We start from the raw sequence: 72,089 nt of genomic DNA on the forward strand, positions 1-72,089 counted from the left end.
CACCCAGCCCACACGTCCGCCGGCTGGATGGAGTCCCGATGAATGCCGGAAACTGCATCGATCGGGTCTCCGATGACGTAACCCGTCATGGACGCCACTTCCGGGTTACTGTGCTGCAAAAGGCGGCAGTTTTGAAAAAGGGCTGTATGCAAAAATGCCGTTTTCGGCATTTTGCATACAGGGAAGTGTAGTGGAGGGGTCTAGGGTCTTTTAGACCCTCGATCCCTCCATAAAGTGTACCTGTCACTACATATTGGTGTCACAAGGGATGTTTACATTGCTTGTGACAGCAATAAAAGTGATCAGATTTTTATTTTTTTTTAAAAAACTGTAATAAAGTTTGCGCACAAAAAAAAAAACGTATACACAAGTCGAGCCGCGAATGAAATCGCTGTTCAAACCCCACATGTGAGGTATGGCCACGATCGCCAGAGCGTGGGCAATAATTTAAAAAAAAGAGCTACACTCTACCTCTAAACTGGTAACCGTTAAATAAATTTAAAGCGTCGCAGATTGAGATCTCTATTGACCGTAGTTTGTCACCATCCCACGGGGGGGCGCAATTTTAAACCGTAACATGTGGATAAATAAATCCGCGCTAAGGATATCAAGGGATTGTAACAATATATGCACAAATAAGCTGCAGCCTCCCTTAAACTATAGCCAAAGGCTATAAAGAGATAAATAAAATGGAAGGTGATGGCGCTGCTTATTTAATAAAGTGCAAATAAATATAAGATGCTAAAGTATAAATATGATTGAGGAATAAGTTAATAGATAAAAGATGCGGAGGTGAAAAACCAAGTAAAAAGATCAAACGTATAGTGTTATAAGGGATATAAATTATTCTAAAAATAAATTTAAATATATAAAAATATTCCAAAGGTATATGAGAGAAACAACCACCAGAGGGCGTAATAAATGGCAAAGTGTGACAATAAATATGCTTGTGTATATGCCAAAATAAAATAAACAATGTGAATATATGACAATGCTAAATAAATAAATAAAATTTATACAAGGTGTATATTCCACAAGTGATAATATAAATAATAGTGAATAGATAAGTAAATAAATTGGTGATAAATGTGCGGGAAACTATTATGCACGGGATGGGTGTGCAAAACAACAGTTGGTATACAGTGCAACAAAAAGTGATAACAATAAATATATCAAGGTGAGTCAAAGATAAATGTGCCAAAAATAATTTTTATATAAATATGCAGGTGAATATAAAGGTGCGGGAAGTCTATTTGTGCAACGTGCAAAAAAATCCAAAAAATTAGTCCATAAAATAATGGTGATAGCAAAAAATATATAGGTGTACAGGATATCTTACGGTGACCCCCAAGGTGGGTGACTGGTGAGTGGCAAAGTGGCCCCTGGTAAAAAGACCTACTCACCAGATGTACCCACCCCACACAGGGGTATAGAGCGGGTACTGAAGAGGTATCTTTTAAGCCTGGATCTGTGTAGTAGTTCCCTTCCTAGGGTAGATGTGTTATGGAGTCCGGAGTGTCCTGAGTGGGGTCCGGTAGTGAATTGTGGTATCCAAAATCTCGTGGGTAAGAGATTTGCACCGTAAGATATCCTGTACACCTATATATTTTTTGCTATCACCATTATTTTATGGACTAATTTTTTGGATTTTTTTGCACGTTGCACAAATAGACTTCCCGCACCTTTATATTCACCTGCATATTTATATAAAAATTATTTTTGGCACATTTATCTTTGACTCACCTTGATATATTTATTGTTATCACTTTTTGTTGCACTGTATACCAACTGTTGTTTTGCACACCCATCCCGTGCATAATAGTTTCCCGCACATTTATCACCAATTTATTTACTTATCTATTCACTATTATTTATATTATCACTTGTGGAATATACACCTTGTATAAATTTTATTTATTTATTTAGCATTGTCATATATTCACATTGTTTATTTTATTTTGGCATATACACAAGCATATTTATTGTCACACTTTGCCATTTATTACGCCCTCTGGTGGTTGTTTCTCTCATATACCTTTGGAATATTTTTATATATTTAAATTTATTTTTAGAATAATTTATATCCCTTATAACACTATACGTTTGATCTTTTTACTTGGTTTTTCACCTCCGCATCTTTTATCTATTAACTTATTCCTCAATCATATTTATACTTTAGCATCTTATATTTATTTGCACTTTATTAAATAAGCAGCGCCATCACCTTCCATTTTATTTAAACCGTAACATGTTGGGTATCTATTTACTCGGCGTGACATCATCTTTCACAATATACAAAAAAAATGGGCTTACTTTACTGTTTAGTATTTTTTAAATGCAGTGAAATATGATTTTTCAATTTTTATCCAAAAAAAATGGCGTTTTAAAGACCGCTGCGCAAATACTGCGTGACAAAAAATTTTGCAATGACCGACATTTTATTTTCCAGAGTCTTTGCTAAAAATATATATATAATGTTTGGGGGTTCTAAGTAGTTTTCTAGGAAAAAATACTGGTTTTAACTGGTTTTTCAACAAAAAGTGTCCAAAATAGGGCTGGGGCTTAAGTGGTTAACATCCCTTAAAAGTTGACAAAAACCTATTAACCAGTATTTGCTGAATATGCACAGAATTATGTATGGTCATTGTACCAATGGCTTACTCCCTGAAATGCGCAGAAGGATAGTGTTTTTTGTTCAGAACATTTTTTCTGAAAAGGAACTAGGAGAGGAGAGATCTATTCAGCACTTTACTGGGGTAAATAGGATCTGGGATGGGTGTTATTAATGATGTGGGCATTCATATCCTAACTCTCTACCATAGCTTCAGACTGTAAGCGAGGATTTGTTACACAAAGAAAAAAAAATTAACTCCTCAATAACATCTAAACGAGTAATATACATACCCAGGTCAAGATAGTGGAAGATTTTTTAATCATTTTAAGATATTAGTCTGCAATGTGGTGGTAAAAATGTATCATGGGTTTTGGTATGCACGCAAGGGCAGTTGGAATTATTAACTAACATCAAGCTGATGAGTTACAGTATCTCACAATAGTGAGTCCCCCCCCCCCCCCCCACATTTTTGTAAATATTTTATTATATCTTTTCATGTGACAACAGTGAAGAAATTACACTTTGCTACAATGTAAAGTAGTGAGTGTACAGCTTGTATAACAGGATAAATGTGCTGTCCCCTCAATATAACTCAACACACAGCCATTAATGTCTTAACCGCTGGCAACAAAAGTGAGTACACTCCTAAGCGAAAATGTCCAAATCAGGCCCAATTAGCCATTTTCCCTCCCCGATGTCATGTGACTCCTTAGTGTTACAAGGTCTCAGGTGTGAATGGGGAGCAGGTGTGTTAAATTTGATGTTATCGCTCTCACTCTCTCACTGGAAGTTCAACATGGCACCTCATGGCAAAGAACTCTCTGAGGATCTGAAAAAAATAATTGTTGCTCTATATAAAGATGGCCTAGGCTATAAGAAGATTGCCAAGACCCTGAAACTGAGCTGCAGCAAAGTGGCCAAGACCATACAGCAGTTTAACAGGACAGGTTCCACTCAGAACAGGCCTCTCCATGGTGGACCATAGATGTTGAGTGCACATGCTCAGTGTCATATCCAGAGGTTGTCTTTGGGAAATAGACATATGAGTGCTGCCAGCATTGCTGCAGAGGTTTAAGGGGTAGGGGGTCAGCCTGTCAGTGCTCAGACCATACGCCGCACACTGCAACAAATTGGTCTGCATGTCCATCGTCCCAGAAGGAAGCCTCTTCTAAAGATGATGCACAAGAAAACCTGCAAACATTTTGCTGAAGACAAGCAGGCTAAGGACATGGATTGCTGGAACCATGTCCTGTGGTCTGATGACACCAAGATTTATTTGGTTCAGATGGTGTCAAGTGTGTGTCGCGGCAACCAGGTAAGGAGTACAAAGACAAGTGTGTCTTGCCTACAGTCAATCATGGTGGTGGGATTGTCATTGTTTGGGGCTGCATGAGTGCTGTCGGCACTGGGGAGCTACAGTTCATTGAGGGAACTAGGAATGACAACATTTATTGTGACATACTGAAGCTGGAGACTGGACTGCAGGGAAGTATTCCAACATGATAACGACCCCAAACACACCTCCAAGACGACCACTGCCTTGCTAAAGAAGCTGAGGGTAAAGGTGATGGACAGGCCAAGCATGTCTCCAGACCTAAACCCTATTGAACATCTGTAAGGCATCCTCAAACGGAAGGTGGAGGAGCGCAAGGTCTCTAACATCCACCAGCTCCATGATATCGTCATGGAGGAGAAGAGGAGGACTCCAGTGGCAACCTGTGAAGCTCTGGTGAACTCCATGCCCAAGAGGGTTAAGGTAGTGCTGGAAAATAATGGTGGCCACACAAAATATTGACACTTTGGGCCCAATTTGGACATTTTGGCTTAGGGGTGTACTCACTTTTGTTGTCAGCGGTTCCTTACCGCTGGATGTCATATGACGTCCTGGGCTTTAAGTGGGGATATCAAAAAGATGGGTGCAGCTGCACGATGCACGCATCATTCAGATATAATTTTTTCAGCCGGCGATTCCCTGCACAGTAAGAACAATCATAGTGGCTGTTCACCCACTTGATCATTCTTACAGGCAACGGGAGGGAACATCCCCCCCTCCCGCTGCCCTCCGGTGCTTCTACCGGCTTGCCCCTGTGATCGGCGAGCCGGAGAAAAAATCAGCTGACGGCGAAAGTACCCCATAGAGACTGCCGAGGACCAGATGGTCCCCGGCAGTCTCTATGAGTCTCACAGGCCCAGGTGTGACGTTATGACGTCACGGCCGGCCTGGGAGTTGTCAATACTGCCGTGATCTCGGCTGGATAGCCGAGATCGTTTTTTGATTTCAGGCTTTCCAGCCTGTAGGAAAGATCTGAGGTCCTATTGACCTCAGATCTCTCCATGAAGAGAACCTGTCAATGTTTAAATTCCTTGTAATAGAAATAAAAGTGATAAAAAAAAAAAAAATTAAAGGGAAAGTGTAAAATGAAAAAATAAAAATTTAAAGTGCCCCTGTCTCCGCGTGTTCGAACGCAGAAGTGAACACATGCATACGTCACGGCCACATATGTAAACGGCGTTCAATCCATACAAGTGAGGTATCGCCATGAACATTAAAGTGAGAGCAACAATTCTAGCCCAAGATTTCCTCTGTAACTCTAAATTGGTAACCTGTAAAAAAATTTAAAGCGTTACCTATGGAGATTTTTAAGTATTGAAGTTTGGCGTCATTCCACGACTGTGCACAATTTTAAAGCGTGACATGTTATGTATCTATTTTCTCGGCGTGACATCATCTTTTACATTATACAAAAAAATTGGGCTAACTTTAACTTTAGTGTTTTTTTGTTTTTTAATTCATAAAAGTTTTTTTTTATTTTTTAAAAACGCGTTTGAAAAATTTCTGCGCAAATACCATGTGACATAAAAAGTTGCAATGGCTGCTATTTTATTCCATAGGGTCTCTGCTAAAAAAATATATATATATAATGTTTGGGGGTTCTGAGTAATTTTCTAGCAAAAAAATATGATTTTTTCATGTTGGAGCGGATTGCCAGGCTGTGTGTTATTTTGAGGGGACAGCAAATTTACATTGTTATACATGCTGTACACTCACTACTTTACATTGTAGCAAAGTGTCATTTCTTCAGTGTTGTCACATGAAAAGATAAAATAAAATATTTACGAAAATGTAAGGGGTGTACTCACTTTTGTGAGATACTGTAACATCCCGACTCAGTAAAGTTTTCCCAAGACACATCACTTTCACTAATTCAAAGTGGTGGTCGAATGCCTAAGTGGGCTGTACACGTTCAGCATTGGTATGCTTCTTTGTTAATTACATATACAGAGTTGCATATTCATTCTGTATATTTGGTGTTGTCAATGGGTTTACTTACTGGGGATTCTACATTATTACATCCATGACCATGATGTCCTGTGTATGCCAGGTCTATCAGGTAGTAAATTAAAAGTGTTGGGAAGATGCTTCAGTTTGTGTTCTGGTTGGGGAGATCATTGCCAGGAATGAAACGCCAGTGTATTATTTAGGTCATAGTAGAATTTGTTTCTTTTTTCTAAAGAATACCAACATGACATTGGTCATGGAACTAGGATGTTGTTTGGGTAAGTAGCTAGAGGTGCATGGTGTACCCTGGGCAGTGTCTCTGAAATCCAGACTCAAGGATGGAATTATGTAGCCCCATCTATTGCTAATGTGTCTGTAGATTGTACATATCAACTATAACAGCCCTGTTAAGCTGGGAGCCCTGAACCTGGGCATGGGAAGGAAGATAAAGGATTAGTTGACAGATTGGGATAGGGATGAAATAATTCTGAAGAAACTACAGCAAGAGATGGCTGATGCTACTATATTCATATACCATGATCCAAAAAGGATAAAGGATTTGGCAAATCAACTAGAGAATGATTCTAGAGGTTATTGGTGGAAAGTAAACTTTTGGGCATTTGGGAAATGAGGTATTGAATTACTGTATATGATCCATCTCATTGTGGTATACACATTCTTGCTGTATTTTTGTAGTTGGTACAAGTTTACATAAATTGTTTGACCAATCATTTTCTGTAAGAAGATCTCACATCTATCTATGAGAGTTGAGGGACAAATTGGCAATGAGGTTTTTTTGTGCAAATTGGAGGCTTTGCTGCCAATTAGGAGTCCTGAATTGCCCCTAATACACAGAAATTGCAATAAAAAAGGATATTCTGAACATGCTTGCCTAATCCCAGTTAAAGGCTGTAGGAGATGGGGAGTGCAATACATAGTTTAATTATGTTCAATATATTTCTACTATAAAAACGTGTTGTTTTGCGTATTGTTATAGTTAGACATATGTGTATTAGGTCAGTAGCGTGGCTTGACAAGACCCTTCTCAATGTTCAGTGTCCAAAGGCTGGTTTAGGTATGGTTCTAAGTGAAAGCTAATGGATTGCTACTGTTTGGTTAGCAAAAATGAACCTGGTCATTGTTGTAGATCAGGGCTCTCAAACTGGTGGCCCTCCAGCTGTTAAAAAACTGCAATTCCCATGAGGCATTGCAAGGCTGACAGTTACAAGCGTGACTCCCATAGGCATGAGGCATGAGGCATGAGGCATGGGGGGCTGCGGTAGACCATCTTAGAAAACCAGTGGACCAGGATTACACAGGAGGTTGCAAATAGGGTTTCATCACCTGGGAGAAGGTTCTTGCATACTCCTCTGCCAAGGGTTATGGAGATAGAAGAGAAACCCGCTGACCTCCTGTTGGGGCGAAGATGAGAATACCTGATGAGCTCTCTTGTACAGTTGTTTGTATTAGGAATTTCAATAAAAATACAAATGAAAAAATAAATAAATAAGGCCCTAATATGAATATATGCATAACAAAGACGTACAAAAAGTATATACTATACGACATAGGAGTTGTAAAGTCAGGAAGGTTTTTTTTATCTTAATGCATTATATGCATTAAGATAAAAAGCCTTCTGTGTGTAGCAGCCCCCCCAGCACCCCCTAATACTTACCTGTGCCACCTCTCTGTCCAACGATGTCCACGAGTCCCTCGGCCATCCTGGGAACTCCTCTCCTGATTGGCTGAGATACAGCCGTGGGGCCATTGGCTACCGCCTCTGTCAATCAAAGTCAGTGAGCCCATCAGGAGAGAGAGAGGGGGCAGGGCCGAACGGCAGCTCCGTGTCTGAATGGACACATGGATCTGCAGCTTGGGTCCTGTGCCCTCATAGCAAGCTGCTTACTGTGGGGGCACTCAATTGGAGGGAAGGGCCAGGAGCAGGAACAAGGGACCCGAGAAGAGGTGGATCTGGGTTCTGGTATTTGGTATTTAAAAGAAAAACAAAAAAACGAGGCTTTACAATCACTTTAAGAATAAATGTTATCACAGAGGTCTGTACTTTACATTATATGACATGAAACTTAAAAGTACATATAGTATGAGATCCATTGGGTCCATATTTTCAAAAAATATTTCATGGGTGTCTGAAGAAATGGCTGACAATTTTTCATTTACCAGGGTTCCATTCAGTTGCAAAAGTACTTCTGAAAAATGTTGTGAAATGTTGGGGGGGGGGGGGTTTATGAACAAGAAAATGTTTGCTTAGTAGCATTAAAAATTAAAGTGACCAATTTTGCTGTTGAGCATGACACATCCTCAGAGCCAGAGGGTTTATTTAATATTGGATCCTTGCAAAGATTAAGTATTAACTATTGGATCCTTGATCAGATTACAGCCCAGTACAATGTAGATCATGGTATAGACCTGAATCCAAAGTCTATGGGCCTTAGGACACAACCACCAAATGTAAAGCATTGTACCTTACTGTCAACAACTTTGAAAACATAACTGTCAGTATTGGGGTACAGATTTAGCAATCCTGAAGGGCGTAAAATACCATTGAAAAAGGACCTTGTACAAATTTTCTAAAGCTAATATTTTAAGATAGTTTTTTCCATGGTAGACTCATTTCTGCCTATTCCTCATCAGATATGGACTTTCTAAATTCCTCCTCCCTTGCATGTAATGTGTTTTAGGGCTACACATGGATGGACCTTAAGTAGGTCAGTATTCAGGAAATAAGTCCTGGGGTATGAGGGTTGGTATGACATTAGTTCTCGAAGGCAAAAGGAATATCAGTCTTTTGTATTAGAGATGAGCCAAAATGCTGTAATTGTATGTACTGGTATAGTTAATTGTTAAGGACAGCATGAATTCTTTGAAAATACTTGAAATAATTGAGCTTTTTAAAGTTAGCAGAGAATAGACAACACTATCAGAATCTAGATGCTAAGTGTATTCTGGGAGGGAATAGGGGTCATTTTACTTTGTTTAAAATGGGCAGTTGAGTGGAGATGAAGCCTCCAGAGAGTCCCCGGCAGTGAGTGTGCCAGGGAAGGTTGTATGGTATTTAAATTTTTTTATGTAACTTTTTAAATTTTTATGTAAATTTTATGTAAATTTTTCTGATGTATTTTTTTTAGTACGATATTATGTGCTGATAACGTTAATATTTGAAGTATGAAATCATTTTTAATTAGCATTTATTGAAGTTGATGGGAAATAAGCATGTATGATGTCTATTTACATGACACGAACTTTGCTCACTGAATTTTAAGTATTTTTTAGCCCATGTGTGAGTGCTCATTGCTATTCGGCTCTTATTATTTGCAATTCAGTTTTTTATATTGCTTTTTATCGTGTCCCCAAAGCAGAATTAAGTCATTTAATCTCTTTCTGGGGTCTGGGGGAAGTTACAGTACCCAGGAGCAACACTTCTGGTCTTCATATTTGTTACTTTCGTTTTCGCGGTGCCAATGTTTGTTTGGTAACCATGATACAAATAATAAAGTAGAATCTATATAAATGGCTTGGGGAGGCAATGGCTCTGATCATAATAAGGAAGTCCTGAATACAGACATAACGCGTATAGGGGGTGGAGCCACATGCCACACTATTGACATCATCATTCCACGGCCATTTTGAAGGATGAATACTGCAATGTGGTGTTTGACTTGAATAACGTGGTTGTAACATAACGCTACTGATAGCACTTTATGTGCTCTTGCTTTTTAAGCGTTTTCAACCCTTTCTTAGCATCATTAAACATATTATACGGAGTACACAATTGGACCCCCTTTTTATGTTTGCGTGTTTTGAGTTTGAGCGATGCTTCCAGTAGAGGAGAGTTGGAAACATCTGCAATAACCCCCTTGAGTGCATTTTGACCTCATTTAGAGGTCAAATTGTGAGGTGAGCTGCTAAATGTTACATGTGGTAGAGGCACACAAGACACTGTTTGTACCGTGATTTTGGAGGACCTTATGCACTTTATACACAATAGTTATTGAAGATACTTCTAATGGACTACTTATTTGTTATGAACATCATTGTTTGACTTTTATATAGGTTGCCCTACACTATAATTTTAGTTTTATGTTACATTTGGGAGTGTAATGAAATCACTTTAACAGTGTTTGAGCTTGCAACCATAATTTATGTTTTCTATCACAGTGAATTTGTACTGTTCTTTTGGTTCTGTCATTTCACAACAGTTATGCGGCAGTCATGGAGGTTTTCAACTTCTTAAAACACACAGGTGGATTTGGAAGGAATTTGTTCAGGGAACAAAATAGCAGCAAACCAGGGGATTTAAGCCACTCTTTTAGGAAGCTGAACCATATATTTGAAAAGAAAACATTTCTATGGACCCATATCCCTTTTGAACAATGATCTAAAATTTATGCTAAGTTAATTGCCCAGCGCCTGGTCGATATTTTATTCTCCCTCATACATCTTGACCAATCAGGGTTCACTAAAGGATGGCAAACCACTGATGCTACCCGCAGATTGATTAATATAGTTCATCTTGCTAACAAACAGTGAGCGCCTTATCTGCTCCTCACGTTGGATGCGGAGAAGGCCTTTGATAGAATCCATTGGGAGTACCTGGCGCAGACGCTGAGGGCTTTCGGATTTGAGGGCCAGATATATCAGGCCATTATGGCACTATATAAAGAACCCTCAGCCCAAGTATGCTATAAAGGGATGCTCCCAAAACCATTCACGATATCTAATGGCACTCACCAGGGCTGTCCTTTATCGCCGCTGATTTTCAATCTCCTAATAGAACCATTGGCTACCTATATAAGCTCCCACCCAGAGATCACAGGATTTAAATTCCAGAATACTGACCATGTTATAAGTCTGTTTGCAGATGAAATTATCTTAATGTCGCCTGGCTTCTGTACATTCGTCCTTGATATTGTTTAACCAATTATGCTATCACAAGTGAACGCTGCTAAATCTCACGTATTAGGGCTGCATATTCCCACAACTATCCAACAAAAGTTACAACACCGATTCCCCTACATATGGCAACAAAGGGGTAATAACTACCTAAGAATCACACTGACTTCAAAAGTAGACACATTGGTCCAAGCTAACTACACTTCTTTCTTAAACACCCTTGACTCTAAACTCCAACGACTGGTGGTGGCAGAGTTATCTTAGTCGGGAAGACTGGCAGCATTTAAAATGACTCTACTGCCACAGTTGGTCTACCTGTTTAGATCCCTCCCTATTGTAGTTCCAGTGACATTCTTTAAATCAGCGCAATCTCTACTCAACAAATATCTTTGGAGGGGAAAAATGCCTAGATGTGCCTTTAGCAAACTTACGACAATGAGAGGAGCAGGAGGAATGGGGCACATAGTAATTAGAGACTACCATCTCGCATCTATCATTACATAAGCTAAAGCTTGGTTTCCCCAAATTCACAAATCCCCATGGGTACAACTAAAGAGCGCCCAGATTCGCCACAACAACTTACACCATTACCTGATTGCTGGGTCCTTTTTAAGGAATGGCGAGGCCGATGTATCCCCCACTATTAGAGCTACATTGCTATTGCATACACCTTTAGAATGTTCCCCTAAAACTATCATTCGTACACCCCTACTAAGCCTACATCACATCATACCCGACATAGCAGTATCACACAGGGACACTAGGGGGATCAGGTACCTGGACGATCTTATGGTTGGTCCAGCTATCAAAACCTTTAGATCAATACAGATAGAATTTGGGCTCTTCTCGAATGATTACTTTACTTACCTAAGAATATCCCACTTCATATGTTCAAACCACAAACTCAACACTAGGGATGATCAAACGGTTCGGGTCGACCATCGGCTCGACCCGAACATTGACTGTTCGAAATTCGGCCAAATTCGGCAACCAGAACCGACCAAAATGCAATGGGACAGGAACTGGGCTTTAAAAGCCTGTGATTGCACCAGAACCATCAGTAAAAGCCAATTGAGGGGGCAGGAGAATGCTAGGAATGTGATTGGAGTGACTAGGGGGTCCAGAGGCCAATCATTAGTGAATACGCCCCCGAGTATATAACATAGCCCCGCCAAATCTCTAGCATTTCAATACAGGGACGTGGAAGAGAGTGGAAGCAGTTCTGTTACTTCTGCTTCAAAGTGTCATTTAGCAATTATTAGTGTGAGGAAAGGGATATCTAGTGTAGTTAGGGTACTATTTTCCACTATAGTTAGATTTAATAATCTAGTTTCTGTAGGGAAAGTGTTAAGTGCCAGGGTGACCGTAGTGTAGTGTAGGGTTAACTGACTCTGACTGCTATGGCAGGGTGACAAAACCCTTCCATGTCAGGGTGACCGCTATAGAGAAAAGTTTGTTTCTCTTAGAACAGGATAGTGGCTTCACCCCTGTCACCCTGCTTTTGTTGCAGGCATTTATAGGGCTTTTTTGAGGACATGTTTGGAGTCAGGCATGACATCTGAACTTCTGTGTAGGGGTAACACCTGGGCGTTTTTGTAGCTGGCGTTTTTTTGGGCATTTTTTGGGCGTCTTTGGAGGCAGGCATAACATCAGAACTTCTGTATAGGGGTATATATACACACACACATGTATGTATATATACACATACACATATATAGGTGGGAAAGTAGCAGAAACCTATGCTTGCGCTAATGAAATAATTAACAGGCATATGGCTTCTCTGCTATAACACCTATATATGTGTATGTGTATAAATACATATAAGTGTGTGTGTATATATACCCCTATACAGAATTTCAGATGTTTTGCCTGCCTCCAAAGACCCCCAAAAAAAGGCCTGCTGCAAAAACACACCTGGGCGTTTTTGTAGCTGGCGTTTTTTTGGGCATTTTTTGGGCGTCTTTGGAGGCAGGCATAACATCAGAACTTCTGTGTAGGGGTATATATACACACACACATGTATGTATATATACACATACACATATATAGGTGTGAAAGTAGCAGAAACCTATGCTTGCGCTAATTAAATAATTAACAGGCATATGGCTTCTCTGCTATAACACCTATATATGTGTATGTGTATAAATACATATAAGTGTGTGTGTATATATACCCCTACACAGAAGTTCAGATGTTATGCCTGCCTCCAAAGACCCCCAAAAATGCCCAAAAAAAACGCCTGCAACAACACACCTGGGCATTTTTTTTGGCGCAGGCGTTTTTTTTGGGCATTTTTTGGGCGTCTTTGGAGGCAGGCATAACATCTGAACTTCTGTATAGGGGTATATATACACACACACTTATATGTATTTATACACATACACACATATAGGTGTGATAGGAGCGGAGACATATGCCTGTTAATTATTTCATTAGCGCAAGCATAGGTTTCTGCTACTTTCACACCTATTTATGTGTATGTATATATATACATACATGTGTGTGTGTGTATATACCCCTACACAGAAGTTCTGATGTTATGCCTGCCTCCAAAGACGCCCAAAAAATGCCCAAAAAAACGCCAGTTCCAAAAACGCCCAGGTGTGTTTTTGCAGCAGGCGTTTTTTTTTGGGCATTTTTTGGGGGTATTTGGAGGCAGGCAAAACATCTGAACTTCTGTATAGGGGTATATATACACACACACTTATATGTATTTATACACATACACACATATAGGTGTTATTGCAGAGAAGCCATATCCCTGTTAATTATTTCATTAGCGCAAGCATAGGTTTCTGCTACTTTCACACCTATATATGTGTATGTGTATATATACATACATGTGTGTGTATATATACCCCTACACAGAAGTTCTGATGTCTGATTGCCTGACTCCAAACATGTCCTCAAAAAAGCCCTATAAAACGCCTGCAACAAAAAGCCGGGTGTAAAAGTAGCGAAGCTACTAACCTGTTCTATATTAATTCTAATACAAACAAACTTTTTTCTGGTTCTGGACATGCTACAGAGCTGAAACTTCACAGGTACACCCTTTAGACCCCCCAGACACTAAATCCAAAGAAATCTCTTTTTTTTTTTCAATAATTTTCTCAATAATTGGCTCTCTATCAAAAATGACAATTTTTAAGAACTTTTTTTTGTGTGATTAATAGTCCCTGGGGCATGACCCAGAACCCTAGGCAATTTTTAGGGGCATTTATTGGGTTTTAGGGCTTCAAAATGGTGTTTTTTGATTACCGAAGTTCGGGTCCCATTGATTTCAATGGGGTTCTGAAATCCGGGCCGAACTTTCGGGAAGTTCGGGTGTTCTGGTCGAACCGGACTTTTGAAAAGTTCGTTCGTCCCTACTCAACACCACCTTACATTGGAAGATAGTTCAGTTCCTCACTGCACCTCACTTTAAACTAAAGGGTATTTCCCTGTTATATACTACTCTTGATAATAAAAATAGCTTTATCAAGACATCTCCCGTCATAGCTTGGGAATGAAAAATGGGAGCAACACATACACCCAAACAATGGCAAACCGCAATTAGAACTACCTACTTGGCATCCAGGAATATAAATATGTGGAAATTGACTCAAAAATTGCTGCTAAGATGGTATTTAACTCCATTTAGAATGTCAAAATTCTCCCCTCAACTATCACCTCCATGTTGGCGGAACTGCGGCAATGTAGACACCCTCTATCATATTATGTGATCCTGCCCCAAAATAGCAAACCTTTGGTTAGAAGTATTCAAATTAATTATTGAAATATATGGATTAAGGATCCCTGCTTCCCTGGACACTGCATTATTTTCCTTGGGATTACAAAAAACACCAAATATAATTAGGGGCCCAATAATCCACCTCTTGTTGGCTACTAGGCTATTTTTGCATGTTTTATTCCTTTACCACCTTAATACTGGACACTTTTACCCCCTTCCTGCCTAGGCCAATTTTTAACTTTCACGCTGTCACACTTTGAATGACAATTGTGTGGTCATGCAACACTGTACCCATATGACATCTTTATCATTTTTTTTACCACTTTTTTATTTAAAAAACTGAAAATCTTGAAAAGCAAAAACACAAATTTTTCTTCATAATTGTAGGCCAAAATGTATATTGCTACATTTCTTTGGTAAAATAACCCAAATCAGTGTATATTATTTTGGCCATCGGATATCGATACGGATATCCAATGGCCAAAATATCAGTATCGGCATTAAAAAAACGATATCGGTCGATCACTACTCTAAGCTAGTTAAATTAACCACTTCTGGACCGGAAGGATTTGCCCCCTTAATGACCAGGCCATTTTTTGCGATTCGGCACTGCATTACTTTAATGGACAATTGCGCGATCGTGCGACACTGTACCTAAATAAAATTGATGTCCTTTTTTTACCACAAATAGAGCTTTCTTTTGATGGTATTTGATTACAAACAAAAAACGAGTGACAATTCTGAAAAAAAAAACAGTATTTGCTATATAACATTCCCCAAGAAAAAATGTAAAAATCTAATTTTTTTAACATTTTAGGCTAATTTGTTTTCTGCTACATATTTAGTAAAAAAAAATTTGCAATAAGCGTATTTTGATTGGTCTGCGCAAAAGTTATCGCATCTACTAACTACGGGAAAGATTTATGTCATTTTTATTGTTTTTTTTTTATTTTTTACTAGTAATGGCGGCAATCTGCGATTTTTAGCGGGACTGTGACATTGCGGCGGACAGATCGGACCCCTAACTGACGTTTTTGGCACTTTTGGGGGGACCAGTGACATTACTACAGTAATCAGTGCTAAAAATATGCACTGTTACTGAAATAATGACACTGGCAGGGAAGGGGTTAACACAGTGGGTGATCAAGGAGTTAAATGTAAGCCTAGGGGAGTGTTTCTAACTGTATGGGGGTTGGGCTTTTGAAATGATTACAGAGACTTGTGATCATGTATAGAAGGATCACAGGCGCTCTGTAATCATTCCAGAGAGAAGAAAGGTCAGCTGTGTTTACAATAGCTGACCGTCCTTCTCTCTTAGAGGGGAGCGATTGTGGATGACCGGCGGCAATCGGAGACACCGGCCCTGTGCATCGGAGTCCCTGCTGCCGAATGGGGGCGGGAGCGCGCCGCCAGCAGCGCGCGCTCGCCCCCTAGCTGCAGGCACGTGACCGATGTAGGGCTACGTCGGTTTGCGCAGGAGAGGTATATCTGCGGCGGGCGGTCTGGAAGAGGTTAAATATACATTTATTTATTAATGAATACAGAGATAAATTAATTTGTGTCTTTTACATCTGCCTGGAGTTTAGCGAAATAAATAGTCAAAATAAATATTTTGGAGTTATTTACCTGCAAAATGTATTGTACTTTTTTTCATCCAGTCCTGACAGCCAGATTGGTGACCTAACCTTTATGTACAATTCAGCTTGATCACTACCCAGCCACCAGGCTGTTATTAAACAGCAAATTTGCAGAAGTACATTGAAAAGCTTATAACCCACTCAGTGGCGTAGCGTGGGGGGTGCAGGGGGGGGGGGGGCGGCCGCACCGGGCGTAACATCTGGGGGGGGGGCGCATCTGCAGTGTCACTCTGTCTGTCTGACTTTGACATACACAGTTCACACACTGTCTGCGGCTGCCTCCATCTTTAGGCTGGGAGATGTCCAGCGCGGCCGCCCTATGGCTGAAAATGGAGGGGCGGGGCGGGGCTGGACTGTGCCTCACCTGTCCATTGGTGTAGGCTGGGGTGGCGTTGCAAGCCAAGCCCCGCCTATGCCGCCTCTCCTCACTGCTCAGTCAGTTTAGCAGCGAGTGAGTCAGCAGCCTGGCGCTGGTCTGTCTGCATTGAAAGGGGGTACAATGATCTCTCTGCATTGAAAGGGGGCACGCTGGTCATTCTGCATTGAAAGGGGGCACGCTGGTCACTCTGCATTGAAAGGGGGCACGCTGGTCACTCTGCGTTGAAAGGGGGCACGCTGGTCACTCTGCGTTGAAAGGGGGCACGCTGGTCACTCTGCATTGAAAGGTGGCACGCTGGTCACTCTGCATTGAAAGGGGGCACGCTGGTCACTCTGCATTGAAAGGGGGCACGCTGGTCACTCTGCATTGAAAAGGGGCACGCTGGTCATTCTGCATTGAAAGGGGACACCCTGGTCATTCTGCATTGAAAGGGGGCACGCTGGTCATTCTGCATTGAAAGGGGGCACGCTGGTCACTCTGCATTGAAAGGGGGCACGTTGGTCACTCTGCATTGAAAGGGGGCACGCTGGTCATTCTGCATTGAAAGGGGGCACGCTGGTCATTCTGCATTGAAAGGGGGCACGCTGGTCTCTCTGCATTGAAAGGGGGCACGCTGGTCATTCAAACTTGTATTTTTGTTATTTTCATAACAGACAATACATGTGCTTAGGGGGTAAGGGTTTCTTTAACCACTTGCCGTCTGAGTACGGTAGTACTACTGCTGCAAAGTGGTTCGTTATCGTCTGACGACATAGTATTAACGTCGTCAGACACTCCCCCTTCTGGGCGGCGCTTGCGCGCCGCCGGAGGCTCGCTCCCGCTGTTTTCATTCACAGCGGGAGTCGGGCCAGGGGAGGAGCAGCGGCGATCCCCGCTGCTCTGCCCCGATCGCCGGGGATCTAGTGTGGAGATCCGCCCGCCTGTGTAAACACAAGCGGGCGGATCTCCATAGTGACAGGGAGTGACAGATCGGACTGTTCAGCATAGCTGGACATCCGATCTGTCCATGACTCACTCAGTCACCTCCCCCCCTACACGTCAGTAAGCACCAGGCATACATTAACCCCTCCCTCTCCAATAAAATTAACCCCTTCCCTGCCAGTGTCATTTTTACAGTAACAGTGCATATATATAGCACTGATTACTGCAGTAATGTCACTGGTACCCCCAAAAGTGTCAAAAATGTCAGTCAAGGGTCCGATCTGTCCGCCGCAATGTCGCAGTCCCACAAAAAAAAATCGCAGATCGCCGCCATTACTCGTTAAAAAAAAAAACACCAAAAATGACAGAAATCTTTCCCTTTGTTAGTAAACGCAATAACTTTTGCGCAAACCAATCAAAATATGCTTATTGCTATTTTTTTTTACCAAACATAGGTAGCAGAAAACAAATTGGCCAAAAATTTTTTAAAAAATTGGTTTTTACATCTTTTTTGGGGGGAATTTCATATAAAAAAATGTTAAAAATATTGTTATTTTTTCAAAATAAACGCTCTTTTTTTGTTTATAGCACAAAAAGTAAAAATCGCACAGGTGATCAAATACCACCAAAAGAAAGCTCTGTTTGTGGGAAAAAAAAGAACGTAAATTTCGTTTGGGTACGGCGTTGCACGACCGCGCAATTGTCAGTTGAAGTCGCACAGCGCCGAATCGCAAAAAGTGGCCTGGACGGAAGACAGCAAAATCCTCCGGTGGTAAAGTGGTTAACTAAACTAGTGGAAGAGACTCGAGTGCTAAAATCCCGCGAGTTAGGGGGCACAAATTACTTGCCCTGCCCCGGGTGCTGACAACCCACGCTACGCCACTAAACCCACTTTGTCCTCTTGTTTGCATTTCATCAGCATATGTGCAATTAAGCACACCTGATTGGCTTGTGGTGTTGCACCTTTCCCTTCCAGTCTGAGTGCTACTGTATAGGGGATTGCAAGATGCTGATACCAAGTACCGTAGTTGCACTTAAAAATATGTTGATTTTTAAATAATTTAGACAATTTACAATTGATTTATTGTCATTGATTGCACAGTCACTATAATGCACTGTTTAAGCACTTTATAAGGGTGGATGCTGAAAGGGTATATGCAAATTACCCAATACAGATAAGTAGCTGAAAAGCTACCTATCACGGTTTTAAGAGCTAGTGTTCTTTTGTAATAATTTTCTAGCATCACATAACTTGGATTTGACACACCACCCATCACATACATCATATCATTTTGTTTTTAGGATATGCGCTGTGGGTAATACTAGTATTACATTTATTCCATTACTTACCCCTGTGGGTTGTTCACAGCGGCAATCCCATTTTCACATAGTGAATCACTTATATATAATTTTACCCCTTTGGCGCGAGTGTCTATTCACCAGTACATAGGTACAATGTGCGTTATACTAGTGCAGAGATCTATGGGATGGGTTGGTCGATCTTAGGTCAGGCATCTAATAGTTGTTTCCCCTGTCTATGTTCTTAGTGCTGGGTTCCCACCAGAAGGGCACAGGAACGCGCTCCGCAGCTCCCTAGAAAATGGTTTCCATCCTCCCCTTCTCCTTTTTTGTCCACTCTCTGTCTTTCTCATTGGCTGACTGTACTTCTGAGAGATAGTTAGGCAGGCCAGTGTATGGGGATACAGTGGCTGTACGAACACAGCCACAGGTCCTAATTATGACAGGTGTGAGTGAGTGGCCCCAAATGCACACTGTCTGTGTACACCTGCACCCACATTCCTGTCATATTAAGATGTGCGGCTGTGTTCTTACAGCTGCTGCGTCCCCATAGCATAACATAGGCTGCCTGCACACAGCTTCAGCCAAAAAAAAAAAAATGCTTATTCACTCTGTACAGGCCACAGTGCCAATGTGAATGAGCCCCAAGACCTTATTCAAACACAGAACTTTATTTATTAACTCAATACTCTTTTATGTTTTGGATTTAACATGAATTTTGTAAGTTATCTTGTGTTTGTGTCCACTAATAATGATTATAGTGTATTTTTAGCAAAAATATTGTTTTGATATTTCCGAGGGAGGGGGGGGGGTCCCTGTCAGGTAGGCTGTATGGGGTCCCACACAATTTTTAACAGTAGCAAGCACACACACACTGCTTAGCAGCAGATTACTTCTAATAGTGGTCCATTTTGGTTGTAATCAGCCAGCAATAGACCACTCTAGCAGTGATCTGTTGCTGGAGGGAGAGAAAGGACAGAGCTGCAACAGCTCTGCCTGAGCCTTTCTACTGACAGGAAGCATGGTGACATTGCTACACTCCGAATGTAAACACTATGTGGAAGCATAGTGTTTAATCACTTGCCGACCGCTCACTGAGCCGGTACTGCGGCAAAGTGGCACGATCCCGCCCCCTCTCGGCGACACGCGCTCGCCGCCGGAGGCTCGCTCCCACTGTATTCAGACACAGCGGGAGTCGGGCCAGGGAAGGAGTGGCGGTGATCACCGGCGCTCTTCCCCGATCGTCGGGGATCGAGTGAGGAAATCCGCCCACTTGTGTAAACAAAGCGGGCGGGTCTCCTATGTGACTGACAGTCACAGATTACAGGATTCAGCATAGCTGAACCTGCGATCTGTGTCTGTGTCACACAATCCCCTTCCTCCACACACGTCAGTAAGCATGAGGCATACATTTAACCCCTTGAGCACCAATAAAGTTAACCCCTTCCCTGCCAGTGTCATTATTACAGTAACAGTGCATATTTATAGCACTGATTACTGTAGTCATGTCACTGGTACCCCCAAAAGTGTCAAAAATGTCAGTCAGGGTTCCAATCTGTCCGCCGCAATGTCGCAGTCCCACAAAAAAATCGCAGATCGCCGCCATTACTAGTAAAAAAATTAAACAATACTGTAAAAATGACAAATCTTTCCCGTAGTTAGTAAATGCGATAACTTTTGCGCAAACCAATCAAAATACGCTTATAGTGATTTTTTTTTACCAAAAATATGTAGCAGAAAACAAATTGGCCTAAAATGTTAAAAAATTTAGATTTTTTAAAAAAAATTTTGGGAATGTTATATATCAGAATGTAAAAAATATTGTTTTTTTTTTTCAAAATTGTCTCTCTTTTTTTCAAAAATTAAAAATTGCACAGGTGATCAAATACCACCAAAAGAAAGCTCTATTTGTGGGGAAAAAAAGGACATAAATTTAATTTGGGCACAGCGTCTCACGACCGCGCAATTGTCCGTTAAAATACCACAGTGCCGAATCGCAAAATATAGCCTGGTCAGGAATGGCGTAAAATCTTCCGGTCTTAAAGCAGTTAAGAATACGCTCATTGAGGATTTTTTTGTCAAAGACATGTAGCTAAATACATTTTGGCCTAAATATATGACAAAAATTTAATATATTGGATATTTTTTAACTGTCAAAGTAGAAAATGTAAATTTTTTCACAAACTTTTCGCTCTTTTTTTATTAATATCGCAAAAAATGAAAAGCGCAGAGGTGATCAAATACCACCAAAAGGAAGTTCTGTTTGTGGGAAAAAAAGAGCGTAAATTTCGTTTGGGTACGGCGTTGCATGACTGCGCAATTGTCAGTTAAAGTTGCGCAGTGCCAAGTTGCAAAAAGTGGCAGGAAAATCCTCCGGTGGTAAAGTGGTTAAATTCATTTCTACAGTGTGCACCTATGAAGCGACTTTTAGAAGTCTTGGAAGCACAGGAGCTGATTGTTTCAGTGATATTTCTCAGTGCCATTTTAAAACAATGCTGGGATGAATAGCCACTCTCCCACATGCAGTTTAAAATGGCACTGGGAACTCAAGTGGTTAAAAAATTTACATTTATGAACTAGTAGCAGTATTACTGCTGCATAAAAAAAAATGAATTAAAATTACCCTTCACCTTATGTAAAATTGTATTCTGCACAGTGTTTCTATATTATGATTTCAATTATATATTCATATCAAAATAATTTTGTGCTTCGGCATACAGTATATATTTCTTATCTAGGTTGCACCATTTCCAAAATACAATTTTAACCATCACTTACACTTGTATAGTTAACATCAGTTGGTCTATATTTAGATTAGTCTAGGTTATAAAGGGGACAGTGGAGCATAGAGGGAGAAAGAACACACTGTGATACTGCTGTAATATATTGCATCTTTCATACTTTGAATGTGTGTAAGTTTGTCAGTGATGAGTAAAAAATTATTTAAATTGATCTTTTCATAATACATATGAGACATAGGAGCTTTAACTGTCTAATTAAATATTTAAATGTTTGCTTCTCGCAATACTGCATGCAATAAAAATTCATCAGTGCATAGATGTGTTTTATATTCAAGGAAGAATTCCATATGTAAAATTATAATAAGAGTTTTAAGATCTTTTTCTCGAATTACACTGAGGGATGCTGGGAGATAATTATCCTTTGATGATTGGGTTATAGGCAGCTGCCCTCAGAAGATGGATGCTGGCAAACAGAACATAAGGTTGAAGGCCAGGCCCCATGTAACCCTGCCTCTAATGGTCATGGATCAGTTTTGTGAGCAAGCAGTACACAAGGCCATTAAACACAGGGGTGTGACCTTTGTCCCTCAATAGTCTTAAAAAAAAGTTTTTTTTGGTAAGTACAGAAATTGTATTGTCTTTATCATCCATGGAGGCAGGGGATGACTGGGCCAGGGGGCAGGGGGGCAATTGCCCCCTGGGCCACTCTGAAGTCCTGTAAAAAGGCTGCACTGCTTCTGCCACAGACATTCGTAAAGGATTCCTGGTAAAGAGAAGTAAAAAGTCCCCGCCACTGACCTACTGAGTGCGTGTTGAAGACAAGGACAGAGCGCAGACCTCCCTCCCCACCATAGATTGTGCAAACTGTGTCTTTGCAGAGGCCGGTTCAATGCCCCACTGGAGACTCTCCTCCCCTGGCCAGCCCCAACCGAGCTGTCCCAGCTCCCACCAACCGCCACCTGCTGGCCAGGTTGGGAACCTGGATTCAGCCTGTGAGTAGAGAGTACCTGGAACAGGACTTCAGCCTGGAATGGGGGTCGGGAGGAGGATGGGAAGAGGGAGAGTGGGAGGGGGGGGGGGGTCGAGTCGCTGCACAATGGGCCTCTGGTTTGTATTTGCCCCCTGGGCCAAAAGTTGCCAGTCTGCCCCTGCATGGAGGGATGCACATTGGACATCCCAATTTTCTAAATCTTGGATGTCCAAAAGCAGTCCAAGTGAGGGGTGGAAAACAGCCACTGAGAAATCCAACAGGCAACAGCGAAAATCCTATTAGAAGAATATCCAGAGAAACCAATGCCTGAACAGGGCTAGTGAAAAATATGAAAATTGCTTTTAACAAGCAAGAAAGAAACTGGTTGTTCCAGGCAATGGCAGGTAGCACCCCTAAGGGAAAAATGTGATTCTGAAAGAATAATAGACCTCAGCAATAATGTGGAGGACAACATAATTTGTGGAGGACAACATAATAAGCACCATAGAAAAAAAAAAACAGGTGGGAGAATGTGTTCAACAAAACAAGAAATACATGCTGAAGTCTAAGATAATTAAGCTTTGACCTCAGGGAAAGGAAGGTCCATAATATAATAGCCCTCTGAATAGTACTCCAAAGAGAGAGAGGGAAGGAAACCTTGAAATAAAGAAGGGTTGAGTGCAAGGTTTCTGTTAAAGAAGGGACAGAAGATCCACACACCTATATAAAAACAAGGCTAAATAAGGATATATGCTTGTAAAGAAATTAAAAAATTGCATTAATTAACAGAAAGGTCTCTGTATAAAGGAGAGAATGTTTCAGAAGCATGGATCTAGGAAAAAAAAAGATTGAGGCTAGCTAGGTTCCCACTAGAGCAGATGTGACTTGAAATGATTTTCAGATAATGTAGTGCCATTTGGTTGCATTTTGACCCGTTTTTTGATACTACTGCATTTTTTGGTAGGTGAAGGAGACTAACTGCTGGTTGTTAACCCCTTCCTTACCTTCACTACCATGTGCATAAATGCGGCCTCACGTAAGTGGGTCTTTTTCTGGGTTTCACACTAACAATTGGGACGCAGGGCTCCTCTGATTTGCTATCACAGTGATCAGTCACTGTGAGCCTGTCCCTGTGTTTACTTATTCTGAATGAAAAGGAAGATACATTGTATATTTCACTTCTTGCAGGAGAGGGATATATATATACAAACAAGTGTGTTTAAAATAAAAATAAAGAGGAAAAAAAGAAAAACAATTTAACAAGATCAAGGTTTGCCAGGGTTAGTGTTAGGGTCAAGGTCAGGGTCAAAGGTCCAGGCCAGGGTCAAAGGTCACGGTCAGCATATTTTGAGTAGAATTTTTTATTTTGTATTTTTTAATTACTGTCGGTGTTAAGTGTCAATGTGTTTTAGGCAGGATAAAACAAATGTAAAATGTGTAAAATTGTTCTAGGTCCTACTATGGGTAAAAACAACAACTAAGATACACATAGGTGGAACCCCTGCAATCATCAGGAGCAGGAGAATTAGTTTAAAAAAAAAAAAAAAAAAAAACAAGGATTAATTCACATGGATACACAAAGAAGTAGTGATAATATGGAAATTGAAAGACAATCAGTGCAGTCACTATTAAAGCAAAATACCATAAGCTATATGTGACATATAAACCTAAAGTACATAAATCACAAGCAAATGAAGGTGCTTACAAATCTGTAAATTCTTTTTTTTTAAATCAAGAGAAAAGTTTATGGAGAAAACGCTCACAAATACAACAGGTAAATATACAGTCAACACAATCAATCAAGCAATTCAAAACAGTTCAAATCTCAGCCGTAAATCCAAGTGCAATAACAGATTCCGAAAAGCAATGCCACTTGTCACCCAACTGGAAATTCCTGACCCCCTCCCATCTCGCCTCAATCATGTGATATGGTCCCCTAAGGCGCCCTGGAGAATTAAATCAACAAACGCTCCATAATCAGGTCAGTAGAGAGAGAGTTCAACCAGACACCCCAAATCTTAGAAAACTTTAGAGGAGAACCCCTGTGTTGGTAAATAATCTTTTCCATACGGAGAGTGACACCAATCTGCTCCAACCACATCCCATATGTTGGAGGTTCCTGTGCTGTCCAGTGTCGTAAGATAAGTAAGCGGGCTTGAAACAGGGCTCGGGTAGCAGCCTCCCGTATAAATCTATCTTCCACTACATGTTCTAGTATACCCAAAAGGCAGTGCCTGGGGTCCCTCGGGATTTCTACTCCCAGAACCCTGTTAATAGCGGATGTCACACTCGACCAGTATCGGTGTAACTTCAGACATTTCCACAATAAGTGGATCAAGTCCCCCTCTTCTCTCCGACATCTACTACAGAGATTGTCGAGGGGAAGACCCATGGCGGGGAGCCGCAGTGGCGTGTGGTGAACTCTAAGGAGGATGTAGAGCTGGGATACCTGGTGGGACACATCAAGAGAACAGATGCATACCGACTCTAAGGCTTCCTCCCACTGCTCGTCCAGGATCTCCCCTACATCCGCGTGCCATTGGTCACACGCCTTGCTAGGAAATTTCTCCAAGTATGTTCCTAGTAACGAAGCGTAGCAGCCGGATATAAACCCCTTAGTATCAGTAAATTGCTGCATAAGGGAAAATACCGGGGTGGAAGACATGTGTAGTTGGCCCAGAGTGGTCTGAGCCCTCACAGCATGTTGCAGTTGCATATAATAGAACAGCATATTCCCAGGTATCGAGAAGCCCTCCTGTAGTTGCGCAAAAGACAACAAAGAACCTCTCACCAGTATATGTTTTAAATGAGTCACCCCGAAGAAGCACCACCTGTCGGCCTGGTCCGAATTATACAATTCAAGGTATGTGCGATTACGCCATATCAGGCTATAAGTGGTGTATCCCGAGACCTGTTGTATCTGTTTAGATTTATCCCACACTTTTTGAAGGAGTCTATAGGTAGGATAACGCTTATTAGATTTGGCAAAGAACTGCGCCTCTAACCCCTCCAGCACTCCGCAGGCACCAGTAAACTGCTGCATGACTGCTAACACCGAGCCACTCCGTGTCCCAGAGACCGCTCCCACCAGATGCTGCAATTGAGAGGCCAAATAATATAACCACGGATTAGGGAGAGCAAGTCCTCCCCCATTGCGAGGTTTCTGCAGTTGTTCCAAGTGTACCCTTGCCGCCCTTCCTTTCCATATGAGAGACCGAAATAACGTGTTCACGACGCAAAATATTTTCAGTGTAATCATATTGGGGAGTTGTGGAGGAAGTATAATAGTTGCGGCATCAGGATCATCTTAATAAGATTCACCCTGCCAGCCACCGAAAGCCAGAGTTTATGCCATATTATGATTTTATCCTGGAATTTCACTAGGAGGGGGCTTATATTAAGTTGACTATATTGAATCGGATCCGTAGAGACCACCACCCCCAGGTATTTGAAGGTGCGGACCACAGGGACCGGGCAGAGAGACCCCAGGGACGGGTCTACGTTCTTGTCCAACAGCAAAAGAGCCGACTTGCACCAATTTATGGTGAGTCCGGAGAAGCGACCAAACTCTGTAATAATGGCCATAACATCCCGCAGGGAGTTCCCTGTGTGACCCAACGTCAAAAGCATGTCATCCGCGTAGAGCAGAATCTTCTCCTGAAGGGGGCCGTACTTAAATCCTACTATGGAAGCCTGGGCTCTAATACGCGCCACTAGGGGTTCAATGGCTAGGGCAAATAAGAGCGGAGAGGTGCCTTCCTATAAAAATGGCAGTAAAAGTATATGTAGCGTGCTAAAAATTAGTCAGTGTCACAACCGTTTGATGGCATAGTTTGTAAGCTCCTTTTTTAATGCAGTACTTAATTGTGTTTACATTTCTTTATCTTTAAAGCCCACTTCAGGCAAAAACAATTTTTTCCTACCCCTCTTTCCCACCCACCTCTAACCCATCCTACATCCCACTGTCCACAGTGCTCAAAAACACTATACCCCCACACCTCATAATCATGTTCTTACCTGTATATCTCTTCCAAAAATATATAAATTATAGCCTTCAGGCTTGCTTAAGTAGAAAAAGACCAGTGGCAAGACAGCAAATAGCACAGACCCAAAAGGAAAAAAACAAGGCAGGATTCATTCTGCAATAAAATAGGAAGTAGGTTATTAAGTAGGCTATAGCAATTATAGCACAGCAGCCAATTTTTTTTTCCAGATACAGAACAGTATCTAAGCAGCTTGAATAGACCTCACATTCAGAGACACAAAATAGGCATTAGATTCATAGTGCAGAAACATGCGTAAAGTTGTGCGCTTAACCTCCCTGGCGGTATGATTCTGTCAGGAATTCTGTACCAAAAGCGGTACAATTTTTTTCATGGAAATTTGGCGTTATGTATTATAGGCCTACAATTCTTAGTAATTACTGACTTAAACCTGACCAAAACAAGACTCTAGTAGACATCCCAGATGTGATAAATTTGAAACACAAACGCATGAATTATAATCGAATCAATAATATAATTTTATTATATAATATATAATATATATAATAAAATTATATTATTGATTAGATTATAATTTATGCGTTATATATATTATATATATATATATATGTGTGTGTGTATATATATGTATATATATATGTGTATGTGTGTGTGTATATATATAACGCATGAATTATAATCGAATCAATAATATAATTTTATATATATATATATATGTGTGTATATAGGTATATATATATATATATATATATACAGTGGGTACGGAAAGTATTCAGACCCCCTTAAATTTTTTCCTTCAGGTGTTTTTTAGCAAACTCCATGCGGGCTTTCATGTGTCTTACACTGAAGAGAGGCTTCCGTCGGGCCACTCTGCCATAAAGCCCCGACTGGTGGAGGGCTGCAGTGATGGTTGACTTTCTACAACTTTCTCCCATCTCCTGACTGCATCTCTGGAGCTCAGCCACAGTGATCTTTGGGTTCTTCTTTACCTCTCTCACCAAGGCTCTTCTCCCCCGATAGCTCAGTTTGGCCGGACGGCCAGCTCTAGGAAGGGTTCTGGTCGTCCCAAACGTCTTCCATTTGAGGATTATGGAGGCCACTGTGCTCTTAGGAACCTTAATTGCAGCAGAAATATTTTTGTAACCTTGGCCAGATCTGTGCCTTGCCACAATTCTGTCTCTGAGCTCTTCAGGCAGTTCCTTTGACCTCATGATTCTCATTTGCTCTGACATGCATTGTGATCTGGAAGGTCTTATATAGACAGGTGTGTGGCTTTCCTAATCAAGTCCAATCAGTATAATCAAACACAGCTGGACTAAAATGAAGGTGTAGAACCATCTCAAGGATGATCAGAAGAAATGGAAAGCACCTGAGTTAAATATATGAGTGTCACAGCAAAGGGTCTGAATACTTAGGACCATGTGATATTTCAGTTTTTCTTTTTTAATAAATCTGCAACAATGTCAACAATTCTGTGTTTTTCTGTCAGTATGGGGTGCTATGTGTACATTCATGAGGAAGAAGAACGAACTTAAATGATTTTAGCAAATGGCTGCAATATAACAAAGAGTGAAAAATTTAAGGGGGTCTGAATACTTTCCGTACCCACTGTATATATATATATATACACATATATACATATATGTATATATATATATATATACATATATATACATATATATATATATATGCATATATATATAATATAAAATGTGTTTGTGTTTTGTGCAACGTTTTTTTTTTTTTTTTTAATTACCCTGCTGCTGCTGCAGGGAACGGAACTAGGAAGTCCTCCTACCGACAGACGAGCGGCGGAGATCTTGGCTGGCGGTCACAGCAATGAGAGCTCATCGCTGGATCGCCAGGATAAGGTAAGACACTCCGCTGCGCTGTCTGCATAGCTCTGCCCATTCACCCCGAGCGTGACTCTGGGATACCGATAATAGCAGGAAATTCCTACCCCGAGTCACGCTCGGGTTTACCGCTAGCGTGGTTAATTGACACACAAAGAAACATACTGCACTTTAACAGATGTATATGGTTGCCATTGATTCCTAATGGCACCTCCACACATTGGCAACTACATGTGTTTTTGTGTGCACCCAACCGCATGGTCTTGCAATACCATTCAGTTTGGTGCAGCACAATTTTACAAAAGGGTTGGGGACTTCTTTTCCTGCTTTTATCGAGGGTAGAAAAGCCCATTGAAATTAATTAGCTGCCCTGCACACAGAATCCAAAAAATGTGAATGTGAGGGTTATCCTGCATTAATATTGATAACTTTGCAGAAGAGAAAAAGCTACCAAAAAAATTCCCAGTAACAAGATAAAATGCTTTTAGCTTGAGTAGGCCTCAGATTCAGAGGCACATGGCAGGAGTTTTCATGTAGCTTTGACACAGCTACGAAAAAAAATGTCCAGTGACAGGGCAAAATGCTTTAAAATTAAATAGGCATCAAATTCGAAGATATGAGGCAGGAGTTTTCTGGCAAACCAAAGAAGATTGAGGAAGAAAGCATCCAGAAGGTGGTTATGTTGTCAGCAATTGAACTGAAATGTAATCAGCATTAAAATAATAAAAAAAAAAAATGTATGGCATTTGTTGTACCTGCATCTGGTGTTCGGAAACTGTCTTTAATCCAGGCCTGATTTATTCCTTGGAAAATTACCAGTCTACGCTATCTAGGGACAGCTGGATGCTCTTTTCTGTGACAAGTCCTCCAGATGCACTAAAGGAGTTCTTGGACCTCACAGCAGGAAAGGCAAGTACATCCAGAGCATATTGAGCCAGCTCTAGTCAAGCTTTTTAATGCCAATGGGGAATAATCTATCCCTTGGCTAATTCTTCTACAGGGGACAAGTGCAACATAAAGCATTTCATAACTTTTGCTACTGGTGTTATATATTTCTTGTAATTGTATAAGCTGCCATTTCTGTATGGCTGGACAACCCTTTTAAAATGGTCGCCTTAAATCTGTAAGGCAGATGCAGCAGCTTACCTTTAAATTTCACCAACTGACCTGAACTAGCTTCTTTATCAGAAGTCTCTTTTAGATAAAATGCAAATAAATGTGTACATTGGCCAGTGGTGAATTAAAAAGCTCTGCAAACTTAACTTGTGAAAGATTGAATTTGCAAAGTATATGCTATCAATGTAATTAAATATGTGATAAATGATAGAAATGTATTTAGTAAATTGCCTTTAATGAAAAAGATTAAATAGTCTAAGATACAGTTAATGTCATGATAACTGCTAAAGCGCAATTGCACTAAGTGATTCATGTGTCCAGCACAGTATTGCTGTGGTTATTGGATAGTTTAAAAGTGAGCCTTTCTTATTTATGATCTCCCCAAGGCTCATTTAAATGTGCATTAAATTTGAACAGTTAAATTGCTATGTACAATAAATGATGGAATTAACTTTTTTTGCAATTGATTTCCCACATTTCATAGGTTAGCCAAAAAGAACCGGTGTTCGCAATTGCTGTAGGAAAATCTGCTCAGAGATTATTTACTTGCTATTTCCAATAAATTTGGGGAACATTACATGAAAAGTATGTAATAAATTGCAGAGAAAAGGCCACAAAGTGATTGGAACAAATAATGGGACCAACTAATAAGAATTTAAATGTTACTTAATAGCACAGGGTTAAAGATAAACTGTAATTATATTATACCCCACCATAATTCACGGACAATCAAATTTATAACTGCTGCATTGCAAATTTGTTTTGAGACCCGTATCTATGCTGCATTTGATTACAACACATTTTTTGCAAATGATTTTTTATTAAAAATGAATTTCACCCAGAACTGATATTTAAAGCCCAACTCCAACCACAACTTTTTTTTTTAGTTATCAGGAGACTAGGGTAGGGTTAGAACAAGGAATAAGCAAACTGTGGTAAATTTACTGTCTTTTGAATAAAGTGAACTGAGAACGAGATACAAAATTAGTTTATCTCGTGAGCTGCTGAATTCACCAATTGTATTTTAGAGTTTTATGTATCAAAACAAGAAAATTGGCCCGCGGGACTTTGTATGAGGTACGTGCTCAGTGGCTGGAAATAAATGACATGCATAGTATGTGAATAAAATAATGATTTTTATTGCATAATACATAAAAATGGCAGCGTATGCTCAATGGCACATAATATAGCTCAATGGCTCAAATACAAATGACATGTAACATGAATAATATAATATCACATTTCAGTAGACAACTTGGTGTAACCTCTTGCTTTTAAAGGTAACATGAATGATGTAATGAGATGACATGGCAGTAGAATATATATTGTGAGCTGACGCGTTTCGGGAGAACATCTCCCTTCTTCAGAGATCAATATATTCAAGGTGTCTCTATAAGAAGACAATATATTACAGTATGCAGTAGGAGTGGAATTTAAATAAAAAAAGGGTTCAGTAAAATAATGAGAGCTAAAGGAGTACTAAATACTCACAGATCAATAAAGCTCGAATGGCAAAAGTGGACTCCTATATGGCAGCGGTGCGTCGTGTCTAACCTGGGAGCTGAAGGGTCCCAAAGTGCCAGCAACCAGAGAGGGGGGTCCATGGCAGGCAAGTGTGTATGTATGAAAAAGAACCTTCCAGACCTGTTGTATATATATAAATATCAGAATAGTGAAAATGTAGCATATGTGCTAACAATGGTAATAAACTTGTGTGATTTTATACCAGGTGGGAAGGGCTGGTGTGACGAGAATAAGGGGTTCCCAAAAAGGGTGTAGGAAACGTGAGAAAGTGAAGGCGGGGGGGGGGGGGAGAGGGGGAGGAAGGGAAGGGAGGGGGGGGGAGGAGGGAAGGAGGAAAAGAGGAGGGGGAGCCCAAAAGCCAAAGGATGGTTGGGGGAGATGGAGAGTCAGTGTGTGGTGAAGAAGTGATGTGAAGGGTGGAAGGAGTGAAATAGGGAGTGAGTGAGGTGCTAGCCTGGGGAAAGTAAGTGTAAAGAGAGGATGTGACCGTGAAGGGAAAGGTGGGAATGTCCCAGTGACTGACCTGTCAGGTTGCTCCGTAGCTGGCAGCAAGAAAGGGACCCTAGCGTCATGCAGCGGGTAAAAGTGGATCAGACAGAGCCGAGGCATCTGTGATCTCGGGGAGGAGAGGACTGCTATAGATAAAAGATAAATTTACGCCTTCGGTCACATTGGCACTTCCATACAGTCTAGAATTTAATGATATAAAATCCATAATCAGGAAACACCTACCCATTCTATATCTGTGACAAAATCTTTGGGGAGAGGAGTCAACATTGTAGCTAAGAGAGCTGCCACTTTGGGAAATGTATTGTCCCCTAGCTTGTTTCAAACTAAAACAACCCCCTCATCGCAAACGTGGTTATACTGTAGAGGCAACTACAGATGTGGGGCACAGGACTGTGTCACCTGTCCCCATATTCTAAAAAGTCCCCAATTTCAATCAACTATCAGTGGCAGGATCTACAAAATAGATAGGTTATTCAATTGCAATACTGAATATATTATATATTTGATTACCTGCAAAAAGTGTTTAACCCAATATGTAGGCAGAACAACTAGGAGATTAAAGGACAGATTTAGAGAACATTTAAGCGACATTCGTTGTCTTAAATCAACAAATGTCGCTCGTCATTTCAATGACCTACATGGAGGGGATACTTCCCCGGTCATGGTCCAGATCATTGAAAAAATCTTAAAACCCAAGAGAGGAGGAGACATTTTCCAGATACTCTGTAAACGGGAAGTTTTCTGGATATTTAAACTCCGTACAAGATTACCTGAAGGCATGAACTTTGAGTGGGACGTGACACATTTTTACACCTAATACTCACCTATACAATCATTGTCCAGAGACATGGATATTAAAATACATATACAACTTCCCTACATTGGCAAATCCACATTAGACATCCTATGATGTTTTTTCACATATAGGAACATCCAAGGTTTTTATTCAGCCAGGATGTATATATATATACAAGAGCTTTAACCTCCCTGGCGGTATGATTCTTTTTGATTTTAGGTGCTGAAAGCGGTACCATTATTTTGCATGTAATTCTTGTGAATGAGCAGTCCAAACCAACTGTATACATTTATTATATATATTATATATATATATTTATATATATATATATGTATGTATACATATATTATGTATACATATATTATATATATATATATATATATATACGTATATACGTATATATATATATATATATATATATATATATATATATATATATATATATATATATATATATATATATATATATATATATATAATGTATACAGTGTATACAGTTGGTTTGGGCTGCTCATTCACAAGAATTACGTGTGTATATATATATATATATATATATATACGTGTGTGTGTATATATATATATATATATATATATATATATATATATGTGTGTGTGTGTGTATATATATATATATATATATATATATATATATATAATGTATATGTGTATATATATATATATATATATATATATACATATATTTACATAAAAAGTACAGTAAAACTGCAGGAAAGGGCACTGGGGGGCAATGTAATGTGATTTTATTTTATTTTGAACGGTATCAGTGTGTTTGGTGCATTTTACATTTGAATTTGCCGCCGGTTCAACCCCCCGGCGGACGTCACGTCGCCGGAGACGGAAGTCGGGGCTCGCAGACGATCGGGAGGAAGCTCCGCCGCCGCACACCGCCCGCAGTCTTCGCTGGATCCCGGAGAAAAGGTAAGTAAAACCTCCTCCAGCATCCAGCGATCTTCTTAGCGCTACCCCGAGTGTGACTCGGGGTTACCGCTTTTGGCACTAAAATCTTACCCCGAGTCACACTCGGGAATACCGCTAGGAAGGTTAATACTATTCATCAAGTTTTTCCCAAGACCTGTGATGATCAAAGAAATGACTCCGGACTCTATATATTCATATATTATATATATATATATATATATATATATATATATATATATTATGTGTTTTTTATCTGGTTAAGTGTCCTGAAGCCATTTGGATTGTCACGGATCCTCAGTGATAACATAAAAATATAACATCTCATTGGAGGTTCGTCTTGAATCTTTTTCCCCCGCCTCTGGGATCCGTGGGTGTTGTCAGTCTTTATAGCAATAACATGATAATTATCTTGCTTTGATTGCTTGGATTGAATTGGACGAGATAAACACCCACACTAACCCATAGACCGGCCGATTTTAAATATATCGGGTTTCCTACAATATTTTAGCCACTCCAATATGGATGGAAGGATAAAATTTAGTCAATTGGTACGCTGTTATTTCAACCCGATTTTTGTTTTGTATTCCTTTCCTTCCTAAATTTCCCCTTTCCTCTTTCTCCCCCCCCCCTTTTTTACATATACGGTACAGTGTGATACTACATTACCCTTGACAGGGAATAGCACAGTTCCGTGGGAGGGTCTTTTTTGGAAAGAGTTTTTTTTGGAAAGAGTTTTTGTGGTTTTAAACACTGTTTATGGAATCTAGTCCATGAATAAGTATGTGCATACTGGTATTCTGTAGCATTTCTTGAGACAGCAACAGATTGTAACAATGTGTCTACATTGATTTAGATTCATCTGATTAATGCAAACCAAGTGTACCCATTTACACATATAATTACTTTATATTTTTAAAGTATACATGGTATTTCTCATGTTTTTCACCAGTGTTCACCACTTATGGTTGTTTATGGAGAATGTATTCATATGTAGGATATCTATGCTGCATTTTACATGTATTATTAATTTTCCATTCCTTCACATATACACATATATTTTTTTACACAAGAATTTTGGGCAGGAATTGTAGATTGGAGTTTTTTGATGCACATATTGCTCCTATCTTGAATGCATCACATCGGTTTTTGCAGTCGGTCAAAACGGTTTCTTTGAATCAAGAATTTTTTCGTGACACTGCATACACTTTTCAATTATTATTATTTTTAACATTTTTATTTAAGTTCACAATGTCACTATAAATGTTTCCCATACACATTTTTCCATCTACTCCATGTTTTTTATTTTTATTTATATGTATTTCCATTCTGTACATGGAAGATGGATTATAATATTGAATATGGGTTTTATTACTTCTTGATTGTTCCCTCACTCCAACACTGATCACCAGTATACTCATTGTATTTGATTCATATCTATATTCATATATATTGAAACTTTTTTGCACAGTGTGTTTAATTTGGATTTCTTTGGGGTCACTCTGTTTGTGCAACCAAGCCGTAGATTCCCAACAGCTGACTAATTGGATGAACAACCAGTTTGATGAATCTAATTGCTGCCAGCTGCATGTATGGGGTGTATATATGGCCGATGCACATCCAGAGTGAACTTGGTAATGAGTAAGCGACACATCCAGTCGTGAAACGCGTCTACCATCTTGTTCTGCACTCACAGTTTGTATCTATATTTGCCATTTGATTGATGTGGAATAAAGACACTCCTTTTTTGAATTTCATCGGAAGTGCGGTCATTCCTTTTTGCTTGCTGTGACCCTGGATTGCGGATCCAACCGGCACCTGATCCCAGTCTCACCTGGAGCGGTCTCCCCAGCTTGGACTCTGCCTATTCCTCAGAAAATAATGGTGGCCACACAAAATAGTGACACTTTGGGCCCAATTTGGACATTTTAACTTAGGGGTGTACTCGCTTTTGTTGCCAGCAGTTTAGAGATTAATGGCTGTGTGTTGAGTAATTTGCAGGGGAGAGCAAATCTACACTGGTATACAAGCTATACACTCACTACTTTACATTGTAGCAAAATGTAATTTCTTCAGTGTTGTCACATGTAAAGATATAATAAAATATTTACAAAAATGTGAGGGGTGTACTCACTTTTGTGAGATAATGTACCTATATATATATACTCGTTGGGTAGGGGTGCAGGCATCGGTACAACAACACAGACGGTATTGACCCATCTCAGCCCCAATGGTAACTCACTTCATTACTGCATACAAACAGTTATTAACAAAAGCCTTTTCTGATACTTTGATTGATCAATTGACATATGACTACGTTAACATTCAGGTTCCACGCGACGCAACTTTTTATACCATTCCTAAAAATCACAAGAACCGTAAGACACCTCCCGGGCAACCTATAGTGTCTGGAATTGGTTGGATAACAATGCTATTTAGGGATATTGGAACCTCAATCTTTTGGGTGAATTTCTGTACAACAATTTCTTATTGCCCATTCTATCAAATATCAAAGAAGATTTTAATAGTTATGTAATACAATTGTGATTGTTTTATATTTACATTCTTTATATCTTCGAGTGTCTAAAAAGTCCAAGTGTTCTATGTTTATTCCATTCATCCTTGATCCAGAGGCTCTGTTGGAACAGTATGGATACCGGCTAGACTGGGCGGAGACACAGGCAGGTTGGAAGACATAAAGCTGGGAGCTGGCAGAGTTTTCCAGTGGTAATAAGATGATGTGAGAAACCACAGCAAGTACTGTAACAGGAAGTCAGCTAAATCTGGGAATGTAGTCACAGGAAGGAGATACATTTCCACCTGATTTAGAAAGTCCATTAATTAATTTAGGGTGTTGGCTACAGAGCTAGCCAGCAGGAAGTTGAAAGGCCTTCACCTGTTCAGAATGAGGGAGTTAAGGCTCTATAATTTGTTCAGAGAAATTCCTATTGTTTGCTGCCTCCAGAAGCTGTGTCCTGAAGCCATGTGGGCTGGGAGCAGGAGGACAGTCAGCGTGTGCCTCCCGACAGGATGTGTGGGCCTGGGAGAAGACCCCCCGGAGTGATGTGTGCCCGGGACGGTAACCAAGGGTGAATACGTCTCAAAGGTGAGAAGACGAACTGTTGATGTGAAAGAAACAAAGGACTGTGTTGCCCTGTGAAGCTATTATAAAAGGACTATTGAGTGTCCGCTGTAGGACAAGGAAGTCTGCCCGACGGTAGGTTGGAGACAGACACTTAGGCAGGTTCCAGTTGTGAGAAGGTAGCCGCCCACAGAGGCAAGGATTTATTTTCTGTTTTATTTTATTTTGGATGTTTTGCTGCATACAGCCTGGTGAAGAAAACACCATTTAATAAACCACACTGTTTGTTTGCAAGCACTTGTCGGCTACCTCTCTGGGAAAACGCACCCCCCAAGGGGTCATCCACACCCGCCACCGAGCTAATCCCTTACATATGGTGGAGGTATGCAGTGGGCAGAAGCGAAGATCCCTGCAAGGAAGTGCAAATGTTTGATGAACTTTGTCTGGTGCATGAGATTGCACAATCTATGTGTGCAGGAGAGAAGATCCTGACAGAAAAAAAAAAAAAAAAAAAAAGTGTTTTAAAGAGACAGGGGTCTCAAAATTTTTTGATGAACTTTGTTGTGTCTGGTGCAAGTGACTGCACAAACTGTGTGCGCAGGAAAAGAGATCCTGCAAGAGAGAGAAAAACTACATGTGTTGAAGAGACAGTGGTCTGAAAATTGTTTGCTGGACTGTGAAAAATTTGTTTGTGGAGTTATTGAAGATGGGGCGGTCCAAACGCCTGAAAAATGCAAAGATAGATGAAATGAGAGACCGGATTCTATGGATGGAGGGGATGTTGCCGTCTGAACCAGCCCCATCCATGCCTAAAGAGAGTCTACTAAAGAGGAAGGTTGTTGTCCCTAGCAACACTGATGAAACTGCTATGGAGACGCAGTGTGCTCAGATGAAAAGTAAACTCAAAATGGAGGAGATGTTGAAACATCTGATTATATCAAATGCAGCTCAACAGCAAGCAAATGCAGCTCAACAGCAGGCAAATGCGGATTTTCAGCAGAGCTTTGCAGCTCAACAAAAGGCTCATCAAGAGAGCATGGCAGGCTGGAAACAGAGACGCCAGCAGCCAATGGAGGCCATCGGTTTGGAGGAAACCGAGTATGTGTGCAGGGCTGAGTTGGATGCCTTGCAACGGAAAATGGAAGAAAAGGAACAAGCCTTGGAATTGCTTAAAATGGAGCATAGAAACTTGCAGGAAACAAATGAACTACTCAAGTCTCATGTGTCACAGTGGGAAGAATCCACTGCTCTTCTTTTGGTCGAGTTGCAAAAACGCAGAGAGACTATAATGGAGAAAGATACCATCCTCATGGAAAAGGAAAGTGAAATTCAGACTTTGCAGAAGCAAAGTATGGCTGATATGTTGGAGTTGCGTAATCAGCTGGAAAAAAGTCTTCAGTCTTTGGGAGCTACAAAAATAGACCTGCAGGAGTCGCAGGAACAGAATGTTGCTCTGGAAGCGACATTGTCTCTCAGCGACAAAGAGAAAAGTGAAAGAGAGGCTAAATTACTGAGTACTGTGTATGAGCTCACTACTTTAAGCAATGTGGTAGATGAATGGCGTGCGGACTGTGAAAGTTGGAAAGGGGAAGCCCAACGTGTCCAGCAGCAGTTAAAGGAGAAAGAAGCCTGTGTGGCAGAATTACATTCTTATTCCCAGATGCTAGCCAATGAGGTGAAGGCTCTTATGCAGGGAAAAGAAGATTGTGAACATAAGAGGGAAAAAGTAGAGGCACAGCTTCTGGAATCGCAAGTCAAGGTGTCAGAAGGTGACCGATTGTGTGCTAAGCTGTCAGAGAAGGCAAACCGACTGCAGGTTGAGTTGGACAATGTTACAAATCAGCTTTCTCAAGCAGACAGAAAATCTAGAGAAATTGCGGAAGATTTTTCTATCTTGGAATCGCAGCTGCAAGACACGCAGGAACTCTTACAGGAAGAGAGGTGTCAAAGGCTGAGTTTTAGCACAAAGCTCAAACAAATGGAAGATGAGAAAAATGGCTTCCTGGAACAATTAAAAGAGGAGGCGGAAGCAAAGAAAAACCTATCAGAGCAAGTCGCAACATTGCAAGCTCAGATAGCGGTTATGAAAAAACGCATGGAAGAAAGCGTTGGTTCATTACAGTGTGTTGAAGATGTGAAAAAGAAGTTTGATCAGATGCTTGGTGAAGAGAAGAATGTGTCTGCAAAATATGCAGAAGAACGCGCACGTGCAGAAACGGAGGTGCGTGATAACGAGAGCAAAGCCCTGTTCTTGGCTCGCTCTTTGGAGGAAGCTCTAGAGTGTAAGGCTGAACTAGAAAGTGTTAAACAGCTGCGTACAGAAATGGAAGAATTGATCAGCTCCAAGGATGATGTTGTGAAAAGCATTCAGGAGCTAGAAAAGTCTAAGCGAGCCTTAGAACAGCAACTAGAAGAGATGAAGATTCCGTTGCAGGAACTGGAAGAGGAATTCCAGGCAACAGAGGATCTGTCCCAAAGAGGGGATAGTGTGCCTGATGCAGTTTTTAAAAGGATCAGTGTTTTGGGGTCTGTCCTGAGTGAGCCTCAGAAATGTGACGACATGTGGCTTGAATCACCCCTTTGGAATAAACCGTTCCTTCAAAAACTTCAAGCATTGGAAAATGTATCAATAGAGCTTCAGCAAACAAAGGAGCTGAGTAAGAAATGTGGTGATTTCTCAGTTCAGGCTGAAAACCTAGTGGAGAAAACTAAGGCTGTTGGTGAAAACGTGAAGCAAATGAATAAGTGCCTTTCAGGGAGTGTTTCCAAAATGGAACTGGTGAAAGACGGGTGGCAGAAGTTTGATCGTGATCTTGAGATGCATTCCATGTGGAATTCAGATAGAGAAAAAGAACTAGGTGACCTTGAGCGGTCAAATAGTTCAGCAGAAAGTGCATTGAAGAAACCTGTAAAAGAATGTGTTGCAGTTCCATGCTTCTTCACTGATGCAGAGAGGAGGTCTATAATGGATACCACCCAGATCGCTGGGTTCAACTGTGTTGTTGCCTTTGACCCCTATGTTGGTGGAAGGAAAGTTGATGATGTTCTGGTTGGCTACTTCTGTGAAGAGTTTGGCAAGAAATATAAACTGAATATCAAATCAAATAGTAGGCCTTTACTGCGACTCGCTCAGGAGGGCGAAAAGTTTAAGAAGTTGATGAGTGCAAATGCTTCAGATCTGCCTATGAATATGAAATGTTTGAATGATATTGATATCTCTGGGAAAAGGAACAGGGGTCACTTTGAAGAAATGTGTGACAGCCTGTTGTCTCAATTGGAAAATCCTCTGCACAGCATCTTAGAGCAAGCAAAGCTCAAGAAGGAAGATCATTCCCTTTTACAACAAAAAGTCAATGATTGTGTACAGCTGTATGGAGAGACAACTCAAGTCACAGAGGGATGTCAAGAGTCCCTACTTGGAACAAAGCTTAGTGAAGCAAAGGTTCTCAAAGTTTTGTGGAAAACATTTATGGATTGCAGAGAGAGGCGTCTTAAGAATGTTGAAGACATTAAGACTAGCCCAATTGAGTTGCCTATGGATCACGGTCCTCCGTGGTGGATTGGACAGACGGTTATGAGGGACAAGCTGTCTGACATTTATGAGAAAGCTGTCAATGAAGATGACAGAAACGAGAAGGAGCGAAATGATGCCAAAAATGCAGTTGAAGAATGTGTATATGAGATGAGAGACAAACTGTGTGGCATTTATGAGAAATCCGTCAATGAAGATGACAAAACAGTTTCATCCGGAAGCTTGAGGATAATAGGAGGCTTATCAGTGAGTCAGCAGTGCTTGACACATGCGTGCCTGGAAATCTGTGTCCCAACCCTAGGGTTGAAACAAGAGGGGGGGGTATGTAACAGGAAGTCAGCTAAATCTGGGAATGTAGTCACAGGAAGGAGATACATTTCCACCTGATTTAGAAAGTCCATTAATTAATTTAGGGTGTTGGCTACAGAGCTAGCCAGCAGGAAGTTGAAAGGCCTTCACCTGTTCAGAATGAGGGAGTTAAGGCTCTATAATTTGTTCAGAGAAATTCCTTTTGTTTGCTGCCTCCAGAAGCTGTGTCCTGAAGCCATGTGGGCTGGGAGCAGGAGGACAGTCAGCGTGTGCCTCCCGACAGGATGTGTGGGCCTGGGAGAAGACCCCCCGGAGTGATGTGTGCCCGGGACGGTAACCAAGGGTGAATACGTCTCAAAGGTGAGAAGACGAACTGTTGATGTGAAAGAAACAAAGGACTGTGTTGCCCTGTGAAGCTATTATAAAAGGACTATTGAGTGTCCGCTGTAGGACAAGGAAGTCTGCCCGACGGTAGGTTGGAGACAGACACTTAGGCAGGTTCCAGTTGTGAGAAGGTAGCCGCCCACAGAGGCAAGGATTTATTTTCTGTTTTATTTTATTTTGGATGTTTTGCTGCATACAGCCTGGTGAAGAAAACACCATTTAATAAACCACACTGTTTGTTTGCAAGCACTTGTCGGCTACCTCTCTGGGAAAACGCACCCCCCAAGGGGTCATCCACACCCGCCACCGAGCTAATCCCTTACAGTACCTATGGGATTCATAGACACTGGTGTTCCGGAAAGGCTCATCAGTGCTCTATTAAGGCATGACAGCCATAGCAACAGTGGGAACAACCACTGCTTAGGGCATAGGTGCGTGCTGCAACAAAAGGAAAAAAGGGCCCAGACTGGACTTACCATAAAAAATGATCCGCATACACATTTTAAAGTGGTTCTAAAGGCTTAAAGCGGTTGTAAACCCTGACATATATGCAGTCAAGTGACTGGCTTAAGGTAATACTCCTACATAAGTTGCACCTGTTTATCTGAATTTTTTTATTTTATACAGAATTTATAAGCTTGTCTGAGAGTTCAGAAAAAAGGGGTCGGAGAGCTGAAGTTACACTCTGCAGAGCTCAGTGAGGAGAGCTCTGAGAGCTGATTTGAAGGAAGGGACCCTGTTTCATCCAGGAGCAAAGCTGATGCTGTCAATCAGCTGGAGATCACTCCCTTGTCACCTTTTTTCTCATGGTGTCAGGAAAACTTGTCAGGAGTGATTCATGCTGATAGCAGAGGAATGACGCATTAAACAGAAATGACACTTAGCGCTCTTAGTTGAAATAGGTACACTTTATAGAGTGATATGTTTTGTTCATATTTCATGTCTGAGGTTTACAACCACTTTACAGTTCTAAAAACTTATCTGCTGCAGGACCACCCCCCCCCCCCCCAGCTCCACTATACTTAATTGAGCCAGATCTTAATCTAGTATTATGCACAAGAGCACCAGCTCTATTGGCTCTCTTCCTCCTCAAGAGCTATTGGTTTCAGCAAAATGGACTAGCCTGCTGCATAATTTTTTCACTTTAATTTTGGGGTGTCCTTGAATTCAGCTCTCTGTAGGCTGATAATTTCCATTTATATCAAACAAAGTGGCATCCTTTCGTTCCTAACACATTACCCAGTCCATATCAGTATAGATATCCAGCATGATATTTTTCCCCATTGAGATCTCATGTGTTTTCAAAGTGTCAAAGTGCATTGAAATCACAGACCATGGTGCTGTTATTATATTTTCCTTTTCAATCACTTCAATTTTCAAATCATATCAATACACCACTTAATGCCAATGATACTTAAAGTGACATGGCTAGCCTCCACCAGATGTGCTCTCACTTGGGTTATATGACCATACAGTAAAGCTAGATGCACAGCTAATATACTGTACATGTACATGTAATGTAGATGGTACAACTAAATGCTTGAGTCCCTCATTGTTGACTTACTAAAACATTTCCAGACCAATAGATCTCACAGATGCTTCTTAACCACTTAAGCCCCGGAAGATTTTACCCCCTTCCTGACCAGGCCCTATTTTGCGATTTGGCACTGCGTGACTTTAACGGACAATTGCGCGGTCGTGCGACACTGTACTCAAATGAAATTGATGTCCTTTTTTTCTCACAAACAGAGCTTTCTTTTGGTGGTATTTGATCACCTGTGCGATTTTTTGATCATGCACTATAAACAAAAAAAGAGCGACAATTTTGCAAAAATAACAATATTTTTACCATTTTTTTATATGAAATTCCCCCCCAAAAATGTAAAAATCACATTTTTTTAACATTTTAGGCCAATTTGTTTTCTGCTACATATGTTTGGTAAAAAAAATCACAATAAGCATATTTTGATTGGTTAGCGAAAAAGTTATTGCGTTTACTAACTAAGGGAAAGATTTTTGTCATTTTTATTGTTTTTTTCTTTTAACGAGTAATGGCGGTGATCTGCGATTTTTTTTGCGGGACTGCGACATTGCGGCCAATAGATCGGACCCCTGACTGACATTTTTGACACTTTTGGGGGTACCAGTGACATTACTACAGTAATCAGTGCTATACATGTGCACTGTTACTGTAAAAATTACACTGGCAGGGAAGGGGTTAACTTTATTGGAGAAGAAGGGGTTAAGTGTGTCGCAAGGGGCGTGCTTCTAACTGTTATGGGATGTGGCTGTTTGTGTAACTACAGAGATATACGATCCTACATAGCAGGACCGTATGATCTCTGCACTTACACAGGGGAGAATGGCAGGCGGCTTTGTTTACATTAGCCACCTGCCTTTCTCCCTCTGTACCGGACGATCGCGAGTGACCGGCGGACATCGGGTCTGCCGGTCACACGCGCGGGGATCACCGTGAACGAGTGGGTGCTGGAGCGCGCCCCCTGCAGCGCGTGCTCGCCCCCGGCGGCGCGCGCTCGCCCCCTATTGGCTCGCAGGCAAGTGATGTACTTCACTTTGCCTGCACAGGGCTGACCACCGCAGTGTATGTACTTGCGGCGGTCGGCAAGTGCTTAATACCTCCATGTACAGGTTTTACTCCTTGCAACACCTCAGATCAGTCGCACATAGGAAAAGAGAAACCACCAAACATAGTGCTTTATCCTTTTAAAACAATTTATTGCTTCTAAAAACTTCCAGATATACTGTACACTCACTTTTTACAGGTGCTCAAGCGCACCAGGCTTATACAGCATATACATGAAATACAGTGTATGTAACAGCAGTAATGATCAGCTTTCCCAATAGTTTAGCTACCACACTGTCTTGTGTGCAGAGTGTCTTGATGTCATCCAGCCCCACCCCTACGCGTTACGCCACAGGGTCACTTTGCTTCATCAGGGGGATTGACCCTCAAGGCCACATGTAGTCATGACTGAGCTGTGCCAAAACACACCTTGAAGATTCTAAGGCCACATAGAAAAAGGCGTCATGGTCATACTAAAATTTTATTTTTTGGCCTCAACACCAAACGATGTGTCTGGCAGAAAACCAATACAGCTCACAAATCTAGATATCCATATAACACCATTCCTACAGTAAAGCATAGAGGTGGTCATATACTGTTATGGGGGTGTTTCTCTGCAGCAGGGACTGGAGCACATGTCAGGATAGAAGAAAAAATGGATAGGGCAAAATATTATTAAATTCTTGAGGAAAATCTGCTGCCCTCTGCCATAAAGTTGTCAATGGGCAGAAGTTTTTACCTTCCAACATGACAATGACCCAAAGTGGACAGAAAAAATGACCACACAGTGGTTAATGGATAAATTGGTGAATGTCCTTGCATGGCCAAGTCAGAGCTCAGACTTAAACCCCATTGAAAATGTGTGCAAAGACTTAAAGACTGTAGTCCACAAACGGTCACCATGAAATTGAGTTTGAGCAGTTCTGCAAAGAAGAGTGAGCAAATATTGCAAAGTCTAGATGTGTAAAGTTAGTAGAGACACATCCCAACAGACTAAAGGTTGTATTTAAAGCAAAGGGTGGTTAAAAGTTACAAAGTACTGACACAATGGGGTGATCATTTTCCCAACTAAGTGATTCTGTTTTTGATTTTTTCAATTTTTTTCTAAAATGTTGGTGTTATGTCTTTCACTTGGATGTTATATGTTGCATGCACTGAGTAAATACAGCTGGATAAAAAACAAAACAAAAAAAACTTTGTCTGTCTTTATTTCACACTGTGTGTTTATATATATATATATATATATATATATATATATATATATATATATAGCCCTGCTCCCATGGGAGTGGCTTAATGCAGGTGTATCCTCTTCACTTCTTTCACCCTGAGCCTGCTCTGACCCAACTGACACTATTTGTTCTGTCCTATTAAAGGATTAAGACCTCAAGTGTTGCAGTGAAAGAACAAATTTACTGCTTTTAGATTTGAAATAAATCAAGGCTATACAAACAGAATCAGAGATAATGCAAAAGTTGCCAATGAAGTTGATCCTGAGTTCCCAACCAAGGATTTAAAGCGGAGTTCCACCCTGGATTTTTTTTTTTTTTTTAATACCCCCGGGACAGTCAGGGCTAGTACATTCCACAATGGCTAGCCTCTGATCTGTCCCGGGATGCACTTACCTGTTAGGACAAATACTTACCTTGCAAACGTCTTGTCCAGCGCTGCCATCTCAGATGTGGGCAGCTTGAAGCCAGCGAGATCCCCTTCGGCGTCTTCTTCCGCCTTCTTTGGTCCCACGATGCTCTGCGCCGGCCCCGACGTCACTTCCGGGTCGCGCGCGTCATCCCTCTACAGCTTCTGGGCATGCCCAGAAGCTGTTTAGAAGGGGATGACGCGCGCGACCTGGAACTGACGTCGGGGCCGGTGCAGGCGCAATGATTCCTGGGAGCTATGACGTTCAGCTCCCAGGAATCATTGCAGAGCCAGGAAGGGCCGCGGCCGAGGAAGGAGGAAGAAGGAAATAAGGTATTTTTTCTTCGCTACGAGGTAAGTAAAAAAAAAAAAAAATATGCGATTATCCATTTCTTTTTCAGGTGACCCGGTGCGAGAAGATGGAGGTAAGTATAAAAATAGGGTGGAACTCCACTTTAAATAGAGTTCAGCACTCAGGATCTGGAACACAGACCACACATATATATATGTAAATGAGTACATATATATATAAATGTAGTGATGTGATAATTTCTTTGCCCATCTTTCAAATGCGTATTCCTGTTATGCAGTGTTTGTTTTGCCCTTTTTCAATATGGCAACGGTGTGCTCTTTATCTCTGCAAGAAGGATGAGGTCATCAAAAAGGGCAGAGCAAGGTTTGATGGGTAAGACTGTGAAGAGGAGAGACATGAGGAGACAGACATGTTCCTGCTGGAGAACAGACTTGTAAGTGTTGTAACATCCCCTCACTGAGACACACAGAGACACTGCTGATGATTTCATGTTCCTGAGGAGAATATCTTATGCTGTATGGCTCACTGAATGTTATTTCTTCAATACATAGACATTTAAACACTCCGCTGTGTGGATTACTGTCTATATGGATATGTTTTCTCAATTGGGATTTCACTTGCTAATCACAAGCCCTGATTGAGTGGAGGCACTGGCACTTACTATAAATCCTGTCCTGATCACACAGATTATATACTCTGCTCCTAAATACTACACAGGTGGCGTCATCATACCCCAGTAGCCGCCAAGAGTGATCTAAATAGCGCTACATTTGGAGGCACTGCTGAGATACAAATCTTGGATCAGGACATTAAGGAACGACCATGTCATTGTTATCTACAGAAGCTGTGAGGCAGTGGGCCCTGGAAGAGGGACTGCCACCTAAAAGGACATTTGCTATTTCATATGTACCTATTCGTGTGAGTATCCACAAACTGCAGGAGGCGCTAAAAGCAAATGAAACCTTGCAGTATGCCGCTCCTGTGGATAAAAGAGAGGAAGATGAGAGTTATGAACTGTATACCCATTATCTCTGTCTCAGTGAGGTGGATTTAAATCCAGTTAAAGGGCCCTTTTGTATATATCCGAAAGGGGCTGAAGAAATTGGTTGTGCTGTAGTATTTCCAGTAAGTTCACCTCCAGTAAGGCGGAAGTTACCAGCACTGCCTGATAAGTGTGAACCATTGAATACAACTGCTGCATCAGGAGAAACTGTAATGTTGTCTGCTGCGGCTGTTAAGCAGGAAACAGATATTGAGCATCTTCTGCTAAAAGTCACTGAAGTCATTGCCCAGAATTTACATGCTGATTCTTATCGCAAATTAAAGGCTTTTTCAGGATTGCTACCTGTCCCTGTTGGAGAAGAAAGCTTTGAGGTGTGGAGAGATTTTGCACAGCAAGTGATAGAGGAATGGACCTGCTCAGAGGAAAAGAAAAAACAGCGCATCATGGAAAGTTTAAGACCACCAGCATCCATTATCATCAGAGCTTACAAGGAGACTCATGTGAGTACCAGTGCTCAAGAATATATTGATATTTTGACAGATGCTTATGGACTGCACCGTGACCCTGATCAGATGCTTGCTGATTTTAAACAGACAAAGCATAAAGAGGGAGAGGATGTTTCTGTGTTTGTGAGGAGGCTAGAAGTACTACTGGGGAGATTGCTCACTGACAAGGTCATCTCTCCTACAGATGTTGACAGATTAAGGACTGCTCAAATAATAAAGGGGTTACTGCCACATCACCCAATATCACCAGTTCTAAGAGTGGTTTTGAGACAGAGGAACTTTACTTTCACTGAAATTATGACTGAAGTAAAGAGACAGGAGTCTTATATTAGTTTTAGTACCCCTTCCAAGAGCAAAGTTAAACAGAATGCTGGGGTGGAGCCCACAAATGAGACTGTTGCTAAGAACAAAGAAGTGAGTAGACTCCCACAGCCTAGAGCTCTATCTGCTGATAAAACCTCCAGTGATAAGCCTCTCTTCCACATTAAATGTTTCCGCTGTGGACAAGCAGGCCACACAGTTCGTCAGTGTCCACTGCTTGCTGACAGTTCTGAAATTCACAGTAAAGCTGGACATATGTACCAAAGAAAACATGGAAGATCAAGAAAACAAACGTTTACCAAGCTACCTGGGGTAGGCCGCAGATGTACTTTCAATTTGTTTGTTAATGATATACCCACTACTGCTCTGTTTGATACTGGTTCTCAGCTGACAATCATATACAGGCCCTTCTATCAGCAACACTTAAACCACCTCCCTTTGCAACCCGTGGACACTTTGCCTGTTTATGGTGTGGGAGAAAATCCTGTTTTTATGGATGGTTGCCTAGAAGTTGAGCTTCGCATTCCTGGCGTGATAGCTGAGGAGGATCCCCCACTTAAAGTTATTGCTTATGTGAGCCCTCCACCTGGGGGTAATGAGTATGCTCCTATGATTGTGGGTTCCAATGTTGAAGCTGTTGAGGCTGCTTTCATTCGGTTTCTTCAGCCCCAACGAGGAACTCCCCTACCTTCACTGCCTGTTGCTCCAGAACTTCAAAATATCTGCCAAACTTTTGCTCCTGATCTTCCTGGAGGGTGTGTGGGAAATCCATGGCGTCCCATAGAGCTTCCAGCAGGGGGAGTGAGAGTGTTGCGGGTTTATGTGGAAATTTCACCAAGTGCAAATGGTAGTTTCTTTTTGCTAGAGACTGATACAAAAGAGGCTGCAAAGAATGGCTGGGAGATAGTACCAGAAAGGAAAGACTATCGTGTAAAATGTCCAAGAATGGATGTTGTTACTGTCCGGAACATTACCACACACCCAGTTATAATACCAGCCTGGAAAGAGGTAGCCTATTGTTACCCAGCGGAAACCATTAGCTCCTACACTGCTAAAGTCAAGGAGAAAGAAACCAAATTAGACTTTCACATGAATGATGCTGATAGTCCTGCAGAGCACCGACAAGCACTAGGAGAGCAGCTAATGGAATACAATGATGTTTTCTCTACCGATGACATGGATGTTGGGTGTGCAAAAAGTATTCAGCACAGTATTCGCCTAACAGATAGCACCCCATTTAGAGAAAGATCCAGGCGCATACCTCTTAAAGATCTGGATGATGTTCGAGAGTGCTTGCACAAAATGAAAGATGAAAACATCATTGCTGAGTCTAAAAGCCCGTATGCATCCCCAATAGTGATAGTCAGAAAGAAAAATGGTGGAGTGCGAATATGTGTTGACTACAGGACTCTAAATCGGCGAACAGTCCCAGATCAATACACGCTACCTCGCATTGAGGAAGCTCTTGATGCCCTGCAAGGCAGTAAATGGTTCACAGTAATGGACTTAAGATCTGGTTATTACCAGGTCCCAATGAGTGATGAAGATCAAGAAAAGACGGCTTTTATTTGCCCCCTGGGGTTTTTCCAGTTTGTTCGCATGCCTCAGGGCATTAGTGGTGCACCTGCAACCTTTCAACGTCTAATGGATGGGACCCTGGGAGACCTTTGCCCCACTCAATGTATCGTCTACCTTGATGACATAATTGTCTTTGGCTCCACTCTGGAGGAGCATGACCAGAGACTGTTTAAAGTGTTAGATCGTTTGAGGAAGGAAGGTCTGAAACTTTCACTGGACAAATGTAAGTTTGCTCGTTCTTCAGTAAACTTTGTGGGTCACATCGTATCTGCAGAAGGGGTAGCAACTGATCCTGCTAAGGTGGAGGCTGTGGTTACCTGGCCCCGTCCCACAAATCTGACAGAACTGAGGTCCTTCTTGGGATTTTGTGGCTATTATCGTCGATTCATTAGGGGCTATTCCAAGACTGCTCGGCCTCTTAATGACTTGCTCAAAGAAACCCCTGGCATGGACACAAACCGCAAAACCCATTTCAGTGAGAGATGGACTTCTGCTTGTGAGGAAGCTTTTCTACAGCTTAAGAAAAGTCTTACAGAAGCACCAGTGTTGGCTTATGCAGACCCACAAAAGCCATACATTCTGCATGTGGATGCCAGCTATGATGGATTGGGAGGAGTCTTACATCAAGAGTACCCAGGAGGACTAAGGCCTGTTGCTTATATCAGTCGCAGTCTAAGCCCAGCAGAAAAGAATTATCCTGTTCATAAACTGGAATTTCTTGCCCTGAAGTGGGCTATTGTTGAAAAACTGCATGACTACTTGTATGGAACTCAGTTTGAGGTGAGAACCGACAACAACCCCCTCACTTATGTTTTGACTACAGCTAAGCTAGATGCCACTGGTCATAGGTGGCTTGCTGCGTTGTCTAATTATCAATTCACTCTCAAGTACAAGCCGGGTCCCAAGAATATTGGGGCTGATGCTCTTTCTAGGCGCCCTGGATTACCCATGAACTTGGAAGAAAGTGACTGGGAGGAAGTACCTGGGCCTATTGTGGCTGCCTATTGTGCTACAGCTGCTGTACAAGGAGACAATATTGTTTTCTCTGACCTACGAGCTATTGATTCCCTGGGAGCTGGTGAAGAGTGTATTCCAAACATGTATTGCTGCCCCACTGCCTTAGGGGTGCCAGAAAACATCCAGCTGCAAAAGAAAGACATGATCCTTCTACAAAAAAGAGATCCAATAATCAGACATGTCAGAGAGTCTGTTTTCCGGAAAGATCCTACCTACATGAGAAAATACCTACCTGAGCAGAGTACCTACTATCTTAAGGAATGGGAGAAGCTCAAAATAATTGATGGACTTTTATACAGGGTACATTTATTTCATGATCATCCTGGAAGGAGACAGCTAGTGCTCCCTCAAGTCTATAGAAACTCTGTTTTGAGAAGTTTGCATGATCAACATGGGCATCTAGGGGTTGAAAAAACCTATGGATTAATCCAAGACCGATTCTTTTGGCCACGGATGAGGGAAGCTGTTGTGGACTATTGCCGCCGTTGTGTGAGATGTCTGCAACGGAAAACTCTGCCTACTCGAGCTGCTCCTATGGAACACTTGAAAAGTTCTGGTCCCATGGATTTAGTGTGCATGGACTTTTTGTCTATTGACAATGACAGCAGTGGTGTGGGAAATATTTTGATTGTGACTGATCACTATACTCGCTATGCTCAAGCCTATCCCACTAAAGATCAGAAAGCAGTAACTGTAGCCAAAGTGCTGTGGGAGAAGTTTTTTGTTCACTATGGATTGCCAAATCGACTTCACTCTGACCAGGGGCGGGACTTTGAAAGTCGCCTAATTAAAGAGCTGTTAACATTGCTTAACATCAACAAGAGCCGCACCACCCCTTATCATCCAGAGGGTGATGCTCTCCCTGAACGTTTCAATCGTACCTTGTTGAACATGTTGGGTACCCTCCCTAATGGTGCTAAGCAGACCTGGAGCCGACATGTGGGAGCTATGGTACATGCCTACAATTGCACCAGACATGAATCCACTGGCTTTTCTCCTTATTTTCTTATGTTTGGGAGAGAAGCCCGTCTCCCTATTGACATTCAGTTGGGCGTGTCTACTGATGGAATGGAACAGAGGAATCACTATCAGTATGTGGCACGACTTAAGCAGAGTTTGAAAGAGGCCTATCAGATGGCTGAGGAAAATGCTGCAAAATTAAATGCTGCCAATAAAAGGCGTTTTGATTCCAAAGTTCGTTACAAAGACTTACAACTTGGTGATAAAGTGTTTCTCCGCAATTTGGGACCCTCAGCCAAACATAAGTTAGCTGATCGCTGGAGAAATGAGTTGTTTGAAGTTGTAGAAAAACTGCCTAGGATTCCAGTATACAGGATTCGAGGACCCGAGGGTCGGATCAAAGCCTGGCATAGGAATCATTTGCTTCCGGTACCACAAGTTGCTACTGTTGATGAGGAGCCACAATCTGACATTGCTACAGATTCTAATGATGTGCCCTGTGCCAACAGTGGAGACCAGAGTGATGACAGTGACTGGTTTACACCTCCACTAGAGTCTCCTGCACAGGTTCCTTCACCTAGTACTGATGGGGGCCTTCCTCAGAGGGGAGGTTTGAACCCAGCTACTCCGGCTTTTGAACCAACAGCCCAAAATGTTGTGCCTACAGTTCCAGGCATGGTTGGAGCACCAAGTTTCCCCACTAATGCTGTCCCAGAGTTCTCTGGATTTATGCCTGAGGGGTTGAGGAGAGGAGATCGTGTTCGACGTCCTCCACCGGTGTTTACTTATGACACTTTGGGAAGACCCTGCTATGCTGTGCAGAACTATGTACAACCTCATGTTCTGACGGACATGATTGCAGCTCATTCTAGACTGGTTAGCATGATGCCTATTTGTTACTAACCATACTTTCTTTGCAGCTAAGCTCTGTAATAGATTGCTTCTGGAGAAGTGGTCTGCAGAAGGCGACAACGATGTTAATTTTTGTTGTTATTTTATGTGTATATCCTTGCCGGGTCGGAAGGATTTTCAGCAGGGGGAGAATGTAGTGATGTGATAATTTCTTTGCCCATCTTTCAAATGCGTATTCCTGTTATGCAGTGTTTGTTTTGCCCTTTTTCAATATGGCAACGGTGTGCTCTTTATCTCTGCAAGAAGGATGAGGTCATCAAAAAGGGCAGAGCAAGGTTTGATGGGTAAGACTGTGAAGAGGAGAGACATGAGGAGACAGACATGTTCCTGCTGGAGAACAGACTTGTAAGTGTTGTAACATCCCCTCACTGAGACACACAGAGACACTGCTGATGATTTCATGTTCCTGAGGAGAATATCTTATGCTGTATGGCTCACTGAATGTTATTTCTTCAATACATAGACATTTAAACACTCCGCTGTGTGGATTACTGTCTATATGGATATGTTTTCTCAATTGGGATTTCACTTGCTAATCACAAGCCCTGATTGAGTGGAGGCACTGGCACTTACTATAAATCCTGTCCTGATCACACAGATTATATACTCTGCTCCTAAATACTACACAGGTGGCGTCATCATACCCCAGTAGCCGCCAAGAGTGATCTAAATAGCGCTACATATATATATATATATATATGCTAGAGGACTGCGTTCAGCAACAGTAATGACACACTGAATATTTTAGTTTATATAGAGTGACCGCAAATTAAGACTACACTTAGTGAATAACATAGAATGAACAGTATAACAATACTAGCTCAGTTTTCAGAGTGCACTCTGTGTACTAAGGGGGGCCCCCTTTATATTGAATTTCCAAAGTCTCCTGGAGAGTGAGGCCTCACTAGTCTTCACCGGCAAGGAATCCTCAATCAATCCGAGGAAAGTAATTGTAATCCAAATAAAGGTGATGATGAACTATAATCCCCAAAGTAGTCAATAATTGTAATCCACAGAGATGAATGTAAAATAGTTCTGGATGCTTCTTTACAGGTTAACAGCCTAGGACTGAACATAGGGCTTAAGGCCTAATTCACCCACCTTGCACTATATGAAACTGCAGTGCCCAGTGGTATCTCTATAACTCAGTATGGCCTTCTTATTTAAACAGCTTGACAGTCCTGCCCTGACTCAGTCTAGGTCTGTGATTGATGGAGATGCAGATACTGGATGTCTCTCACCCAATCCGGGAACTCCGCTTTCCACTGCAACCAGGCCCGGCTCTGCTCAGCGACTCCCCCGGGCTGTCCAACAACATTCCGCTCGGTCTCACTACCGAGTCTCCTCCGCGCACACACATGCACCGCTCGCCACAGCTCCGGTGTCCGCCACTAGGCCTCCGCCTGCTCTTCTGCAAACCGCAACAGCTCTTCCCCTTCTTTACAGTGCACTGTCCTCGAGGCAAGAGAGCGAAATTGGATCCCGCCCCCCTTTATAAAGACACCCCCAGCAGGCTCCGCGAGTTGCTCCCTGGGAGAAGAGTCTCTTTACATAGCAGTCTATGGTCATGGCTCCTCCCGAAACTACATCTCCCAAAATTCAAAGTCACTGTCTTTGCAGAACTTTAACCACTTAAGCCCCGGAGGATTTTTCTGCTCAAAGACCAGGGCCTATTTTGCGATTCGGCACTGCGTGACTTTAACAAACAATTGCGCGGTCGTGCGACGCTTTACCCAAATGAAATTGATGTCATTTTTTTCCCCACAAACAGGGCTTTCTTTTGGTGGTATTTGATCACCTGTGCGATTTTTATTTTTTGCGCTATAAACAAAAAAAAGCATCAATTTTGAAAAAATAACAATATTTTTCAAATTTTTTTATATGAAATTCCCCCCCAAAAAAATGTAAAAATCAAAATTTTTTAACATTTTAGGCCAATTTGTTTTCTGCTACATATTTTTGGTAAAAAAAATTGCAATAAGCGTATTTTGATTGGTTTGCGCAAAAGTTATTGCGTTTACTAACTAAGGGAAAGATTTATGTCATTTTTATTGTTTTTGTTTTTTAACTAGTAATGGCGGCGATCTACGTTTTTTTTTGCGGGACTGCGACGTTGCGGCGGACAGATCGGACCCCTGACTAACATTTTTGACATTTTTGGGGGTACCAGTGACATTACTACAGTAATCAGTGCTATACATATGCACTGTTACTGTTACTGGCAGGGAAGGGGTTAACTTTATTAGTGATCAAGGGGTTAAGTGTGTCCCTAGGGGCGTGATTCTAACTGTAAAGGGGCGTGGCTTGTGATGTAACCACAATGACATACGATCCTACATAGCAGGATCGTATGATCTCTGCAGTTACACCAGGGAGAATGACAGGCGGCTTTGTTTACATTAGCCGCCTGCCTTTCTCCCTCTCCAGCGGGAGATTGCGAGTGACCGGCGGCCATCGGAGCCGCCGGTCACTCGCGCGAGGATGTCAGGGAACGAGCGGGGGCACGCCTCCGGCGGCGCGTGCCTGCCCCCTGCAGGCTCCTGGGCGAGCGACGTAGTACTACGTCGCTTTGCCCAGGAGGGGCTGACTGCCATAGTAAATATACTGTGGGCAGTCGGCAAGTGGTTAATAACAAACAACAGTTTGAACAACACCAGCCGTGCGACCAGGCTACATATATACATATTTTTCTATATCCACTGTGTGTGTATATATATATATATATATATATATATATATATATAAAAGAGGGACAAAAAGCTAGAGGGGGGGGGGATGTCAGGTATCACCGGGATTGGAGAGTACAGACAGCAATTAAAAATGTCCCAAAATGATAAACCTTCCTCACTCTTTTAAAATGAGTTTTGACGTTTCCCTGTATTTCCAGTGAAGAAATCTCTCCAGTTGGGAAAGGAATGACAGAACCGAGGCTCTAACCCTTCCCCTCTCTAGCCAACAAAACAAAATAGAAAGAAAACTTTTTGGATAGAGCTGGACTTTAAAGAATGTTTATAAGCTTTGCTTTCTGACAGCTTCTGATTGACTTGCTAAATTCCCACTCTGCTGTGTAAAGTTTCACTTTGTTAGGCAGATGAAGAGTTATGTAAATCACTGTCTGTTTGATTTATCTCTTCTTGCAAAAACAGCTGTTTGCATCATGTTTTAAACAGTTTCCCAAACTTTTCCTCTTCTGATCTTTAACACCGTCACATTAAAAATACAAAGTTTCATTCATTTGCATGCAGAGAATATGTTTTTTTTTTTTGTAGCAGAGTCTTGCAATGCCATCATTAGACATATTGCACATGCCACATCTTGTAGTGGTTAATGTATGCCTGCACATTTAGCAACAGCTTTCGTGTTAAAATTTAATCAGCCAGTTCCTTGTTGATACAGGCTACACTGATAATGATGTTGTTGAGCATAACACATTCACTTAGAAGTCAAATTTGTTTCTTCCTATGCCAAAAGATTAAAGTACTGTAATACCCTTTGCATTCAGGTTGCAAATCTGATGTGTGTGATGAACACTGTGTATGACTTCTAAGAGGAAGGTGAATACAGTGCACTGTGACCTGTTGCACTGCCAACTGTCTTAGAAGTTCATGACCAAGGTAATGCTATTCTGATTGGCTTGGTTCTTAGGCACAAGCCAGGCAAATATTTAATGTTTTAAAATACATTGTGCAGGTGTCATTTTTTAAAGGAATACAGAGAAACATGAAAAAAAATTGTAGCTGACATTGATGACATTTCCTTAGGAAGATGCTAGTTGCCTGGCTGTCAAAATGATTTATTCACTTAAAGCGGCGTTCCGGGGAAAAAAAAAAAAAAAGTTTACCTAAAAATACCATCGGGACAGTCAGGGCTAGTGCATTTAACCACTTAAGCCCCGGAAGATTTTACCCCCTTCCTGACCAGGGCCTATTTTGCAATTCGGCACTGCGTGACTTAAACGGACAATTGCGCGGTCGTGCAACACTGTACCTAAAGGAATTTGACGTTCTTTTTTTCCCACAAACAGAGCTTTCTTTTGGTGGTATTTGATCACCTGTGCGATTTTTTGATCATGCGCTACAAACAAAAAAAGAGCGACAATTTTGCAAAAATAACAATATTTTTCAAATTTTTTTGAAATTCCCCCCCCCCAAAAAAATGTAAAAATCAAAATTTTGTAACATTTTTGGCCAATTTGTTTTCTGCTACATATAAAATCACAATAAGCGTATTTTGATTGGTTTGCGCAAAAAGTTATTGCGTTTACTAACTAAGGGAAAGATTTTTGTAATTTTTGTTGTTTTTTTTTTTAACGAGTAATGGCGGCGATCTGCGATTTTTTTTGCGGGACTGCGACATTGCGGCGGACATATCGGACCCTTGACTGACATTTTTGACACTTTTGGGGGTACCAGTGACATTACTACAGTAATCAGTGCTATACATATGCACTGTTACTGTAAAAATTACACTGGCAGGGAAGGGGTTAACTTTATTGGGGAAGGAGGGGTTAAGTGTGTCCCTAGGGTCGTGTTTCTAACTGTGCAGGGATGTGGCTTTACATGTAATAGCAGAGATCTACGGTCCTACATAGCAGGACCGTTAGATCTCTGCTGTTACACAGGGAAGAATGACATTAGCCGCCTGCCTTTCTCCCTTCACAGCGGACGATCGCGAGTGACCGTCGGACATCGGGTCCGCCGGTCACACGCGCGGACTTGTTAGGGAACGAGCCGGGGCAGGAGCGCGCCTCCGGCGGCGAGCGCTCGCCCGCTATTGGCTCACAGGCTAGTGACATACTGATATGTCACTTTGCCTGGCCGGGGCTGACCCCCGCAGTATATGTACTTGCGGCGGTCGGCAAGCGGTTAAGAAAGGATAGCCTCTGAACTGTACCCTGTTTCACTTAACTTTTAGAAGAAATACTTACCTTGAAAATGTCTTGTCCAGCGCTGCCATCTCAGGTGTGGGCAGCTCAAGCCGGAGCTTCCTCTTTGGTGTCCTCTTCGGTGACGTAGGAGTCCCAGAATGCCCTGCTCGCCACTTCCGGTGCAAGCGCGTCATCCCTGCACAGCTTCTGGGCATGCCTAGAAGCTGTTCAGCAGGGGATGACGTGCCTGCACCGGAAGTGATCAGCAGGGCCGGTGCAGGCGCATTGATTCAATGACGCTCATCTTCCAGGAGTCAATGCAAGGAGGAAGTGATGTTGTGCGCTGCGGCCGCAGAGGGCGGAAGAGGAAGTTAAGTATTTTTTCATTAAAAACAAGGTAAGTGAAACAAAAAAATTCTTTTTCTGGTGCTTTTAAGCTAACGGACAGTGGAAAGTTCATTTTTAGGGCGGAACTCCGCTTTAAGCACTGGAAGGTTTTACCCCCTTAATGACCAGGCCATTTTTTGCGAAACAGCACTGCGTTTCTTTAACTGACAATTGCGTGATCATGCTATGCTGTATCCAAATAAAATTAATGTCCTTTTTCCCCCACAAATAGAGCTTTCATTTGGTGATATTTGATCAACTCTGTGGTTTTTATTTTTTGCGCTACAAACAAAAAAAGAGCGACAATTCTGAAAAAAAAAAATATATATATTTTTTACTTTTTGCTACAAAACATTCCCAATAAAAAAAAAATTTAAAAATCACATTATTTTCATCATTTTAGGCCAATTTGTATTTTGCTACATATTTTTGGTAAAAAAAATCACGATAAGTGTATATTGATTGGTTTGCGCAAAAGTTATCGCTTCTACAAACTAGGGGAAAGATTTATATCTTATTTATTTTTTACTAGTGATTGCAGCGATCAGCGATTTTTAGCTGGACTGCGACATTGCGGCGGACAGATCGGACACCTAACTGACACTTTTGACTTGACACTTTTGAAGGGTCCAGTGAGATTACTACAGTAATCAGTGCTAAAAAATATGCACTGTTACTGTACTAATGACACTGGCAGGGAAGGGGTTAACACCAGGGGCGATCAAAGGGTTAAATGTGTGCCTAGGGGGTGCTTTCTAACTGTGTGGGGGATTTACTTACTGGATAAACACAGAGACCTGTGACCTGTGTCTGTCTCCCTGGGGAGCGATTGCGGGTGCCTGGCGGACATCGGGTCCGCCAGACCCGCTGACTGTCTCCCCCCTCTGACCAAGCAGTGCACAGGCATGCCCCCACTATCTGCTACAGGAAATGACGTACAGATACGTTGTTTCGTGTAACAGAGCCGACCTGCTGCTGTATAACTATGGAGGCTGGTCGGCAAGTGTTTAAGCAGAACCCTGGGCTTTAATCCTTATTGTTATGTAATGAGGTGTATCCCACAGCAAGGACTGCTACCTATTCTTGTAAATTTACATTTTCATTCAGCCAGATAGTATATCTCATACTATTCTTTTGATACCCTGCAGTAGGTGATTGGACACAGCGAACCCACCAATCGTTCCCAACAGAGTTAGAACGGTGGTCTGCCTATGTAAACAAGACAGATCGCTGTTCTGTGAGAAGGGAAGACAGAGATCCTGTGTTTCTGCTAAGCAGGAACACGGATCTCTGTCTTCTCACAGTACAAGCACCCCCCACACAGTTAGCAAGCACTCCCTAGGAACACATTTAACCCTTTGATTGCCCCCTGATGTTAACCCCTTCCCTGCCAGTGTCATAAGTACAGTGATAGTGCATTTTTTTTTAGCATTGATCACTGTATTGGTGTCACTAGTTCCAAAAAGAGTCACTTATTGTCCAATTTTTCCACTGCAATGTCGCAGTCCTGCTATAAGTCGCTGATCGCCGCCATTACTAGTTAAAACAAATAAATAAATAAAAATTCCATAAAAATATCCCATAGTTTGTAGAGTATAACTTTTCTGCAAACCATAACATAGTAAACCATAACACAGTCATAACGCTGTATTTTACCAAAAACATGTAGTAGAATACATATTGGCCTAAACTGATGGACAAATTCGATTTTTTACATTTTTTTAGGGGTGGGTTTTATAGCAGAAATTAAAAAATTGTGTTTTTTTTTTTTTTCAAAATTGGCGGCCTTTTTTTATTTATAGAGCAAAAAATAAAAAACGCAGAGGTGATCAAATACCACTAAAAGAAAGCTCTATATGAGGGAAAAAAAGGACATCAATTTTATTTGGGTACAGCATCGCACGATTGCGCAATTGTCAGTTAAAATAATGCAGTGCCGCATCGCAAAAAATGGCCTGATCATTAAGGGGGTAAACCTTTCGGAGCTGAAGTGGTTAAAGATACCTCAGTAGACCCTCCCAAATGCCCTCAACACATGAAAAACAAGTACATTTTTAACTATTTGAGCCATTCTGTGAGAAAAGACAGTGCAGCAGCAGAATAGAGAAGTGTGCTTGTATATAGCGGTCTTATTTTTTGTGTTTTCACTATGGATCCCATCATGAGCATGTGTGAGGAAATGCTCCTGATGTTGCTGTTGCAGAGGCTCCGAAGACATAGAAAATTGCGTGACAGGACCAGAGTTCATCGCTACTTGACTTATCCATTCATGCAGGCAACAGCATGCAGTGAAATTTTATTTGATCAAAAAGTATCAGAAATATTTTCCTCTTTAAAAATGCTTATAAACGCAAGCGTGCATAAACGCGGGTTACCGTGTTTACAAGCATTTAGCGTTTGAAATGTTGGTAAACTACAGTCCTGAACGTGATTTTTCTGCTTTAAAAAAAAAAACCTGTAACTTCAACAGTTGCCTCTAAACGACTATAAGGCTCGGTTTCCACTACCGCGGCTACGAAGTCGTGCTACTTCTAGCGCGACTTCGTAGCTAGAGTTGTTTGCGGCTTTCAGTGAGACTTGTCCCTCATTATAGAGGGAAGTCGCACTGAAGCCGGCTCAAAAGTAGTGCACGAACTACTTTTGAAGTTGCCGCAACTCAAGTCGCGGCAGTGGAAACGGGCCGAATTGAAATCAATGGCTTTTGACTTGCTGTGCCTAAACGGCTGAGTGTACATGTACACTTAAAGCGGAGTTACGGCCACAAAATCATGCCTTTAGATTTTATGGCATCCGCTTCCTTATCCTTACCTGAGCTAGAATTGGATATTTCCGGCTTTTTTTTTTTTAAACTTACCTTATTACAGAGGATAATATACTCACCTTTACATCCACTTCCTCCTTCCTCGGCCGCGCCGTCACTTCCTGTCCCGCAATGCGTCCTGGCAGCTCTTACTCGTCGCTCCCAGGATGCAATGGGCAGTCCTCTCCTCCTGTTTGGAAATAACGCAATGTTAGGCGGAGCTGCCGTCCCTATGGAAACCCAGTACTATGCCGATCGTATAGTACTGGGCATGCGCGAGATTTCACGCTGGATTCACCGGCCTCCTCCCACTACAATCAGGAAGCAGAGCAGACATTTCCCCACAGCGGACTCGGCAAACCAGGACAAAGATGGCGGCGCTCAGCAGAAATTTTATAAAGTAAGATTTTATGCTTGCAAAACTATTATTACACTGTATAAAACAGGATTAGCTGATATATAGAGGTCGGAGGGTCACTGTTTGGGGGACAGTCTCGGATCTGAGACTGTATCCCGGATTGTGGTGCAGGTGGTGAGTGACTCGTAAGCAAAGTGGACGCTGATTTCTGTGGAAAGAGGTGCTTTGCCTAACAGCTGCAGCCGATCCAGTAAAGATTACAGTGTTCACGCTTGTCTGCCTTCTCTATGAGAATAGGAAGGCCAGTTGGTCTGGTGAGTTGCCACCTTTTATCTGTATCACAACGGTGGAGGATTGAATGTCGGGTGACCCCTTAAAAATACACTGGTGACCCCTGTTGGTGAAAAGGATGGTTACAATACTGGACATGTAATGAAAAAGGACTAGTGCATTCCAGCAATTCCTTGCATGCTTTGATTGACACAAGATATCTGCGCTACTATTGCTTTGTGTATGATTCCATTTGTGGACTATATATTTAGAGTGATCTTTTACAGTTTTTATCCTTGAAGTAGCTGCGATATTTCTCTGAACGAGATTTACATTTATTTATTTGTGCGCAGAGGATATAGTATAATATTACCGTTTGGTGCTATTTGTATTATATATTTATTTATATGGTGGAGCTTGATTGGCTTTTGCCATTGAACACCAAATTTGGCAGGTCCACCACTGGTGCTCTGTGCTTTTCACAGATGAGAGCAGGTTTACGCTGAGCAAATGTGACAGACGTGAAAGGGCCTGCAGAAGCCGTGGAGAATATTATTCTGCCTATAACATCATTCAGCAAGACCAGTTTGGTGGTGGGTCAGTAATGGTCTGGGGGAGGCATATGCATGGAGGGACCTGCAGACCTCTACAGACTAGACAATGGCACCCTGACTGCCATTAGGTATTGGGATGAAATCTTTGGACCCATTGTCAGACCCTATGTTGGTGCAGTGTGTCCTGGGTTCCTCCTGGTGCACGACAATGCCCCGGCCTCATGTGGTGAGAGTATACAGCCAGTTCCTGGAGAATAAAGGAATTGATACCATTGAATGGCCCCCATGCTTGCCTGACCTAAATCCAATAGAACACCTCCGGGACATTATGTTTCAGTCAATCGGCTGCCGCCAGGTCACACCTCAGTCTGTTCAGGAGCTCAATGATGCCCTGGTCCAGATCTGGGAGGAAATACCCCAGGACACCATCTGTTGTTTGATTGGGAGCATGCCCCGATGGTATCAGGCATGCATACAAGCATGTGGGGGCCATACAAAATCTTCACTAGCCTGCTGCATCATTTTTTCACTTTAATTTTCGGGGTGTCTGTGAGTTAAGCCCTATGTAGGTTGATAATTTTTGTTTCCATTTAACGATGTGGCATCCTTTTATTCCTAACAAATTACCCAGTCCACATCAGTATAGATATTAAGCATGAGATTTTCCCCATTGAGATCTGATGTGTTTTAAAAGTGTTCCTTTAATTTTTTTTTTTGAGCAGTATAGTAATAAAATTGCTAAAATAAAATAGGGCATGAATTGAGGGGAAATCTCACCATAAGGTTAAGGTATATCTAAACCTAAAAGCAAAAATATAATATATTGTACCATGACAATCCTTATAGCAGAAGAAAACCTACATTTAAAAACTTTGCAAACAAGCAGCTGCTTATTGCAGAAACAACATGTTATGTTTCTACTGTAATAAACTAACTTTCCTGCCGGTTCACAATCTTCTATTGAATGTACACTCCTGTTCACATGACCAATATTCATATCATCCCAAACTGCCAATCAAGATGGCCCAACAGCTGGAACCCGAAACAAGCCAAGAAAGAAGATGCCAGCCCCGTCAATGGGTCTAACAAATGGATCACTGGACAGGGATGAGTATCTGTGGAGGATATCTCGGGGTGTCGTCTGAGTATTCAGAGAGTGCTGAGTTGAGCTGAGGGGATCCGGTATGGCGAGAGCCTGCGGAGAGAGAGGGGTCCACTCCCAGGAAAGCCTACACAGGTCGTGAGTACTGAGGATTGCCTCTGGGGGGTCTGCCTAGAGTCAGTGGGGACCACTCCGGAAGAGGTTCTGGGATCCAGTGTCAGCTAGCTGCAAAGGGGGTACCTAGGTTGAGGAAACTGAAGAGTTACAGTCAAGGGGGCATCTGCATCTGGGCCCTGAATTGCATAGAGTGTGTCAGTTGCAAGTACAGATTTGCAGAGTTCTACTTCATGCTACCTCAAGCTGGCCAAAGCGGGGACAGTATTCAGTGAATTGTACAGCATAACAGTGTCGGGAATTCTACAGTTTCACAGTCCTGGATATTCTGGACTTTCAGTTGAGGATTCAACACTTCTATCAAGTTGCAGTGTGTACTCAGTGTTAGTGAGTGTTGGCTGGTGCCGGCTGGCGTCAAGGTAGCGCCAACGGGCATTTTCAGGATCAAAGTCCCAATTGTAATTAGTTTGAGCCTAAAGGAGTAGCCCTCTCATTCCCTTCTCCCATCCCCTTTAATTTATAATAAAAATCACAAACAAAGATGCCGGAGTTGTCATTGCTTCAGTTGTCACACCCAGGGACTCAGCTCACATGGGCTGGAGAGGATTCTGGTACTAATGGCAGGCCCATATCAGGCCACAGGCCTGGAAACCTTGCTACAATAGCATATGCAATTGTGACACAAATCATATTGTAATTGAATGTTATTAAAAATTACCTTTCCTTTTCATTCTGCAGCTGTTGTAATTTTCTGAAAATGCAATGCAATATGTCTACCTGGAGCTGTTCTGTACACAGAATGTATACTGACCACACCCCCAGAAACATAATTTCCTGCTTGTGTGATTTGCTCACCAATTTTCCCAGAAGTCTGCCTAAGATAGAAGTCAGATTTCTGGCATCCCCTGCAGCAAAAATTTCATTTTTGGTGAGATACTCCCATTAGGAACACGTCTAAAGGAATGCAGGCCCAGCAGATTTCCTCATTAGAGCCCTGCAGCTGCCACAGCTGATAGATAATTATGAAACCACTCCCATTTTACCTACTCAGCACAGGAGAACAGAAGAACAAACAATGGTTTCTTCAGAATAACAAAAGGAAGGAATCTGCAACAAAGTTTGTTAAAATCCTTATAATGTACATAGATCACCCAGAGGGGAATGTTTTTTTCTCAACAAAAGTGGAGTTACGCTTTAAGAAGGGTGAAAAGGGAACAGGAAGTGGAAGTTTTTTTACTTTAATGCAGGGAATACATTAAAGTGTTAGTGGAAGAAGAGGAGGATCTGTGCATACAAGATCAAACAGCCTTTTTACACAATGCAGAGGATTAACCCCTTAGGTTCCAAAGTGAGTATAACAAGCATGCTTTACTGCATATACAGACTGATTTTACTGTCATGGGTTTAGTAACACTTTGGCCTAATGCACACTGGACGTTTTGTACAGCTGCTGTTTTTGGCGTCAGATATTTTTTTCTACAGCCAGTAAACTCCCCAGCATGTTATTCTATGTGTCCATGCACACATAGGATGTTATCAGCAGTTTTTGGCAGGGGCATTTTCTGGCTGGAAAAAACCCCCAGAGCTATTGGATTTTAAGAGGCGTTTTTCAGCTGTAAAAACGCTCTAACTCTGATAAAGCTTAAAAACACTGAAAAACACAGCTATTCTGTATTTATCAATATTTTTGAGCCATAAGCTTTTGTGGGAGTATAGTTTTGCTAAAAAAAAGCTAAAAAACGCTACAGCTGAAAAAAGCTAAAAAAAACGCTGAAAAGCGCTACTGCTAAAAAAAAAAAAAAAAGAAAAAAAATCCTGAAAAACGCCTTCTACAGCTACAGCTTTCTACTGATGTTTTGATAACATCCAGTGTGCATGAGGCCTTTAGCTTAAAAAAAGTTTTGACTTTAAAATTATTTTAGGCACTTTGTGGTTTATTTAGAAAAATACCTTAAAGTGTTTGTTACCCCAGCATTTCATATTGCTGAAATTTGCCTGCTGTACCATATACTTGTATGAAAACGTATCCTGTTCTCTTTGTATTGCTTCCTTTGTTTGAAATCCCTGGTGTTCCTGCCAGTTCCTCTGCTTTTTTATTAAAAACTGACAACACTAAGCAGGAGAGAACATCGTGGTCAGTTCTCTAGTTGTGCTGGGAACTCAGCCTGCTCTCCTCCAATGATCACACTTGTCCTGACACACCCCCTCTGCATAGCCTCTCACTGGGAAGCTCAGTGTACTGTTGCTTCTTCCCCCTTCCCCCTTATGTAGCTGAGAACAGTGGAAATATGATCACTTCTAAAAAAGGGAAAAGAGGTATTTTTTTCTATCTATACACAAATGTTTTGCCTTCCATTTCAGGTTTAAACTCAATGGTTTGTTTTCAAAAGGTGATAGTTTACAATCACTTTAAGATGCAAAAATAATCCTTCTAATATTGCCTTTCTATACACATGTTTTCTTGTGAGTGCTGCAATAAATGATCTAGGTTTGAGCTAACAGCGTTATTCCAAACATGCTATAGGTATACTTTGCCAGAAGCAAAGCATCCCTAGGTATTACACGGAAACACTGGCAACTGTGCTTTCAGTAGCTGATCCTGACAAATTATTGTAAACAAATGGAGCACAGTTTATTTTTTATTACATTTATTTATTTATGGACCTTATCAGTGACAATATATTATAACAGTACATTCCTGATTTATTCTAACATACAGTATATTCCAGAGCCACACTCAAGCAAAACATGAATTTATCTTGAATAAATTAGCATACTCAGCAATGGCTTAAAAATATCAAACGACTTGACATCAAACGTTTTATGAACTATAATAAAATCACACCCCAGGCTTGAAAATGTAAGTGTTACAAAAGTTTTAATAATCTCTTACTGTAGTTTTAAAATACACCATTGGTTTCTTATTTCTTGAACTTCCTCAAGTGTTTTAACTTATATTTGACAGAGATGTCACCATAGCCTCACTGGTCCTGGTACGCTGGATGAACTGCATCATTAGTTGATAGTAACCTTTAAACTAAGTAATTGACACATGGCATACATGTTTATATCCCGGGGCTTCTGCCTTTTATTTTTCTACAGCTGTAGTGAATAGGGATGGGTCGAATAACCCCCTGTTCGGTTCGCACCCGAACATTCCAACATCGCAAAAGTTCGAAACCAAACAATGAACCCCATTGAAGTCTATAAGACCCAAACTGGAAAAATCAAAAGTGCCCATTTTGAAGGCATACAATGGTTATGGGGGTCCAGGTACTGCCCTAGGGGACATGTATCAATTTAAACAAAAGTTTGTAAAAGTGTCATTTTTTAAATGAGCAGTGATTTACTGATGCTTTAAGTGAAAGCATCAACATGAGAAATAACAATAAAACTGAAAAATTCCTTTCAATATAGTGTATGGGGGGTCCCCTTAGTCTACCTGTAAAGTGGCACATCTGTACCGTGTATAGAAGCTGCTGCAGAAATAGTTGCATTTATAAAGCCAAAAAAATTACATTTTCCCTGCAAGCATTCTTTATTTTGTACACAACAGTTTGGGGAGCCTGTCTGTATAATGAGGCAACAATGTAGTGCACTGGGATCAAAATTTGTTTTTTGGATAAATTCTGGTGGCGCAGACTTGGATAGAAGTAACAGGTGAGGAAAAATTGGTCTTTGTGTGTCGAAGGTGCCTTCACACCGTAACTCTATAGAGTTACTCTTGATGAAAGCAAGAATTGCCTTGCTGTCAAAAATTTTTATTTTGCACCTGTTGAAAAATTGCTCTTTGGGTGTCTGTAGCGCCTTCACACGATAACCCTATAGAAGTACTCTTAATGAAAGCAAGAATTGGCCTTGCTGACAAAAATTTCAATGATATGCACCTGTCAAACAGGTGCAGTAAAATTGGTCTTCGGGTGTCTGTGGCACCTTCACACCGTAACCCTATAGAGGTTACGGTGCTCCTTGGCAGTGTTTGGGTCAATACCATCTTGATTTCCCTGTACTACTAGACACTGGCTGAGACAACTGCAGGCCCCTGTGTTGGACGAACGGTCTGTTGGGATACACCTGCCGTCCATCAGTGAGGCAGCGCATCTCACCTTGGTGCGTCATCCCGTGAGGCCATCCCGCTAATCCTTGTGGGACATGTAGTTAGCTGATCATCGCGGACCTTGATGCATGCCCAGTGATACCATCATGTCCACACTCAGCCGGTGACGTCAGACGCCGGCTGAGTGGGAGACATAAACAGCCAGAATTTTCAGCGTTAACTCTGCTGGAATGGTGAGGACGACCTACACATCACTGTTTTACTTAAAAAGGTGAGATGTGTGCTATACCTCTCTAATTGATTGCTATGAGGCTGCACATAGGCACACAATGCTCCAATATATACTGTATCCCTGTGGAATTACTGATTGGAAGCACTCTGCTGTATTATGATCTTTAGTTGTGTGCTCTACTCCACTTTACTTGATTTTTTGGAACACATTGACCTTATATAATGATACAAAGAGATATTTTTCAGGCAATTGAGCTTTATCTATCACTTATCTCTCACAGCGGAGAGTCTTCAACCGGTCTTCCCAAGAGTATAGTGGCTTGTTTTTCCTGGTCATTTGTTGCAAAAATGACATTGCTCTGTCAGACTGCATATGTTTTCACATATATGTGTGGATATACGCATTAGTGATTGACCGATATAGTTTTTTTTAATGTCGATACCGATATTTTGGTCATCGAATATCGGTATCGGCCGATAAAGGCCGATATTTTCGGGCATGTAAAATTTTTTTTTTTTCTAAAGGTACTCCTTGTGGAGGGATCTGGCGGTCTAAAAGACCCCAAACCCTCCTCGGCACTGAAAAGCATTCAAAACGCCAAGTTTGGCTGTTTTGAATGCTGTCAGTTTTTTAATTTGGCACTGAGTTACCCGGAAGTGATGTCATGACATCACTTCCAGGTTCTTTACATGGAGACTGACGCATGCGCACTTGCGGCAGGGATACTGGATTTCACGGGGACACATCTTCATTCTACACTGGGTCTTCTCTTCGGCGGGGGCAGTGGAGGTAGGATGCCCGGGTCTCCTGGTGGGACCGTAGACCCGGGTGAGCCGTAGAAGGTGGTGGGAGGGGGGGGGGGTTTCCCCTCCCGCTCCTTGTAATGACAGCTGAGTGGCTTCTCAGCCGCATCGGTTGTCATTACAAGTCAGTCGACCGTCAGGTAAGGTAACCGGTACCGGGGTGATGCCTCTAACTGCAGGCATCACCCCAGGACATGCACTTTCCCTAAATATTGGCAATATCGGTAACCTCGTTGTTGCCGATAATCGGTCGATCTCTAATACGCATGTGTATGTATATACATATGTTCATTCATGTGTTTGAGTATTGTATGTGCATTTAAGTATGCAGTTACTATACAGTTGATATGATATATATCTATTATATTACCACTTTCTCCTTCTCTTGTTTAGCTCGCCTATCTTTGCAGTTACCATAAATCTAGGCGCCCTCACGCAAATCTTTTATCATTTACACATGTGAGTAACTTTATAGGCTAAGCAGCCAAGTGTTGGACATATTATATATATGCCCACTATGTATTTATTTCTTACATATAATTTATCCTAGCCTGGTCTGTTTGTGCCTCCTGTGGCCACACGGTGCCCCCCCCTCCTCATTAGGTGTGGATGGTCTAGCAAGCTTGCAGTGGTGGTTTTCTGGGTAAGCTTGGAAAGGGTTGGACAGAGTGAATATGAATAAATACAGAAAGATGTTAATGTATACAACTGTAATGATATATATCATGTTGTCATATTATTATATTAATACATATTAACTGATTTTGCAGCATATATGTTTGTGCTTCATTCATAGTCCGTTGACCAATAGTGGTCTCCAGATGCCCTGAAGAAGCCAATATCGGCGAAACATGTCCGGATTAGACAATACAATACAACCACCTATTCAATTTACTACTGCGAACATTTAACGGGCATGTGTAAAAAATTTTAATGAATTTACTTTTAACCATGTACTAAATAAAATATGTGAATTTTTATATTCATAATTGTTTGCTCTTTATTTTATGGCACCCCCATAATCCCATCATTGACCTATTGTTCTGTATACATTATTCCAGGGATGAGGTGCATTATATAGCGTTGTCACCCAGCCGCAAAAAAAAAACCTCCTATAAAGGTACTCTTGATGAAAGCAAGAATCGGCCTTGCTGTCAAAAATTTTGATAATATGCACCTGTAAAAACAGGTGTGGAAAAATTGGTCTTTGGGTGTTAATTGTGCCCATGAAAACTACACCAAAAACATTCTTTCAGATGAAATCAACACCCACAATACTAGGCAGCCTAGAAGTCTTGCAGAGATTCCAGATCCTAAAAACACTTAATTAGTGACATCGGCATCAGCTGCTTTATAGCTGCTGGTAATCCAGGACTGATTCATTTTGATAAATGTCAGAAGGCCTACGGAGTCTGTGGACAGACGTGTTCTTATATCAGTAACAAAACCTTCAGCAGCACTGAATGCCTATTCGGAAAGCAAGCTGGATGCAGGACAGCTCAGCAGCTCAATTGCATACTGGGAAAGTTCTGGCCAGTGGTCTATTCTCATGACCCAGTAACCCAGTGGATCATCAACTGGAAAGCTCCCCATCACTGTTTTCGCCCCTAGATAATCGTCCACCAAATGATGCAGACGCTGGCGATGGGATGTGGAGGCTGAGAGCCCTAGGCGGTGAGGACTAAAAAAATTGTGAAATGCATCACTTCTCCACTGCTCCTCTCTTGACCAACAGAAGCAGATCTTCCAACCCTGGGTAGCTCTTTAGGAAACGCTGCAACACCAAATTGAGGACATGTGCCAGGCATGGCACATGTGTCAACTTTCCCTGTCTAAAGGTGGACAGGAGGTTTGTACCATTATCGCACACCACTCTGGCTCCAGCTGGTATGGCATGAACCACCTCTGGGCCTGCCCTGCAGAGCTGCAAGAATCTCTGCTTTTGTGTGGTTCCTGTCCCCTAGACACACCAACTGAAGCACTGCATTGCATGGCACCTTTTAGCCTGGCTTATTGAATAGCCCCTTGAACGCTTAGGTAGTACTTGTGGTTCGTAGGACAATTCAGCAGAGGAGGGCATGGAGGAGGAGGCGGAGGAGGGGGTAGAGCTGACAAATCGTGCATCATCACCACTAGCTGTATAGAGACATGTCGGCACATCAAGCTGCAGCACTGAGCCCTGTCCTGCATCCTTCGGAATTATAAGCAGGGTTACCCAGTGTGCTGTGAACGAAATATAGTGTCCCTGCCCATGCTTGCTGGTTCATATGTTAGCAGAAATGTGGACTTTGCAGCTGACTGCCTTGCCCAACGATGCCACATCATTGCCTTCCACATGATGGTACGGAGCTCGAATGGCCTTACGTGAAAATAAATACTGACTGGGAACCTGCCATTGAGGTACAGGACATTCTGCAAATTTATGGAAGGGGGCAGAATCCACCAGATGGAAAGACAGAAGTTGTAAAGCCAGCAGCTTTGACAACCTTGCATTTAGACGCTGGGCATGTGGGTGGCAGTGACTGTATTTTTTTTTTCACTGCAGCAGATGGGGCAGAGAAATTCCCCAGGTATAGTCTACAGCTGGTGGTGTGCTACTGGCAGATGTGCTGCAAGGACCTTGGGCACCCTGTGCTATACCATCATCCCTGTCAGTGGGGGTTGCTGAGAGGTCATGAGGTATAGTGGGGGTAGACTGAGGTGAGTAAGGAGGAGGAACAGAACTGCGTCCCTTTTGTGTGGCTTTCAGGTGCTCTTGGCAACGGGCTGAGTGGTGGGAGGTTAAAAGCCTTGTCAAGCATGTGGAACCCAAATGGCTGTTTTTTTTTGCCACGCTTGATGTGCTTGAGATAGAGTTTGCAAATTGCAACAGTGCGATTGGCTGCACATGTGCTAAAATAGGCCCAGACAGCTGAGCTGTGGGAAGGGTGCCGGGAGATAACACCTGAAATAGGATGGCTGCTCTCTACTCTTCCATGATGGCTGCCTCGTTGGGGTTGTGCCTCACTCTCACTTTCCTCCTCTGCTCTATCCAGCACCCAAGTCGCGTCAGTGACCGCATCATCATCGTCTCCTCCATCCTCATTACCACTGGAGACAACTTGGCAATACGCTACGGCTTGGGGAATATGACTGCCAATTTGTGTACCAGTGTCCTTCCCTCTCTGTAGGCTCATGTTCCTACCTTCTTAAACCTCCCAACCAACATCTGAATCAAATAATGGCTGTGCATCGTCAAGGAGCAAGTGGCTGACGCTGTGTTAAAAAAACTCAGCTGACTCCTCCATGCCTGATTCTAGGGCTATGGCAGGAATAGCTGTGGACAAAGAGGCAGATTTAGCCACTCTGGCAGCTTCAGTGGATTGTGCTCTAGTCTCTGCTTGGGTGTCAGAAGATGAGGATGGTTTAGTAAGCCAGTCCACTACCTCCTCTGCATGCTGTTGCTGGATAGCACAGGCAACATCACTAAACAGAAGAAATTATACCCTGCCTGAGGACTGACCACGTCCACCTTTGCCTGTGGACACATACGCTGTTGGCCCTCTCACAGGGCCATGGGAATGTCTGCCTCTCCTTGTTGGCCTCCCAGATCCTCCCAGACATGATGGGAAAATGCTTATTAACAAAATGTAATAAAGATGTGGAAATATGTAAGTGGATGCACTTTAATCAATGGAAAGTGGTGTTTGGTGCACTTTAACCTGAGTAATCACTACACAGACACAATCCACTGACACACTACAATATACTGCAGTAAAACTGCACTAATGCACAGAAATATACCATGTTAAACGTGCGCTAACGCACAGAAATATACTGTGTTAAACGCATGTAACATCCTAAAATATACTGCATTAATTTTGCACTATGGCACTGAAATATACTGCGTAATAACGTGCAGTGACGTACAGAAATATACTGCGTTAAACGGAACGTAACGCACTGAAATATATTGTGTTAAATGTGCACTAATGCACTAAAATATACTGCGTTCAGTGTGCAAAAATGAACAGAAATATACTGCGTTAAATGTGCACTAATGCACAGAAAAAAACTTTGTTAAATGTGCAGTAATGCACAGAAATATGCTGCCTTGAATGGCATGTAACGCACTGAAAAATGTGTTAAATGTGCACTACCATACTGAAATACACTGCGTTAAATGGCACGTAACGCACTGAAATATACTGTGTTAAACGTGCAGTAACGCACTGAAATATACTGCGTTAAATGTGCAGTAATGCACAGAAATGTACAGCATTAAACGCGCAGTAATGCACAGAAATATACTGCGTTAAACAGGACATAAAAGCACTGAAATCTACTGTTTTAAATGTGCACTAACGCACTGAAATATACTGCGTTAAACGGCATGTAATGCACTGAAATATACTGCGTTAAACGGCACGTAACGCACAAAAATATACTGCATTAAACGTGCAATAAGGCACAGAAATATACTGCATTCAACGTGTAATAAAGCATAGAAATAAACTGCATTAAACGCGCACTAACGCACAGAAATATACTGCATTAAACGTGCACTAACCCACGGAAATATACTTTGTTAAACGTGCAGTAACGCACTGAATTGTAATGCAGTAAGCCTGCCCTGACAAAACAAACTGACAGTCGGGTCACTACACTCACACTGACTGAACTATTACTAGATTCACACTAAAGTAAAAATGAACGTTCTCTACACTCACACTGACTGAACTATGACTAGATTCACACTAAAGTGACACTAAAGTAAAAAGGAATGGTCACACTACACTCACACTGACTGAACTATCACTAGATTCACATTAAAGTAAAAAGGAATGGTGGCACTACACTCACACTGACTGAACTATCACTAGATTTACACTAAAGTAAAAAGGAATGGTCGCACTACACTCACACTGACTGAATTATCACTAGATTCACACTAAAGTGACACTAAAGTAAAAAGGAATGGTCGCACTACACTCACACTGACTGAACTATCACTAGATTCACACTAAAGTATAAATGAATGGTCACTATTGTAGCACCCTCTTAGGTAGGTGCTAGTGAGAGAGTATAGTTTTTGACTCTGTCTGCCTATCAGAGGAGCAGCAGGCAAATATATATCGCTTTCTGTCTACCAGAGACCAGGATCTGTGAGTTAGGTCTGCTCAGTGTGCTCAGTATGTGATTCATT

Source organism: Pelophylax lessonae (genome assembly GCF_965119305.1).
Source record: "Pelophylax lessonae genome assembly, chromosome: 1".
Classification (NCBI taxonomy): domain Eukaryota; kingdom Metazoa; phylum Chordata; class Amphibia; order Anura; family Ranidae; genus Pelophylax; species Pelophylax lessonae.